The 53361-nt window shown below is 33.8% G+C and overlaps 4 protein-coding genes across 5 annotated transcripts; 1 reads left to right on the top strand and 3 right to left on the bottom strand.

Annotated features, from left to right (window-relative positions):
- Nucleotides 1–5932: 5932 nt before the first annotated feature.
- Nucleotides 5933–9187, bottom strand: LOC117925468 (AP2-like ethylene-responsive transcription factor At1g16060). The gene is made up of 8 exons (XM_034844480.1): nt 8755–9187; nt 8568–8650; nt 8439–8447; nt 8234–8322; nt 8061–8134; nt 7901–7951; nt 7585–7661; nt 5933–6695 (listed from the first exon to the last, which is right to left on the bottom strand). The coding sequence occupies exons 1-8, from the start codon at nt 8904–8906 to the stop codon at nt 6178–6180; spliced, it is 1053 nt and encodes a 350-aa protein (XP_034700371.1). The 5' UTR covers nt 8907–9187; the 3' UTR covers nt 5933–6177.
- Nucleotides 9188–19512: 10325 nt separating this feature from the next.
- Nucleotides 19513–26211, top strand: LOC117925006 (heptahelical transmembrane protein 2). Its single transcript, XM_034843786.1, has 4 exons — nt 19513–19938; nt 20186–20278; nt 21308–21380; nt 25145–26211. The coding sequence occupies exons 1-4, from the start codon at nt 19709–19711 to the stop codon at nt 25844–25846; spliced, it is 1098 nt and encodes a 365-aa protein (XP_034699677.1). The 5' UTR covers nt 19513–19708; the 3' UTR covers nt 25847–26211.
- A 239-nt stretch (nt 26212–26450) lies between these two features.
- On the bottom strand, nt 26451–47756 carry LOC117925005 (protein TSS). Of its 2 annotated transcripts, XM_034843784.1 has the most exons (23): nt 47300–47756; nt 46981–47042; nt 46764–46856; nt 45387–45459; nt 44933–45301; nt 43772–43836; nt 43504–43635; nt 43260–43301; nt 42662–43186; nt 42389–42546; nt 41661–42168; nt 41388–41450; nt 41205–41306; nt 40260–40580; nt 40074–40166; nt 39880–39981; nt 39681–39785; nt 35732–35865; nt 31373–31556; nt 30113–30244; nt 29916–30028; nt 29316–29397; nt 26451–29207 (listed from the first exon to the last, which is right to left on the bottom strand). In XM_034843784.1, the coding sequence occupies exons 1-23, from the start codon at nt 47367–47369 to the stop codon at nt 27033–27035; spliced, it is 5703 nt and encodes a 1900-aa protein (XP_034699675.1). In that variant the 5' UTR covers nt 47370–47756; the 3' UTR covers nt 26451–27032. The 2 variants fall into 2 exon arrangements, with proteins under 2 accessions (XP_034699675.1, XP_034699676.1); XM_034843785.1 differs by lacking the exons at nt 44933–45301; nt 45387–45459; nt 46764–46856; nt 46981–47042; nt 47300–47756 and having other exon boundaries at nt 43767–43783.
- Nucleotides 47757–52525: 4769 nt separating this feature from the next.
- LOC117925519 lies at nt 52526–53085 on the bottom strand. Its single transcript, XM_034844542.1, has 2 exons — nt 52827–53085; nt 52526–52725 (listed from the first exon to the last, which is right to left on the bottom strand). Exons 1-2 carry the CDS (start codon nt 53045–53047, stop codon nt 52593–52595), a joined length of 354 nt encoding a protein of 117 aa, XP_034700433.1. The 5' UTR covers nt 53048–53085; the 3' UTR covers nt 52526–52592.
- Between the last annotated feature and the right edge of the window lie 276 nt (nt 53086–53361).

Below are 53361 nucleotides of genomic sequence, written 5' to 3' on the forward strand. Positions count from 1 at the left end.
CTATGAACTATTTTTGTGTAAATTTGTGCACAACTTCAGGTTATGAACTTTTATTATGTAGATTTGTACATAGCTTAAAGCTATAAATTATTTACTTTTATAGCTTTTGACTATATAATATTGTTTGGTATAACTTCTAGTTATATCATATAATTAAAAATAGATAATTAGGGATCATATACATAATTTTTTACCATGTCTTTGTAATTTACTTATGGCTATAGGGATTGCATATTTTTTTTTTAATAACTTCTAGTTATGAATTTACCTCATAATTTTTTTAATTTACCCCATAACTTCTGGTTATAGAGATTATACATATTTTTTCCATAACTTCTAGTTATGAATTTACCCCATAACTTTTGGTTATAGGGATCACACATATTTATATATTCAAATAAAATAAGCGAAATATAAAATCAAAGGTAATTTGATCACATATATAAATAAAATAAAAAATTATTATATAAGTTTATGACATACATTTTTGTGATATAGAAGAGAGAATAATATTTCCATTTCTTTGAAGAGGAAAACAATTTTTTATTTCTCTGAAAAGAGAAAATTCTTTTTATTTCTTTTGTAGAGACTATCGTGTTGATAACGTGTTATAAAAGTGGAAGAAGAAGAAAACAAAAAGAGAAAATAAAATGCACGAGAAAACTCAATAGAATTTCATTAAGGGTCCTTCCATTTTATAGGGAGTTACAAAAGATATTTATGAATGATCATCCACAAGTTACCATAATGGTACAAAATCTCATATTTTATAATATATTTGTTATAAATGAAGTGATGAATGTCTACCACATTATTATGTTAATAAAACATTATTTGTGACTTCCACAAGTTGCCATAATGGTACAAAATCTCATATTTTATAATATATTTGTTCTAAATGAAGTGATGAATGTCTACCACATTATTATGTTAATAAAACATTATTTGTGACTTCCATTAACTCAACATAATTATGAGTGTTAATGAAAGTCATTTTGAAAGCCTATTAAAAGACTTCCCATCCCTTGTGTAAGACCTATTGGAGAAAGAAAACCTTCTTAAGTTCTTTCTCTCACTATCTTATTCTCTCATTCTCTCATTTCAATTCTTTTTTACATTTCATTAGTTTTTTTTTTCATTTTATAACATATTATCAACACAAATTCCTCTTAAAGTAATTCTCGCATTTTAAACTTGAAGTTATTTGTATAGAATAAATTTTATATATTTACGTTAGTATTGATTTTATTCATTTAAATTGTGTTATATATTGTCAGAAGCTATAAACAAATTATTTGGTTTTGATTATAATTAAAAGTTATACTAATGTTATCAATTTGTTGTAATTGATTTTAATAATATTAATTTTTCATATATCTAAACTTCTTTAACAGTATTGAATCTCACAAAACTTGAATTTATGACACTTGACATTTCGATAAAAAACTATCTATCTTAAATCATTGATGTTGAAATACATCTTGATGCAATGAATCTTGGAGCTACAATCAAAGAAGGAGATCAAGTATCCCTGCAGGATCATGCAAAAACGTTGATTTTCCTTTGTTATCATATTCATGAAGATTTAAAAAATAAATATCTTATGGTAAAGAATCCTTTTACTCTATGGAATGATTTGAGAGAAAGATATGATTACTAGAAAACTATGATTCTCCCAAAAGCTCAATATGATTGGATGCACTTGAGGTTGCAAGATTTTTAAATTGTTAGTGAATACAATTCCATATTATTCAAAATCAACCTTCAATTAAAGTTGTGTGGAGAAAAAATTATAGAAAAAAAACGTGTTAGGAAAAACTTTACTGCATTTCATGCGTCAAATGTGCTCCTGCAGTAGTAGTATTGAGAGCATAGATTTACAAATACTCCGAATTAATATCATGTCTTCTTTTTGCTGAACAAAATAATGAATTTTTTATATGAGAAATCAATAGTCTTGTCTAACTTAGTACAAAGCCTCATAGCATGTACTCAATCAAGTTACAACAATCTTGGTATGGATTAAAGCAATTCAGATGCATATGGTACAATTGCCTTATCAAATACTTGCTAAAAGAAGGGTATATGAATAACCTATATGTCCAAGCATTTTTATTAAGAAATCAAAAACCAGATTTGCAATTATTGTAATGTATGTTGATGACTTAAATCTTGCTTAGACTCTTGAAGAGCTCATCAGAAAAATAAATTATTTGAAAAAGGAATTTGAAATGAAATATCTTGGAAAATCAAAATTTTGTCTCGACTTGTAGATTGAGCATTTTTCAATATATATTCCTAGTTTACAAATTTTTTTACCAAAGAATATAAGGAAACTAGGATTGAGAGGAGTACTAAAAATGAAATGCAAGTTTAAACTCAATGCACTCAAAAATTTTTCTTAAGGCTCAAAAAATGATTGAACAAAAGTTTGGAACTCTTTTCTTTATAATAAATGAAGTATAAAATTTTTGTTTAGAACTAGTCATTATAGATAAGTCTCCTAGAGTTGAATGTTTGCATGGTAATCTACTTACTAGTTGTTAGAGCATTAAATGGGTAATAGAGAGTTGTTTGCAAGCTCAAATACAGATGTTGGGATCCACATGGTCATCCATTTTGACAAAAGAATGACCACATGTTCATCTACATGACATTCGATAGCTTCCCAAATGATAAGTGGATAATCACGTGGTCATAATTCACATATGCTCTAACCCAATATTTTTTTAAGGTTCATGTATGTTTTGGGCCTAAGACCTTCTTTAACTAATTCATGTGAATATAGATCATCTTCAACAAAGTATTAACCGATATTTTGAGATTTTTTCAAGTGTAAGGCACTTCAATTAAGTTGATATTGTTTTTAAGAAACTTTAAAGATTTCCATGAAAAGCTTAAGGTTCAAGGTAGTTTAATAGGCTAAGAATCTAGAAATTGATTTTCACCCAAATTATAAAAGTATAAAACCAATTAAGAACTTATAGATGAGAATGTTTTGGTGCTTCAACAAAAATATGCAATCCTCACTTAGTATACTCATCATCTTATATAAAATAGGCTAATGATAAACTAGATAAACTTTTTCTTGATTCTTTTTTATTTCCTCTTTGGATCTATGTATCTTCTTCCTTGATGGTTGTAAGGAGATATTTTTACCTATCATAATTAAATATAATCATTGCTTTATTATCACACTATAACAAATATGATGTTTTGCAACAAATGTTTTTATGGCAAAAAAATTGGGTTTTCGTGGCAAATATGCTTTTGTCATGAATAAAAAGTTTTGTCACTAATTAATTTTACCAATGAATAAAAAACTTTGTAGCTAAAAGTTACTTTTAGTGACGAATAACATTTGTGACAAAAAAAAAAAGAACTATTCATGGCAAAAAAATACCTCTACCTTGAGGCAAATTTTGTGGCGAAAAATCTCTTTTACAACAATTGTTATTTTGTGATAATGTAATATCTTTAGCAATAAATTTAAGTTTGTGGCATGTAACATGATGACACTCTCACATCTATCCTAAGCATAAGAGAGGACCAAAATATATTAAATTCCAATAGTCGTGACTCGAACTCATGACCCTTTACTTTATCACCACTTTTTGAAGAGATTTTTGTCATATTTTTTATAAATCAATTGATGTTTAAGAATATATAACAAATTTTTAATTGAGTTCAACATTATTTGTAACTTTATATACATCTTTCACTATGATTATTTTTCATGTTCTTATCAATGAATAAGTGAAAAATCGAAAAAAATTAAACATTTCAAAACAAAGTTGATCAAATTTGCAACACTTGTTTGCATAATTACTCTTATAAGTTTTTTTTTTAAAAAAAAAATAAAAGAAAATTGAGACTAAAAAAAATAAAATTAAAACCTTAGAAAAATTATGTAGTTATTTAAACTTAAATATAAAGGAAACTAAAATTCTTAGTAAAGGAATCTTTAAAATAATACAATAGTTATGTGAATCTAAAAAAATTAAAACAAAAGCAAAAAATTATTTATGTTAAGAATGAGAAATGATTTTTTTATAAGTTTTTTTTTATTATCTTATTTTATCTAATTTATTATTTTTTAATTATTAAATGAAGTTTTTGTCACGAAATTTTAAAATAACATGTATGCTTCAAAATTTATATATTTTTATTAAATTTCATTTATATCTCAAAAACAGTAAACTCACATAAAAAAAAACTCGAATAACTATTTTTTCCCATTTTTATCAACATCAAACTTTTTTTTTATGCTTTAATAAAAGACTATTTTGTATAATTAATAATTATTTTTATAATATTTTTATAAATTATTAAATATTTAAATATTAATTATTTAATAGTTTTATTTAATTTTTAATTTGTTATAGAAAAAGTGGTGCATATATAATTAAAATAAAATGTAATTTTCTACCACAAATTAGATTGTGGGAAAAAAATTGAATAAAAATAAAAATTTGTAAGTTTTTTGTTATATGTATTTTTTTATTATAAACAATTTCATACTAAAAAGTAAAATTTGTATTAGAAATTCATGTAAGAATTATTCATGTCATAGTTTTAAAGACAAAAAGTAAATTTGTGGTTAAAAGTAATATTTTACAACAAATAATTTTGTGGCAAAAAGTAAAGTTCATGACATAATGTCATATCTTATTGGAAAATTATTCTAACCATATTTTCAGCAACAAAAAGTAACTTCATGGTGAAAGGTAACATTTTACTATGAATAAATTTATGGCAAGAAATGGAATTCATGGCTGCTAGAATTATTCTTGTCATATTTTTAGCAATTAGAAGTGAAAGAATTATTTTTGTCATATTTTTTTTTTGTAACGAAAAGTGAATTTGTGGCTAAAAATGGTATTTTTGTCATGAAATTTAGTTTATGAGAAAAAAATTTGTGGTAAGAATTGATATTTGTTGTAATGATCAAAATTGAGATCAACTAAATCTTGGTCTAATAATATTTTCGTAAAATATTTATATATATATATATGCATGTGTGTGAGAATTAATACATATTATTTTTAAAACTTATTATCATTTTAAATTAATATTAGTAAGAAAAAGTTTTAATTTGAATATTTTATATGTATTACAAGGAAAAAGAGAGTTTCCATGCATTCATATAAAAATAATTATAAAATAGAAACATTTAACAATATTTCAAGTTTCATGCATTCACCAAAGGTAGTACCTCTATCATTAGAATGTAATACTTAAATGGTCAAAAATAGTACATTTGACTAAAAAAAAGTATAAGACACTAATTATTTTGAAATAACTGTTTGAAATAAATAGAAACCCTCTGCATATAATTCAAGTTTCATATACTCACTAATAAAAGGTAGTACCTATATAATTAAAATATAGTACTTAAATAGTAAAAAATAATACTTTTGACTAAAAAGAGTATGAAATACTAATTATTTTTAAATGGATGCTTGAAATTGATATTTTACAAACTTAGGTTATTATTTTGTGGTTTTTTTTTTTATATAAGAGTATGAAAACACATTTTCTCTGTTACAATATTTTATACAAAAGTTAAATAAAATAATAATATAAAAAATGCATACAAATGAGTACTAAAATTTCCATAATTAATTTCTAGTATATCTAATATCTCCCAACTTTGTGTGACTAATTTTTGAAGCATAATAAAACATTTAAAGTTTTATTATTTCTTTTGTTGACCATAAGTTGTTTTTGGTTTTTTGTCACTCCCTAGGGTTTCTAGTGGTCACATCTTCTCTATGCTACAAAGAACAAAACCAGTATCAAATATTGGAGTTATATATAAGCATCATATAACTGGGCAATGAGTTTTAATTGAAGAAATAAACTGTTGCATGAGAAAGATGGGATTTTATGATGGCAAGGATGAGAGCAGAAGAGAAGAAAAGACTTACAATTGATAGAAAAATTGAAGAACGAATGCTTAATTAATTATTTTATGTTTACATCTACAAATAATGAACCAAATAATAATTACCCAACTCTCCCCCTTTCCTCACAAGAAGAAGATCACCTGTGGAAAGAATCATATATGTTGTTGTGCATTGAACACAGACTTACAGCCTACATATAATCGTCTCTAACCCATTACAAGACACAGGATTTCTTCATGCATTAAGCCACCTTTGGTTTCTTCCCAACTTAAGCACTGAAATCACATTGGAACATGGGAGGTATGAACGAGTTGAGCTCACTGAAGATAACATCGTCTCCTTCCTCGTAACTGCCGGAATCCTGGCACTCGAAGTACGTCTGAATGTCGTCAGGGAAGCTGCACCGTGGCAGCTCAGACTCAGGCGGTGTCGATAGGTGGTCGGCGGCAGTTGTCATCTCCATCATCTCTTTGAACTTTGAGGACTGAAGTAGAAGGCCAAGCGCCGATGAGGCAATGGGAGGCCTGGTCTGAGTCAATGGAGGTTCACTGCAGGCAGCAGTACCAGAAGTCTGTGGGTGATTCAGGAAGCTGATTCCAAAATCATGATTAGGGTTTGGAGTCAAATTAGTGTCAAGGTTAGGGTTATTGGGCTGTTCGCATGGGTTATTTTGATTAGGCTTTAACCATTTGATGTAGCGACTGAGATCAAAGTTGGTAACCGCGTTAAGACCGCGATACTCTATGGCAGCCATATCATATGCAGTCGCTGCCTCCTCCTGAGTAGCTGCAGATATTAATATTTTGATTAATGTAGGGACAAAAGATCGAATTGAACTTCATTTTATAATCATTAATGTCAATCAAGGAAAAAACTACACTGGAGAGTTGAAAATTTATGATTTCACTTCATAGAAAATTAAGCATCAGGTGGGGTTGGTGAACCATTCCAACCAACTGAATATGATTGATCTTTACTTTCCCTATAGACTTCTTCCCAGCTGCATGGAGTCTCAAATAACTAGAACATTGATGATCTCATTTGGAGTCCTCTCAAGTAACCAATCATCATAACTTTATATATTAATTTGCTTGGTCTAATTGGAAATTATGGCGAAAAGGGTGACCTTATATATATATGTATATGCATGGAACAAATTCTTCTTTAACATCTAGGACAAGGTATCGATGCCATTACCCCAACGGATGACACAAATTTTTGTTCCATGGTAGGGGAAAGGGGAACATTCTTTTAAGCCAGAAGAGAAATAAGAAAGAGGAATTAACAAGAGACAATTGAAAAATGAAAAGTCTTCTCATCTTAGCATAGAAAAAAAAAGAATGGAGACTATTTGTTCCGTGTACTTTGTCCAAACAGATTTTCTACACTCTTACGCTAGCAATTAACCTACTCCACTCCCATAGGTGATGTAGTACTATCTCAAAATATTGTCCAAATGATATGTCAAGAATCAAATCTTAACGACCCACCAAACCAGAAAATTGTTCTTCGCTTGTGATCATGCCCTAGTTCCAGTTGCTTTAGTTTGGGGGAAAAAAAGATGGAGAGAATATATAATTGTTATTCTTGGTAGAAATTTGGTGTAGACCCTATCTAATCTTGGTCAACAAATCAAGTTCTGTTGAAGTTTCAAGATTAAGGAAGAGGGGACTACCATATGTGCCAAGATAGAGGTATTTGTTGCCGAACACTCTGCCAATCCGAGCTTCCCATCTGCCATTGTGATGATGTCTGTTGAACAGAATTAAAGAAAAAAGATTGCTCTTAATTAGAGCTCGTGACTTAAGAAATGCTACAAATTCATAAAATGTCAAATTTTACTATATATGACGAATTAAATCGAAATTCAAATATATTAATCTTGGTATTTATGTAGGATGCCAGCTGCAAGAAAACATGAGAAAAATACATGTTTTAATATAAAGAGCCAGCTCAAAACAAGGGTAAATATGTCATATATATGCCCATACCTAGCAACCCCTCTATATTTTGAAACGCCTCGAGAAAAACCGCTGCTTCTTCTGCAAGTTAAACACAGATTGTGTTGATCATTTGAAATGTTAAGTTAATTTTTACATCTTTCTTCTATAACTACCTTTTCCATTGGGGTTCATGGAAGAAGGCTTTTACCTTCTCAAGGATCCAATGTATTCTTCTCTTGACAGACCCTCCATTTCCTTCAACTCCTTTTCATATGTTGGTAGCTACAATTTTAAATAGATTACATTATTGATTTTCCATTCTACTTCATCAATACCAGAAGAATCTTAGAAACAAATAAGAAAATTATGAGATATAATCACCGGAAAATTGAGAATGGTTTCTGGACCCCAGTATTTGAGAGCTGCCAAGTCATAAGCATGTGCTGCGGCTTCTTCATCATGGTAGGCACCTGAAGAACAAACAGTAGTGCAATTTCTGTCACATTTTCCTGGGCTTTTCCATCACTCTTTCACTAAACAATTGAAATTAGAGGAAATGAGTATAGCAGTAAGGTTTTGAACATACCGAGATAAACTGAAATTCAGTAGGATCCCACCACACAAGGAGAAAAAGTGAAAATAAGAACCAATTAGTAAAAGTAAGAAAAAATAAGAAGAAAAAGGAGAAGAAGCCAGTAAAGTGATGGTGGCGAACCTTGTCTTCCTTTCTTGTTCTGTGATTCATTCCAGCAGTTCTTATCCCACAAATGAGCCTCGTATCGGCCAGTCCACCGATGCCTGAAACAATCACAAGGCATGTACATACGCACCCACTTTAGAAAAACAAAAGCAAAAATCATCAAACGACTTGCACTACAAATAACAAGTCATCATTGTTCCACCTCGTGACGCCCCGATATATCGAGCTCCGCTGAGGAGGAGAGTCTCTGGGGACAGTTTTGCGAGTCCGCTTCACCTTTGTCACAGAGAGAGTAGTATTAGTAGCATTGCTGTTTGCACTATTCTTATGGTTTTGCTGTGAGAGCTTCGCCATGGAACCGCACTGCTGTCTGCCAAATGTTATATGGATAAAGAAGAGAAAGAAGAATAAGATTAAAATTAGGACACAAAGACTAGGTCATCCAGTCAGGGGGCTTTTAAAGGAATGACAAGGAATATAAACAGAAGATGGGGTCGGAAGAGTGTGAGCTGGAAATAAAGAAATTGCCGGCAAACTAAGAGGATGTTAGTGGCCGTCTTAACCGGCTTCTCTGGCTTCTCTGGCTTCTTCTCTCTTGTCCTCACCTCAACTTTGTGTAATCTGCAGTTCACATCTTATTGAAATAGAAATAACTTAACCTCTTTTCACTCCTCTGGCTTTTATATCCTTTAATTTTTGTTCCATTTGATATTGTTTTAATTTTTTTTTTCTATTTTCCATACAATATGAGATATGAAGAATTAACGAGAATATTTTATGTATAATTTGTTTTTTTCCAACAAGAATTTTTGTTCGTATTTGATGAGAGAAAGGTATCGGGGGCTGATGAAGGCTAACAGCATACCTTGATGTGGGAGTAGGAGGCGGTAGTGGCTGGTGACAGAGAATACAAAATACATTAATGTATGAGATAGCTGGATTGGAGTACGTATACAGGTGTAACACTGGGGTTATAATCACTTGAAGAAATGTGAGGAAATTAGGTATATGCTATGGACGGTTGGATTCTTTCAATGATTTTTTAATTTAACTAATAGGTTAAATTAGTATATTTGACAGGGATTCTAAAAAATGTTTTTAGTTTTTATAATATAAGTTTTTTCAAGTGTTAGAATGGTTAGAAGTGTTTCTTAAAATAATTGTCCAATGGGCTATAAGAGTTTGTTTTAAGTGATTTTAGAAAATATTTTTAATTTAAAGAAGTGTTTTTAAAAATAAAAATTAAATGTTTGATAAAATTTTAAAAATGCTACTAAATTTTTTAAAAATTACTTATAGCATTTTTTGGATAAACACTTCATAAATAATTCTTTTAAAAACATTTATAAAGAAAATACTTTCATAAAAATACTTCGAGTAAACACACTATCAAATAAACTCTAATTTAATTTGAAGTAACCACTCTAAATTTGAATTAAACCGTATGTGTATATATGAAAAATAGGTAAAAAAAATATTTTTTATATTTAAAATCTTTTAAAAAAATGTTCTTAAAAATAATTTATAACTGTTTTTAATAACTAAATTTGAAGAAGCCTTTTTAAAACCTTTCTTTTATCTTTTTCACAAATTAAAGAATTTGTAAAATGGAGTCAATCCTAAAATTATGTTTGGTTGTTGAAAAGTATAAAAAAAATAATAATAAAAAAAAATGATTTTTTCATGTTTGATTTCACTGTAATTTTTTTAAAATTAAATATAATTAAAATTAATTAAAAATTTATATATTTTAAATTTATTTAATTTTTATATAATAAAAAATATTAAGTAAAATAAATTTAAAAAAACAAATAAAATAATATATTAATATTATTTTTTCTTTCTTTTTACTTTTTCCCTTTATTTTCTTTCCCAACAATTTTCCTCAAAATTTCCACAAACCAAACATAGCCTCAATCTACTCCAGCCAGGCCTAGACATTAGGCTTTAGCTGGGTTACAACATTTTCTCTTCTTAGTAAAGCATGATGCATGCATGGATGGCACGAATTGGGTGGGGTCCTTTGGAGTTGAATTTTAAATAGCATGTGCTAGTTCATAGGTGGAGGTGGATGTATGGTAGATGGAGACTTAATACATTGCCTTGTTTCAATGAAATTTGGCAAGTGAGCCATCACCCATATATTCCTCATACCTCTGAATTTTGGGCGGCCTAACCTATAGCTTTTCATGCAGAAACAGACCAGTGTGGCATCCAATATTATAGGTCACCTAACTCTGTTGCCTCCAAAGTTGTACAGAAATTAGAATGACCCACATGGTTATTGTAATATTAGTCAACCTACAACTTTTTCCAGCTAAACTTGGTATACTATCTTAAAAAGAATGCAGTTAGCCCATCCCCCAAAACTATCTACAGAAAGATCATATATGGATGTTTCTATTATCCCATAACTGCCTTTATTTATTTATTTATTTTTAAAAAAACCCAAAAAAAGATAGGTGTTTTGGATATATATAAATAAAAAAAATAGTAGTAATTTGTACGTAAAATATAATAAGTTCTTGTAAAATGGACTTACGTGATGCTTTTAAAATTTTAAAAATTTAAGATAGCAAAAATTTTTTAGTAACAAATTTTTTTTAACAATTTTTAAAAATTATTATATTTTTAAAGTAAGTTTTAAAGAGTTCTTATATTTTATATATAGGTTCTTTAAAAAAAATAAAATTAGTACACAAATGAGCCATCTAAGTAGTGTTCAGTATTTGATTGAGGTTGTGTAATTTGGTTGACAAGTTCTTAAAAATGAAAAATAAAAATTAAAAACACCAATTTTATATTTTCATTTATCTTTTTTTGAGAAATTTAAAAAAAAAAAGATGAAAACGAATATTAAGATGGATAAAATATTATCTCATATATATTTTAAATAAAATATTATCTTCAAAGTAAAGTAAAAATATTTTTTTTGTTAGACTATGAATTATTATAAGTTTATATATATAGTATTATTGCATTATTTAGAGCATAAAAAAACCAACATTATATATAGCATAAAAATTCAAAACTTACAGAAAATAAAGTGAAAGGAGAAAAAATCGAGAAAGGAGAAAATAAAATGCTAAGAAAGAGAATAAATCAATATTTTATTAGAGGTTTCTCCTTTTATAAAGAGTCACAAAGAGATTTACATCATCATAGATGATTATCCATAAGTTCTCACAATATAACAAATTTTCATATTTTATAATACTTCTTCTTGAATAATCATAAGAATATAGTGATCGTCTCATTAAAAACATTGTTAGTAAAACTCAATGGGATAAAACCAAGACAAAAGAAAAAAGAGTATAGAATATCCATATAGTATCCTCCCCTTCATGTAGACATGAATATGATTTCTTCAACACTTCAATTGATAGATCTCTCAACCTTTGCATTTCAATGTCATATTTTAATTTTTTCAATGTAGTCAAAAGTAATGCCTTTATGAATAGATCTGCTAGATTATCACATAACCACATTTGTTGAAAATAAATTTCACTTTTCTCTTAGAACTCGTGAGTATAGAAGAATTTAGAAGAAATATGCTTAGTTATATGAGTTTTGACCAAAAAAAGGACATGCATTTAAAAAAAATAAAAATCCACAAAGTAAACTTGTTTCCAAAATAATGTTCAATCTAATGTGTCTGTCCCACATAAGCCTCCACGTCATAAAATCGTAGTTGGTGACTACGGTTTTGTTTTGTTTTTTTTTAATGATCAAAACCATAGTCACCAATCATGAATTTAACTTTAAATTTAAAATTGTAATTGATGACTACGACTTTAACCATTTAAAAAAAAAATCAAAACCGTAGTCATCAACTATGGTTTTAAGCTTAATGATTTTAATTTTAAAGTTAAAGTTGTGGTTGGTGACTACTGTTTTGAATTCATTTAAAAATGGTAAAAGTCGTAGTCAATAACTATAACTTTAAATATATAAAATTATATTGTTTCACTTGAAATATTTGAATTTAATTTTTTTTAATAAAAATATTATATTATTTTGATTTTATATTTATTAAAAATATGTGAGTGGTTAATAAACTTAACTAATTATTTAAAAAATAAAAATATATGAAATTAAATAATTGATATTTTTAATTTGATATAAAAATATATTTTTTTTAATTTTATTAAAACAATTGGCACAATATTTAATATAAATATAATTAGTCAATTATATTTAAATATAAATAAAATATGATAAATTATATTTATTTAAAACAAATAAATTATGAAAGACTATTTAGAAGAAAAAAAAAATAAATTATCATATTAATTAATTATTTTTTATATACTCTAATGTAAGTGGTATATAATATCACATGTATATAAGTTCAATTTAAGTTTAAAATTTATCAAATTTTTATTTAAATATATAACAATTTGTTCATAATAAAAAAGTAAACAATGTAATACAAATGAAAATAAACACAAAAAATGAAAAACAATCCTCAATGAGTGCCACATGATGGGGCCTTCCTCTTTCTCTATGGACGCCTACAATACAAAAACATATGTTTCGAATCAATGTATGTAATTTGTCATGTCTCCATATGTGTAGGTTGAGATGGAGCTAATGGAGGCAAGACTTGACTTTTAGTGAACCATGGTATTGCCTAGGTGGGCATACATCTAGCTATGTAACATGTGTAAGAATATGATGCATGGTAGTCTCTATGAGAAAAAGTGTAGGTGATGGTAAGGTACTAAATGGTGGGCCGATCTCAAGTACAATGATATCTGATATGGTAGCATCTAGGAAAGCTAATATAAAAGATGGTAGAATGACATTTGGTGTAGTGGTATCCGGTGCAATAACATTTGATATAGTGGCCTTGAGGAGAGGAGATATAGGTGATGATGGTGAGGTGACATGTGGTGTACTGGTCTCGTCAAGAGACGGTAGAGATGATGGTAAATTAGTAGATGGTAGGGTGGTCTCTAGTGTAATAACATCAAATATAGTGACCTTTATGGGAGGAAATACAGGTGATGGTAGGGTGGTATCTGATACGACATACTTTAAGGGAGAATGTCTAGGTGAAAGTGATGGTAGAGGTGAAAGGGAAAGTGTGGAAGTCTCAAGTGCAAATAGGGTAGATGTTGTGGATAATGCTAACATGGTCTTAGGTGGATGCATAGATTGTCGAGGTTGTCGACCAGCTCGCCCACCACCTTTCCCTCGACCTCAAATAAGTTGCATTCTTACTATAGTGGCTAACACATATGGTCTCATGGATGGGTCTGATTATGTAGATAACTTACAGACTAAACGTATGCAATGATCTTTTCCAATAACGTGAAAAATAATAACAATCCAATGAATGCCACCTAATGCACTTGATATAGCCTCAACAAATTGACTAGCAATCTCAGTCATACCAGTGATCTAAAAAAAAAAAATGAAACATTTGAAGATGATTTTCTATTCATTATAATTTAATAAACCATTTCTAAGTTAAAAAATCCTACTAGCAACTAAGTAGCTACTACTGTACTATGGTACCTCATCTGATCCCTAGGAAATGGGGTATGATCAAACGTCATGTAATATATCGGTACCACTCCATGTATGGGTTATGAAACTGCATAGTACCCGCCATAGGTGGTGTCGTCGCAATATTCTCTGCACAACTAGCCCATAAGGTAATATACTATGCATGAAATGACCCCCAATCATACTCATGTTGTCATCGCCTATCCACAAAATATAGATCTTGCTCTATCGAACAAGATGAAAGTATCCCTTGTTGGAGGCCAAACTGTCGTAACTCTTGCTCCGACTGATGCTACTCGATAATGTCAAAGCAAATAAGAAGTGACATTGTTTGCCAAATCTCTTAGTCCACTAGAGATATCGCTGGAAGATGGACAACTAAGTCTCTCATGTAAGGCTCCTATAAAACCTGTAAATATTGACATTTGACATCAATAATGTTAATGCTTATATGGTTAACAATAACACATTACATCTTATAGGTAATATTTTTCTTTATTTTCTCATTTTCTCTTTTTTATCTAGGGTCTTGAGATTCTCAATCGTTCTCGCTCTTTCTCTGTCAAATTTGTTAACTTATTTTGTTAATGTTTTTTATGATTTATAGCTTACTTGGTTGTTTAATTGTTGTGATATTTGTGATTTGCTTAGTTATTAAGATTTTATGGTTTGTTTGATTGTTGAAACCTAAAAAAAAAGGAAGAAAATTTTAGATTTAGTTATATTGTTTTCTAGTTATAGCTTATTGGGTAGGGTATCAGACTTAATCTATTTGTTAGAATGCTCATGTCTTCATGTGCTTCAATAGACACTAAACCCTATGGAAATCCTAATCATATTCCCACTAAGATTGTCAATGAATGCCTTCCACGGTGGATTCATGACAAACCCCTTGGCAATCTTCTCATACGGTTCAATAGTCAACTTACCTGTCCGAAGAATCCAAGAGGCCACTCTCCTAATTTGCCCATATATAAGTAAACTCATTTTTCATGTTGATTTTCTCTATTGATGACTTTTTCCAATCCAAAGGAAAAACTTTTGAACTAAATTGCCTAGTTGAAATATTAAGGAATTTTTGCAATGTTTTGGTACCATTGTATTTGCAATCAAGAAACTTAAGCTTCAAAAGAACTTTTATAACCTCATACATATGAATAAGTAGCTTAGCAAAAAAGAGGGAATAACTTCTCAGTTGAGTCATTATAGAGGATTTTGAGATTTTCCAACACTAGATTAAATTCACATTTTGGCCATAATGTAGGTTGTACTCTTGCCTTTCATTCTTGGATTGAATTGCCACTAATCACTAGAAATTAATAACTGAATTGTCAAGCTATATGTAGGTGAAATGTTGTAAAATTTCATGTGCTTTGTTTTGGAGCAACGTCTCAGTATTAGCTGTTTATATGATGAGTCATAAGCATCTTCTTAGTGTAGTGTTTATATAATTAGTCAGTGGTTGAGATTCTGGGCATACCAACACAAACCCTAACTACACATTCCTTTTTCATTTCTTTTACATAAAAAAAAAAACAAAATATTAAAGACTTAAATTGAAAAGGTAATTATTTTAAAAACTATTAAAAAAATTAAGGTATCAAAATTTTTTTTTCTTAAAATGATTTTTTAGGACTTAAAGGTAAATGTATAATTTTGTGTATAATATGTTATACTGAACAGAGGCCAAGAAATGAACTTTTCTCGTATTTTTTTTAGTTTTTTTTTTTTTTTTTAAAAAGGAAAAATTTTCCAACCCTTTTCAAACAATCAACTTGGTATACTAGGCAAACCAAAATTCCCCCGTAATTCTCTTTGGCCAAGGCAAGACACTTAACTAGCACTTGTGCAATGTCAAATTTGCAGCAAGTTTGGTCACTCAGCCTTGGTTTGATACCAACAACCAAACCTTCAATACCAACCTTGTTCTCCATAGAGATTCAACCATAATGCCCCGTTCAAAGGTCCTACAGCAAATCAACCCAATGTCTTTGCACCAATGATGGGCACTCCGGGCAATTTTGTAGCAAGCACACTGAATTACAAATAGATTGGGGTCCTGAGTTTCGCCCTTTAAAATCATTTCTTGAAAACATTAGTGTTAGCCATAGGCACCCATATCCAATCACTCCATAAAAAAATGGGAGAGTTGAGAGGAAAAACTATCATGTTGTAGAGGTTGGTTTGTCATTTTTAGCCCAAGCTTCCATGCCCATTTCTTATTGGCCCTATGCCTTCCAAGCTACCGTTTACTTTATTAGTAGACTACCAACCCTTGTTATCAACAATCATTCCCTATATGAGTGTCTATATAAGAAATTGCCAGCATATGAGCTACTCAAGAATTTTGGATGCGCTTGTTTTCTATTTCTTAGGCCTTCTAATGCCAATAAACTACAATATCACTCCTCCTGTGTTTTTCTTGGGTTTAGCAATTCTCACAAAGGTTACCTTTGTTTACATGTCCCAACAGGTCATATCTATGCGTCTTGGCATGTGATTAATTTTCAATGAGTTCTCTTTCCCTTTTTCTTCCCTTGTAGCACCAGTTTCTTCCACCTCATTACCATCCTCTCCTCATTTTCTATAACATCCAACTATGCCTCCCATTCTTCCCACACCACAATGTTCTTATTCTCCTTGATTTTCTCTAACTCATCTAACTTCGCATCTACCCCCTCAATATCCACTTCAGCAACATCATCTACATCCTCTCCCACTTCTTTTTCACACTCCCATATTCCTACTCATCCATTATCTCCTTCACATAATTCCCAAATGGAGACTTCAAGCACTCATGTTCCAATATTTGAGAATTCAAGTGTCTCACCATTTCTTGTTTTAGCTCATGTCGGTCCCAGACGTCTAGATGATTCAGATGTTCACTCTATGATTACCAGATCCAAATTGGGTGTCCACAAGCCCAAGTTATGCATAGCAGTCAGTGGCTCCGCTATAGGTTTTATTCTCTTTGAGTCAATTACCTACAAACAAATTGCATCCTCCCTAGAGTTGCAGCAAACTATGGAACGTGAGTTCAATGCGCAACTTAAGAATAATACTTGGACACTGGTTCCTCCTACACCCACACAGAAAGTAATTGGTAGCAAGTGGGTATATCGCCTCAAGCTAAAACCGAATGGCTCCATTGAAAGATACAAGGCTATCTTGTGGCCAAAGAATTTTTGCAAACTCTTGGCCTTGATTGCTTCAATACTTTGATCAGTCTGGTGGTTAAGCCAACGACAATTCGAGTTGTGCATTGCTTAGTTATCTCTTTTCATTGGCCAATTAGATAACTCGATGTTCATAATGCCTTCCTCAATGGCGATCTAACTGAAGAGGTGTATTTAGCTCAACCATAAGGATTCATTGACCAATCTAAACCTGACCATGTGTGTAAACTCAACAAAGCCTCATATGGTTTGAAACAGAGTCCTTGAGCATGGTATAAAAAGCGCAATTAATGCTTGTTTTCTTGGGGCTTTACCAATTCGAAGGCTGATTCCTCCATGTTTCTGTTTACTGCTTATTCTTCCGTGCTTATTGTTTTGGTTTACGTCGACGACACTATTGTTACAAGCAACTCTTCTCAACTGATTCACCTACTCATCAAGCACTTTCACAGCAGCTTTGCTCTCAAGGACCTCGAGCCCTTGACTTACTTCATCGGTATTCAAGTGTCTTGTACAGAAGACTCTATCCATCTATGTCAAACGAAATACATACAAGACCTGTTTCAGAGGGCTGATATGTTTGACAGAAAGTTCGCCTCCACTCCTATGTCCTCAGACACGTCCCTCTCCATGTTTGATAGTAAGCCTCTTCCTAATCCAACTCCTCGTTGTCAGATTGTTTGGGCGCTACAGTACTACACTATAACTCAACCTGATTTAAGCTTACTGGTTAACAAAGTATGTTAGTATATCCATGCTCCCACCACCTCTCTCTAGACTACTGTTAAACGAATCTTAAGATGTCTCAGAAGTAAGACATCTCATGGCATCATACTCACTACCTCTCCTGATTTCTCTGTATCTTACTTCACGGATGCAGATTGGGCTTCATGCTCTAATGACCGGCAGAGCAGTAGTGGTTACTGTATTTTCATGGGTCCCAAGTTCCCAACCTCATCTTGTGGTCATCCACCGAACAACGAGTTGTTTCTCGGAGCATGACAGAATCAAAGTATCGTGGCCTTACAAATGCAATAACTGAACTATTATGACTTAAAACTCAATTCCATGAACTTTGCATTCCTTCTTCCTCGCCTCCTGCTCTCATTTGTGACAACATCAATGCCCTTCATCTGGCCACAAATCCTATCTTGCATGCAAGAACGAAACACATTGTGATTGACTACCATTTTGTACGAAAGCCTTTTCTCGACAAAATGCTATTAGTTGAGTTCACTCCCTCAATTGATCAGCTAGTTGATATCATGACAAAACCATTGTCCTCATCTCAGTTCTTGGCATTAAGAAGCAAGCTCACGGTGTGCCTCACCTTATTTACTTGAGGGGGGATAATAAAGTGAAGCATTGTAACGATTCCTCTGTTTCTCTCTTTTCCTTCCTACTCTGTTTCTTTATTCTCCTCTTTCAACTAAAGGTGACCCAGAAGTGGTAAGTTCCTTTAAGGGTCATCCATTTTCACTAGTCCAAAGAGATAAAAAGTTTAAATATAATCTCATGTTATTTCATTTGTAAGTTTAATATATTCTTATCATCATCATCATAAGTTATAATATTTTTATTATATAGATTTTCAAAATAATAATTTTGCATGGTTACACTCAGGGTAAAACTTATTAAAAAAACTTAAGAAGAGTATAAGTGTGATTTAAAAATGAAAAAAATCACGGAAAATAGTAATATAAACCAAAGAAAAAAATAATTAGAACTCATGGTGTCGGATCCAAAGACACCAAACATAATTAAGATATCTAGTATTTTAATTTTGGACATTTCAGATGTGAGGATTTTAATTTTCTCTCTTAAAAAGTATTTTAGGAATTTCAATAAGTGCTATTTTATCTTAAAAGTATTCATTAAAAGGGTAGGTGTAAGAGTTTTAATGAATGCATTTATAATTTATCCCAAAATAATGTTCCCCTGGCTTCACGGTTTCTAGAAGAGAGAGGACTGGACTCAAAATAATTGCACTGGCAAAATAAAGAATAAAGATTTCCACGTTGTAAACGATTCTGTTATGGCTGATGGACTCCACAACTGAGTCAGTCCTTGTGGGCCCAATGGTCTAATCATCATCTTTTTACATTATTACCCCTCCTTTGGTTTACTAGTTACCCACTTCCACTTCCTCTATTGCTTTCCCAATCACCCAATTTACATTTCACACCTTCGGCCAAATTTGAATGTTCCAGGGAACCTGCAATATTATTCCTATGACGCCAGTGTAGTAATCAGGTGCGCTCGACTCCAGCCGAACGACACGTGTCATCCGATAGTGCAAGTACTCACATTCCTTTTTTTCTGATGCTCTGGTTATTAATAGGAGTCCGATGTTCTGTCCTTACGAGGAGGCTTAGAAGCAGGTCGGTCTGAGATTCCGAGATCCGGCGAGCTTTCGCCGGAGAATCACGGACCGATCGAATTTCTAGTGCAGGTGTACAGAGGAAGATGAGACGGAGGGGTGTGAAGAGAACCGAGGGGCTGGAGTCGGAGATGAGAGATAGGAAAGCGAGGAAGGAAGAGAAGAGATTCGAAAAGCGGTTGGTGAAGTTCGACGCGTTGCCGGAGTATTTGAAGGATAATGAGTACATACTGGACCACTACAGGTCGGAGTGGCCGTTGAAGGACGCGATTCTCAGCGTCTTCTCTTGGCACAACGAAACCCTAAATGTGTGGACGTGAGTGAATCTGATCGTTTCTCCACATCTCTCCTTTGTGTCTGTTTGTTTCACTGGAAATTTTTTTGAAGGATTCTCTGTTTTCCTGGCACTCTGTTTGTTTGAACAGAAAATATTTCTTGACGAGAAAACAGATTTCAGGCTTCAGGCAACAGTTTGCGCATTTGTTTCTTTTTCGATGAATTAATTGATTTAATTTTGAGGTGAAAAGGAAATGACGAATTGTAATGTGAATGATGTTTCCCAGGCATTTGATAGGATTTATGATATTTGCGGCATTGGCGGTGGTGAGCTTATCCGGGAAGACAAAGGTTGAAGATCTGGTGATTAGCTTCTTTAGGTATGTTGTTGAACATTAAATTTGTGTGTTTGACTGAAGTTGAGTGTATTGTTGTTCAAGAATATAATGCATTAAATGTAAATCATGTGGAACATAAAGCCGTGAAATGGTTGAATTGATAAAATAATTCTTTTCAAAACAGCTGAAGCGCGTCAATGATGACACGAAGGACGGGTATGCTTTGCTGTCGTGTGTGTATTTATATATATCTAGAAGTGAAGCGTGTGGCCATTAATTTGAAAAAAAAATGATGACATGTATATATATCTAGAAGTGAAGCGTGTGGCCATTAATTTGAAAAAAAAAATGATGACATGATGGAGAATATGATAATGACCATCCTTTTTAGTTCCTTTTGTTAGTCTGAATGTCAAAAGAAAATGCTTTTTCTGTGTGTGGTTTATAATTAAAATTAATTTAAAATTTATGTGATTCTAAATTTCAAGAGTTAAAATAAATTAAATAAATTTAAAATAATATATAAAAATAATTTTGTTAACGTTAATTTTTATAATTTCTTTTTTTCTCATATTTTCTCTTAAATTTTTGGAAAGCTAAATAGAAACAGAACTCCCAGGTAGTTGAATAAATAATTTTAAAAGATGCATTAAAGTTTTTCCAATAAAGAAAAGAGATGAATTAAAAGTTTAAAAGTTTGTAGGAAAAGTTACTGTTTTGGTCCGGTTGAAGCTGATTAGTCTTCCATATGAAGAAAATAATTGAAGTCTTGCTTATAATAATGATATCTTTAGCCTCATTATGCATCACCCACATATGTCAATGATGCTTTTTATTTAAATATTCTCTTTTTTATAATTATTCTTTAATAAAACGTAAATAGTAATTATAATTATTCTTATGATTGGATTAAAGTGCACTGCACGTGTGAAGAGTTTAAAGAAAAGAATCAATTAGTAATAGGGAAAATGAGTATTAAGTATATTATTATTATTTATTTTCATAATATTAACTATATAGAAAAACTGTGGTAATCTAATTAAAGCATATGAATTCTGGTTGTGCAAGCAGGGATCCGGTGACAGCACAAACGATGAAGATGATGATGATCAAAAGGATGAACCAGTCAGGCAATGCATTTACGGTGAGTTCCTTTTCCTTATATAGTTATATATCGTGATGCTGCAAGTCTGGGTTTCCTAATAAAATGATAATTATAGATAGGCGACAAATGGGCCGAAACGTAGGTCTCGCGTGTGTGATTTTTCAGGCAGAAAACGGTCCAATGCGTGACCACCTGCTATTCAACCCATGGGGCGAGTCAAATATGTACACCCATATTGTTTCCCACTCGGTCCTACCTAAACTTAGCAATTTTCGTAAGTTCAAATTTGTTTGACCGCATAAGATAATTGAATATTTTGATTTATGACCAAGAAAAGATTGATCACACACTTGGAGAAAAAGCATAAAAAAAAGAAATAGGATATAAGACGGCACCGTCCATGTGGGGGAAGTACTTATCCTGAATCCTTGATCAACGGAGATGTCAAAACAAATGAAATTTGGTTAAGATTTCGAAACAACCTTGTGAGTTTTCTTGGTTGTTTGGCCACTAGGAAAAATCGATATGCCCATCCTTTTATCATCCCGAGAATAATAATAATATTTTTCTTTATCCCCATAAAGTATATTTTAACCTCTGTACCTGCTTCTTCACACGTGGTTGTCAATAAAAGATGCTCCTTTACCAGCTTTCTCACCACGCAAGTTTTGAAAACCAATCACACATAATTAGTGGGCCATTTTATATAATTTTCTTACAGTAGAGAGGTTCAATGACACCAAGGAATTTAAAATAAACAACTGTGATAGGGCTTTCTTCACCCTGTTGACGTGGAAACGCGTCTAGCTTTTTTAATAGCTCTGTGACATTTCAACTCCGTGCATAAATAATTGAGTTAGGGTTTTATTTTCTACTCGGTGCATGAGGTCGGTGACATTTCAAAGACATCATGAAATGGTGGTTCAACTAGGTTTTTTCAATTCAAAAAATAGAAGTAATCATGTCGTCGTCATTGGTTGACAAGGTATTGCAAAAGCTGATGTTTTCTAAAATATTTATTTATTTAATGTATTTATAAAATTACTCAAAACGCCGCGTAACAAGAGAGGTAGAGAGAGACTTGACTCTCTTCAGCCATAAAACCATTTTTTATCCTCTTAAAAAAGATGCTTAAATTATTGCTCGTTTCCTTTTTCTGATTTTTAAAAATACAGTAGAAAATAGTATTATACATTATGTATAATTTTTATATAAAAAGTATGATTTATCTTATATTCTTAAAACTTACTTTTAAAATTTGAAGTATTAAATTTTTACTATTATTCTAATTTTTTTAAACAGTTTTTAAAAGTCATTATCTTTTAAAGCAAGTCTCAAAAAGTACTTAATATAAGAGTCAACAACTATTTTCAGTTTTTATTAAAAGAAATTTTGCTACATCAAATTTTAAAAATTTTAGAAGTTATTTTTAAAAATTTACTATGGCAATTATATAAAAGTGATTATAATATAGAAACAACTAATGTTTACTATTTTAAAAAACAGAAAATAGGAAGTATTTTCAAAGGAGTGTTAGGTGCTATCTGGATACTGTTTTTTAAAACAGTTTTGACTGATGTTTCATAAAACAAAAATCTATTTGGGGTGAAAAATATTTTTAACTTATTTTTAATGTTTTTAAATATATTTTAAAAATAAACTGCATGGCTAGAGGTCTATTTTTAATAATTATATATATTTGTATAATTATTTTTTAAATAATTTTAAAAGAATAAATAAAAACAATTGAAAATAATTAAAATATGTTATTTGAAAATATATGTTTTCTTTTCTTGAAAAAAGAAAATAAAAAACATTTTTTTTTTGTTATCAAATGTGTTTTTCTGTTTTTTAAAACAATTGTCAAACAAGTCTTTAATGTGTTTTTTTTTTTTTTTTTTTTATCTTTTCTTTCTTAATTTTCAGCTCCAAACTTTTGGTAAAAGTAAAAATAAAGGGTTTGGACATGTAATATTTGGTTTAGCCTTCCCAACCCATTTTATAATTTGGATTTTAAGTGACGGTGGTGCTCAACGCTGTTACATAACGTTGCCATCCCTAAAAAAGTAGGTAGTTTTCAATCTGCCCAAGCAGTGACTAACGTAGCTAAACTCTGCAAGGTGCTAGCTCCACTCGTAGGTGGATTGTTCATTATTTTAATTTCTTCGGATTTCAGTTTAGGAATTCTGAGAAATGTAAACCTATTAGTTCCCTATAGAAGTCCTGTCAGCCACAATTGTAGGAAACAATAGCACCCACTTTGAACAAGGCTGGCATGGTCCTCAGTGGGGTTCAAGTTTTAGTTTGAACTCCAACAAGCCTTCCTGAGGTCAAATTAAGATTGAATAGGACCCGGCTTTTTAGGGTCATCTGTAGATGGTATAATTGACCTTATAGTTCAAGGGTACCCACAGGGTGCAGCCTAGTTACTGAACTATCTAGTTAGACCTAGGATGGAACACCAAACCCTTTTATGAAAAATGTTTTGATATTGTTGTCAAACTTATTTGTTGCTTTCCTACTAAATTCAATTGCAGCTCATTCTGTGGCTACACCTGGCAGGAGGAAACCATGGAAACTGCAAAAATGGCATACCAAAGGAAAAAGGAAAACAGTGCTAAGTTATTACTATCTTTTCATAATTGAGAACCATCTTTGTCCATTCCGTGACTTATAATATAGATTAACGACCAGGATGACCAAACCTTTTCACCCTTTGCCTTCCGCCTTTCAAGTTTTGAATGGCCCAAGAATGAAAACATTGTTTTCAATCAAACAGCTGAATAAATCATAACTCATTTTATACAAAGTACACCACTGTATTGCTTAATAGGCAGTCCAGAAATGCAATTGCATGATACATTCAAGAATGCCATGAAGAGTCCTACCCTGATAAGAAGGGTTCTTGATTTGAATGTAGTGACCCTAACTGAAACAATTTGTTGTTTCTAAACTGCATTTGAAGTTATGAACTAGGCTTAGGCTCACTATATAGCCACTTGAGTAAGGTGACTTCTTATGTTGCAACTCCTTAGTGTCACCTATTCATACTACTAGAGCTCAAGTGAAACTCATAGGAAGAGAAGCTAAAATAAAGTGTCTTATGCCTGAGAAAGATATATGCATGATCTGGGTATCAGCTTGTAGCCACTAATCATTTGACATGGGATCGTGAATATCAGCAAAAGCTTATATTTCAATTACTAACATGCATGCCTTGTATCTCAAGTTCTCAACTACTTGTATGTACTGAGTACCATCTATATTGGCATTATTCTCCAAGGGATATACTTTTTTTTTTTTATTATTATTAATAATGACTCATGGATATTATTCCAATACAAGGTGTGCCTGTAAGGTACTGTTACAGAAGCATGGAATCGTAGAGTATAGTTTTCATGAATAACATGAAAGTTAACAGTACATTTTGGGATATGAAATAAATATTGCCATATTTAGGAACAAAAAGGAGGGGACCAATCTATGTCACCAAGGTATGTTTGAAACACTGGAATAGAAAATGGGAATAAAAAATCCATTGGATTTCCTTTTTATTACTTTGTTTAGATTGCTTTTAGAAATGGGAATAGTAATTAAAGATTATCCTCATGAAAACCAAAACCTACTTTTGCTAAGATTTTGATTACTTGCTTTCACATGGTATTGTGATTTATCTCCATTCTTATTCTCTAATCATTATCTCCGTGTACCAAACGCACCCTTCATGTAATGCAGTTCAATGTAGATTAAAAAGGTATTTAAAAGAAACTCTATTGTATGTTATCTTGATTCTTGTTTTGCAGGACTCGCAATTGAGACACTTTTCACAGCCATCAGCCCTGAACATGAATGGAGAAGATAGTTCTGAGGCTATTCCTATATGGCCTTGGTTTGTTTTCTTAGCTGGAGCTATGGCTTGCTTGGTTTGCAGCTCTCTTTCCCACCTTCTTGCCTGCCATTCTCAACGTTTCAACTTCTTCTTCTGGCGTCTTGATTATGCTGGCATCTCCCTCATGATAATCTGCTCCTTCTTTGCTCCAATCTATTATGCCTTCTCCTGCCATCCCTATTCAAGGTTGTTTTATCTTACCTCCATTTCTCTACTCGGTTTCCTGGTCATTGTCACCCTTCTCGCTCCTGCTCTCTCTGCACCTCGCTTCAGATCCTTCAGGGCTACTCTATTCCTTTCCATGGGTTTCTTGGGGGTAATTCCAGCAGTCCATGCTGTTGTTATCCATCGGGACCATCCACAGATATTTGTGGCACTTGGGTTTGAGATGATGATGGCCGTTATGTATGCAGCAGGAGCTGGATTTTATGTTAGTAGGTTTCCGGAGCGATGGAAACCTGGTGCATTTGACATTGCAGGGCACAGCCATCAGATATTCCATGTGTTTGTGGTAGCAGGGGCACTTGCACATAGTGCTGCTACACTAGTTCTTCTGAACTGGCGCCAGGGATTGCCAAACTGTGATGTTAGCCCTTCTGTCCTTACTCAGACATGACTAACAGCAATGATGGCAGTTTTCTATATCCAGATTCTGTGTAAGTTCTGCTCGTTATGGTGTTTCTGACCTTAGGTGTTAATCAGTTCGGCAGTAGGTCTCACTTGGTTGGAGATGAGGATGATAGAGGGCTTTTTGAGGTTTTTCTCAAAGTTTTCTGGGAGGGGATGTTAGCCGTTCTGTTCTTGGTTGGATATATGAGGGTGGGGAGGGCAAGTCTGTTGTTATTCTCTTTCTTTGCTTGCAGTATCCATTGCCCTGAGAGTCTGATACTGTTTGTATCGACATTTCAGAAATATATAATATTCATATACTTTATCATATTACCCTGTTTGAGAAAAGAGTAACGCCTTCTCATTGCTTCATATTTTGGTCTCATTGCATTTTGTTCCATTTATTTGTATTTCTTTGTACCCTTGTTGAATGATTCAGACTTCTTTGTATATTCTTAATACGGTACCAATGTTTCATGTTCAAACTATGGTAGGTATTAAGGTAGCTAAGGATTTCGGATTTTGTACCTTAAGTTTTTTCCTACTTTTAAGCACTCTAAACGAATAAAGGTTGATTGAATTCGGAGAGTGGACTGAAATGACACAGAATATAAGAGAGAGCTGGAAAATCGAGTTCACTACATGGAAAACTGGTTCATTCAAGGAAATTATATGTTACAGAGTGACGCACATGGCAAGAAAATTGAAACTTTAGTGTCTGTACCAGACCTTCCTTGCAGTCATTTATCCCCGAAAAGTACAACCCAAGGTACAAATCCTCCAAGGCTATGTTTAGTTTGCATTCCATAAAAAACAAAATTAATGCAGAAAAAGAAAGGAAAGAGACTCAAGTAACATGGAAACTACTCGGATGGATCCTCCCACTTTGATGGTAGATTTCTTTTTGACATACCAGTCTTATTAACTTTAAGGCTTCAAATAAAAATATTTGTGGTTCCCTTTGCTGCTACAAAATCAACCGTATCACAGAGCCATCACATTGCCGGTGTTTACTGTAGAATCTTTACCACAGAATTCACGAGAAACGGTAACTTTCACTACTCTTCAGTGTCTTCAACCAGCCTACTGGTCCCAAGGTATTGGTGGTGGTTTCTTCCTCACTCTCAAGGCTACACAGCCTCTTTGCTGTGAATAGAGTCACTTCTCTCGAAAACAACATTTATGATTTCCTTTCAGCTTGTAACCTCAACAATCTCAGCTTCGCTATCACTGTAGTCTCCCCAACACTTGCTTGGCCTTTCCTTCACCACCTCTCTGTTGTCACAATTTTCTTTTGCAGCAACAACATTATCAGATGCTGCATCTGTCTCTACAGGCTTTTCTTCAATTTCTTGGCCAATTTGTTCATTGTCCCCAGACTGATCTTCCTCTTCTACATTGTGTTCACTTGGCTGATTTGTTGTGTCTCCCACTTCTGTTGAGGCCTTCTGGGTGTTCCCCTCTTCTGAAACTTCACTTGTACTTTCAGCGCCAGTTTCAACGGTATCAACTGTAGGAGAATCAACTGAACTGACTGGAGATGCTGGAAACTCATTTTGAATCACCGGAACACCGTTTGGGGATGGTGGAAAACCATTTGGAGACAGTGGGATACCATTTGGGGAGATGGGGAAACCATTAGGAGACAGTGGGATACCATTTGGGGAAGCCAAATAACCATTTGGAGACATTGGATAGCCATTGGGGACCCAAGGTTGGCCAGGTACAAATTCGGCTGCATGTGGGTTCATTACCCTTGGGGAGGTGAAGGGACTCACATCTCCATTATGTTCAGCATTGTGGTAACCAGTTTTGTTACGTGGAACCCGATTTCCAGATCTGTTATAACCACCTGACAGTCGTGGACCATAGGGAACCCTTGCTGTTGCAGACTGATGGGGTGATCTTCGAACAGGATTAACCGTAAGCATTGGTGGGATATTTACTGGTGGGGGTAAAATTCCTCCATGCTCTTTAAAACCAGGAACTGAAACTGAACCAAAAACTGGAATAGTTGATGGATTGAATGGAGGAGCAGCTGCAGAAAGTTTCCTAGTTTCTTTTCCGCTATCTGCTTCCTCTTGTTTTTCTTCTTCAGTTGACGAAGGCCTGGAACTCCCATCACCATTAGGTAGATCATGTGAACTGTCATCTCCCCCTGCCACTTTTTCCTTGGGGAGGGAGGCATCATTTTCCAGCAACAGAGTTGTATTGTCAGTTAAAACAGATTGTGGTTCTGAATCAGGGGAAGCCACATGGGAATTATCCAATAATCCTTTTTGCAATATGTCACTCTTGGAATCAGTTGTGTTTAAATCATTGGAAGAATCAGAATTCTTTAATCCAGTAACTGCAACATTTCCAGCTTCTGCTTTGGCCTCCTCAACAGAGACTCCTTTTACTTCTACTACTTTTTTAGCCTCCAGCTTTTTTTCTTCAGTGGCATCACTCTCCACTTGCTCTGGTGATGCCGTCAAAACGGAATGGGCCACTTGTTTTTCTTCATTGGCAACTCCTTTCATTTCCTGTTCAGAAACCAGAAGCTTTTTCTCTCCTACATGTTTCTTAACTTTTTCTCCCTCCACATCTTTTGCAGTTTTCTCCTCCTTACCTTGAGCTGTTTCCATCACAGGTGTCTCCTTTGCCTCCTTTCCCATCCGAGGATTTTGTTCAGCAGAAACATTTTCCTTTGGCAACTGTTCTTTCACAACCTTCACAATTGTCCCAGGTGGAGCCAAAGCAACTTCTTTGTAGGAGAAAAGTTTTCCAGCTGCCTGAACACTGATTGGACTTGCCAAGGGGGCAGGTTTGGAAACTTGATCACTTGCCGCTGGGCTAGCCGGGGCTGACTTTGGATTAGATAATTTCTCTGGCCCAGTACCCGAGGTTGTAGGAGTGTTTTGTTTCGGGCTGAAGCTTGAACTCTTCACAAATTTCTTAGGAACAGGAAGAACAGATCCAGTGGGGGTAGAGGACTCATTAGGACTTGTTCTTGGGGATGCAAAACCTGTGGGTTTTCCACGGTATCTTGGTGACTGGGACGCATTCATAGAGTTAGTATTCAATTTTGCTAGGCTTGGCCTCCTTGAACCAGAAGCCTTGCGACCTGCCGGTGATCGACCTTTCGGAACAGCTTCTTGCCATCCTTCATCAGAGGTGTCATCTTGCGCCAGGTCATCACTTTGGTTTATTACTGCTGTTTCTGCTAGACTAAATTCAGGTTTCTCATCCCTTGTTTCTGCAAATGGAGCTTCAGACTTGTTTTCTTTATCACTAGAATTCTCTGTAATAGGGTAACTTTGTGATAAAATCTCGTCCTTCTGATCTTCATCCATACCTTCCCAGTTTTGGCCCAGTTTTCCTTTAATCTATATGATGAGAAGGTGAGACTTTTGTCAGTATATATATGCAGCATTAAAGAAATAGGATGATAGAAGTAACTAAAACTAAACCACAACAAGGTATTAGCTCATGACCTTTGCACGAGCTTGCTTCTTTTGGGCATCTCTTGCTTTCATCTCTGCATCTGGGGTTATATAATCCAAAAGGTCCGATACACTGATCCAAGATGAAAAACCAATTAATGAAACTTTGAAAAGCGCACACAAAATATAGTACTTCAAGGTAAATACTATCAAATTATCCAATAGCAGTTTTCGACAGTTTTGCAATTGAATCCCAACAAAAGACACATTAGAACAAGTCTCAAGGATAATCCTCTTTCTTAATTAGTATAGATCAAAAACAACATTAACAACCACTATCAATGGAAATCAATAGTCATAAAACCCACTAAAAGCTGACGTCAACTAAAAACCCTAAAAACAAAAGGTGAAACCTTTTGAAAACAAATTTTCACATGATATCCAGGCATTAAATTTGACTGCAGAACAGTGTTCCAATCTTGCAGTAGATTAAACCCTGGAACCTATAATTCGCAGTTCAATTGCATGCCTATATATAACTTAACCAGTGTAATTTGTTAATCATTTACCCATTACATGAGCGATTATCAGTTGAGGTGTAAGAATACTGGACTCAATTCACATAATTCTCGCAGAAATTGTAATTATTACCTTAGATGACCTTTGCTGGAGATAGAGGCATCTGGCTTTGGAGTGCCATTGCGGGCAGCTTCTTGCTGCTCCAGAGCCTTGGACTCGAAGTACTCAAGCCATGCTGCCGCATCCTACAAAATTTACATAAATCTAAGAGACAAGCATAACCACATAGAATAGGAGGGCCAATAATCAAATATCAAACATGATGTTACCTGTGTACGCAAATCATCTGGTCCAAGCTTGGCCTGCAGTATCTGTAGAGTTGTTTGTTCATGCTGAACACTTAAGGAGTATGCTTCCATCAAAGACAGTGCAATTGCTATAGCATGATAGCTGGCAGCAGTCTGAAGAAGACAGAAGCATGGGTTAAACATGTTCAGAACCAGGAATAACATCTAGTGTCCCAAAATATTCGCACAAACAACCCAAAAAATCAGCTTCCAAGAGGCATAATCCTCTGCTGATTCTTTTGGATGATTTGTTTGAGAGCTGGAATATACTACTAGTAATATCTAATCAAAAAGGTTGAATACACCTGGTTCAATTGGGTTTGGCTTCGACATCTAGACGTAATTGTCCAACATCCACCTTATATTGTTTCTAACTGATTTTCTGGTAATTTAATCTACTTTCACATTTAGTTTTTCAAGATATTCCAAATAATGGCAATTTATGTAGTTTTGGACCTGTTTAAATCTTACCCTCTGCAGTCTACCACAGAATTTTTAGCACCTTTTTTTAGATGTTGATATTTAGGGCCTCAACAACAGTCTAGCAATAGTGAAGAAAATTGAAGTAGATAATAATTAATTAAGAAAAAAGTAAAAGATATCTCCTGGTCAAAATTGTGAACCCAATATAATTACTTTATTTGAGTCAAATTATAAGCTGACTCAGCACATCAATTAATCATCATGATGCTAAGTCCAAGTATAATCTAAGATAATTTTTCAGTTGCATTATATTGGGAAACTTAGAGCTATTGTCAAGTCAAGTATATAAAAGCTGTATATTTACTTTATAGTCAGTTTACTTTTCCTTTTGTAATCAATTTGATTTTCCTTCCGTAAAATTCAGATTGACATCCTATTTGTTGTGTCCACAGTAACACAATGGCAGGTATGCCCTTGAGGCTTGGCTCAAGTGGTAAGGGGTTGGGATGGGTTTGTGAGAGATTCCAGGTTCAAGTCCTTTTGGGGACAAAAAAAAGGGGGAAAACATTATTCCCCATGAAAAAAAAAGACTTGACAGGTATAAAATGTGTTACTGTTTATAACCATTATAGTTTAACAGTTACAAAACAACTAACAGCTCTAGCTCAAAAGACAAGTTACTATTTTTAATGTTTCATTTCAGATCTGAGGTAGCAAATGTATAACAGTTCTACCTTTAATTTTTATATTAAGAAATACTACTTGTAAAGACCTCAATTTCTCATGTGTGTGTGCACACATGTATAAGAGAGAGTTTACCTGTATGTGATCAGCTCCAAGTAGTCTTTGGTTGCACTTGAGAGCCTCATGGAGGTATCGCAGTGCAACATGGACATTCCCCAAACCTTCTTCCATCATTGCTACATTAATATATGTGGCAGCAGTGTTTGGATGTGAAGGCCCACATGTAAGATGCAAAAGATATAATGCACGATTGACATACCTAGAAAAAGGAAAAGATGAAGTAAGATGCATATCTTTGATCATACAGAAATCATTATCTCAAAGCAGGTTAAAACTTTTTTTATTTTATTTTATGGGTCTCAATGTTATTCATTCTTAAATTAAATCTTATTTTTAACCAAGGACTTCTTGCATGTAGAATTGACACCACAGTTTGTTTACCCAAGGGAAAGCATCAAATTTCTTGTTTGCTGCAAATAAGCATGTGACTCTCCTAACAATTCACGCTGAACACTTTCAGTACATGACTACTGGTGTACCTTTAAATGGTAAAGAGCTAAACAGCCCACCAGTGAATAAGAAGCACAAAAGAGCTCATTTACATGATTAGGCTGATTCTACAATTAATAGTTTCTCAATAGGATTATAAAAATCAGGAAACTTAAAAATTTAAAATCTAAACCAGCCATATCCCACAGTTGCTATGATAGTGTATGCCCCAAAATATTCAGCATTTAAAGGGTACTCATCAAAGCAAACTTGAATTAATTGACATAATTGTGTAGAATCCTACCAACAGTGGAAAGCCTCACTAGTAAAGGGCAGTCATAAAGGATTACTCCTAGGTTGAAAGAGTTGGAAGTTGGAAATGCCAAGGATAAATTTCCGACCCAACAATTGATCTCACACAAGGTTCATGGCAAGTCTCTTCTGCCACCAACTAAGATTCCTCACTTTCTGTGTATTTTTTTATTTTTTGTCACACTTCTTAAATGAATTTCCTCTTAATTGTTTCATTTTTCCCTTGCATCTCTTCCTCTTCCTTTAACATGAGATCTCCTATATTCTTGCATTTCTATTACCTTTAAAAAACTATGCATCTATCAGAAAGGTAAGATATTTTGAGGAAAGAAAAAATAGGTTTGTGTTTTGGCATGTGTGGCTCAAAAGTGCTACTTCCTTGTATTACATTACAGTAACGAGTTCAACATGAGAATATAAGAAAATAGGTAGAGTTATGGAGCACACCCGGGTACACCCCTGCTAAAAAAGGAAAAGAGAAAAAGACTTCAGTTGCAAACAATGAACCCCCAGACAAAGGTAAAATATATATAATTTTTTTTTATTTTATAAGTAAGCCAAAATTGTATTAAACCAAAGGCAAAAAGCCACACTGCATACAGGGGGTATACAAGGCAGCTAAGGCCTCACAAGCAAAAAAGAAAGCCAAAAGAGCCTCACCACCCCATAAGTGGAAGCTAACCACTCCAAAAAGCTTATAAGGGAGAGAGACTCCTCTCCAATATACAATCTAGCCAAGCTCCATAAATTACAAAAAAAAAAATTCTTGAGTTTTTGAATATCTAACACACCCCTAAAGGCTAATCTATTCCTCTTCTTCCAAACCGTCCAAAAAATACACAACGGGATGAATTTCCATATCATTTTCCTTTTCTTTCCCACAAAAGGGCTCCTCCAGCAAGTTAAGATCCCCTTTAAAGTTTCTGGAAAGACCCACTGAACACCTAATAACCCAAGGACGATATCCCCAGGACTCTGACCACTATACATTGTATAAGAATATGATTTACAGTTTCTTCTTCACACCCACACAAAAAACAACAATTAGGGAGTTGTCACCCTCTTTTCTGGAGCTTGTCAAGAGTAAGCACCTTCCCCCACGTAGCCTCCCAAGCAAAGAATGCAACTTTGGTTGGAACTCTATCCACCCAAATACAACTTGTCGGAAAAGCGGTGTCATTGGGGTTGGCCAACAAGCTGTACGCTTCCTTAACCCTAAATTGTTCGTTTCTTCCTCCCTTCCAAAAAACTGAGGAAGGTCTTCCTCCAAAGAAGGCCTGTGACCCCTCAAAACATGAAACAAGTCCCCTACCATTTCCAACTCCCAATCATTAAAATCCCTCAAAAATCTTAGGTTCAGCCTCCTTGTCCAAAATTCTGGTCCCACATCTTCTCCACTGTAGCATTCCTATGAACAGCCATGGCAAAGAGATGAGGGAAGTTTTGGGACAGCGCTGTACCAGTGCACCATACATCAATCCAAAATCTGATTTTGGTGCCCTTCCCAGCTATGAGCACCATATTATCCCAACACCAGTCAGTTTCCTTCAAGATCTCCTTCCAAACCCCTACTCTAAACGCCCCATTAGCCTTCTTTGTCCTCCAACCAAGACCCTCTTGCCCATATTTCGCCATAATCACTTGTTTCCAAAGATTGTCTTTATCATAAGCAAACCTCCATATCCATTTACCAAGCAAGACTTTGTTCAAAAGGGCTAGCTTCCTTAAGCCTAACCCACCCTTATTCTTATCTGCACAAACCACCTCCCAATTAACTAGATGAGCTTTCCTCTCCAAGTTTCCCCCTCCCCAAAGAAAATCTCTTTGCACTTTTTCTAACCTTCTAACAACAATCTTGGGCATCTGGAAAAGAGACATTTGATAGATTGGCATGTTAGCCAATGTGCTCTTTATGAGAGTGGTTCTCCCACCCTTGGATATATGCTGTCGTTTCCAAAGCGCAAGTCTCCTCTTCACTCTCTCTTCCACCCCATCCCACATAGAATGAGCCTTGTTAGGAGCCTCTAAAGACAGACCCAGATACTGAGAAGGCAAGGAGCCCACTCTGCACCCTAACTCCACTGCCAGCTCATCAATCTCATCCACCTCACCAACTGGGATGATTTCACTTTTGGCCAAATTAATCCTTAGACCTGATTCAGCTTCAAACCAGAATAAGATCCAACTTAAGTGAGTTAGGTGCTCTTTATCAGCCTCACAGAACACAACTGTATCATCAGCAAAGAATAAATGGGAGATGTTCAGAGTGGGCCTTCTACCTCCCCGGATACTACACCCTGAGAGGAATCCCCCAACAATAGCCCTCCTAATAAGAGCATCCAACACTTCCATTCCCAAAACAAAGAGGTAAGGAGATAGGGGGTCTCCTTGGCGAAGCCCCTTAGCACTTGGGAAAAAGCCAGTTGGTACCCCATTAACCAGGACTGAAAATTTGGCTGAAGATAAATAGTTCCACATCCAACCCAACCACTTTGATCCAAATCCCATTTTTTGTAAGGCCTTCAACAAAAACTGCCAGTTAATCTTGTCATATGCTTTCTTAATATCCAATTTGCAGATGAACCCTTTCTCTTTTCTTTTCTGCCATGAGTCTATCACCTCATTTGCAATTAAGGAAGCATCAAGAATCTATCTTCCCAACACAAAGGCATTCTGGGTTGGGGAGACCACTTTTCCTAACACTTTCTTGAGCCTATTAGCTAACACTTTAGCCAACAATTTATACAGCCCCCCCAATAGGCTAATGGGTCTAAAGCCCCCAAGGTCCTCAGCCCCACCTTTTTTAGGAATTAGAATCAGGAATGTGTTATTGAGGCTCTTGAGACAAAGGTAAAATATTTTGAGGAAAGAAAAAATAGGTCTGTGTTTTGGCATGTGCGGCTCAAAAGTGCTACTTCCTTGTATTACATTACAGTAACGAGTTCAACATGAGAATATAAGAAAATAGGTAAGAGTTATGGAGCACACCCGGGTACACCCCTGCTGAAAAAGGAAAAGAGAAAAAGACTTCAGTTGCAGACAATGAACCCCCAGACAAAGGGAACTTATCCCCTGATGACCCACAACCAGCATAACAGATTAATGAACCAAAACTGGCTGAGGTACAACTTACAAGTGTACAATCCAACCATAGTGAAAAATAATAAATCAAGTACAAGACATCTAGCACAGCAGTATCAAATATTTCCCATAGGCGCACTTCCATGTGTGGCATTAAGATCAGACACTACTGGAAAACATTTCAGTCAATGAACATAAATTCAATTAATTTTAATTTTCGTATTATTTTATTAGCACTGAAAACACTAAAACTCAGCTAGTGTCTCCTCCCTATCGATCTGTCCTACTGAAACAAATGTGACCTCTTAATCACACAGTTACGGATACATGTAACTGGAGCATTCATCACAGAATGGAATTGACTTTCAGAGTGTGCTGTTTTGTGGATGTAAGAAGAAATTACAAAGTGAAAACAAGAATGGAGAAAGTTCAAGTATGTTTGAGAAATTTAGAACAGCATTCCAGAAAACAAGAACAAAACCACAAGGATAATCACCATAGTATCAAAAAAGACAAAAAGCTAAGGGAGAAAAAAGTATAATAAAAGCGTACTTCAATGCTAACTCTGTATGCTGAAGCCGATAATAGAAAACAGCAAGATCCCCATAACTTTTCATTGTATCAGGATGATCAAGTCCAAGCTCTCTCTCATTGATATCCAAAGCTTTTTGCTGATAGATGGTTGCCTACGAAAAATAAATAGGGCCAATAATATGAAACAATTTAATGTGAATATTATTTTTCAAATAGAAAATCCCAGGACAATGTCTTTCTTCAAATGAAGTGTTTAGAATGAAGTTGTGGATTTTAAAAAATAGGTTCACTCAAATTTACTTTTAAATTTAAAGGTCCTGTTAGAACTGTCTCCTGTATATCACTTAATTAAAACTCTGTAATTGTGTCTCTAATATTCTTTTATGAATTCCTGCACCTTGGTGAATATCTTGGAAGGTTTTGCTCCCCCATATACGTATACCCTTCCACCCCTTATCCATAGCACCATATCACAGAAAAGTGGCAATATGGATGAGCATAAAAAGAGTTAAGTTGGTGACCAAGAATGAGCTGTCAGTGTTTATGCTGCTCCTAGGTGTGCACACTATGCAGCAATTCAATCACACACAAATGTGTTACTGATAATTTTGGCATTGATTTTCTATTCTGTTTATCCATAACCTTTCCTATTCTGGGTAACTTTGGAGGCTTACTCCCAGGTTGATGAATTTAAACTAAATTTCCATTGGGTTAGGTATTCCTTGCCACCAACTAGTCTTGGACAGAGGTTTATAGCAGCTGAATCCCAAGAATTTGGCTTCATTCATGGAGCTATGGAGAGCTGATATCAGACCCAGAGCCGTGTGTAGAAGAAACTCAAACCTTGATGAAGGGTATTTTGCTTGATAAATGGGACACAGAGATGGGTTAGTGGCTAAGTGCTTGCTGGTCTTGATTCATATTGTAAGACCACTTGATTGATTTTATTATATTCCTTCTATATACTTCTTTAGTTCCATGTAATATTCAAACACTTATGGTTGGTTCCACATGTTGCAATAGCAGTCAAAGAAGAACAAAAAAAAAAAAAGGGGAGATGCAAGTGCATAACAGGATATTTCCTTCAATGAGTAACTAATCCATTCATGTTGCAGCTCTATTAGGTTTCAATAACAATGGGGTAAATCTTCTCTCCAAATGCGGAACTTTCTAACCCCCCTTTTTCTTTCACCACATATAAGCATTTCTATGATTGTTTTTCCCTTAAACATTGTTTTCTCAGGTACAATATGTATATCTATCTATCTATCTATCTATCTATCTATATATATATATATATAAACTTCCACAAGGTAAACAGCTCTTGTTTTAACAAATAGTATTTGAAATAACACTCATCCCATTTGTTTTTTTGTCTGAAGCCTTAATAGAGTCCAAATGTTTCCATATTGTTATTATTTTAAGTCAAGTCATATCATCATATATTTATTCTTAACACAAAAAGAGTTTAAAAAAAATCTACTTTTATCTTAAATCGGAAGTCTAAATGACATTTTTGCATTGATTTTTATTCAAATTTCGGACAAAATTCAGACCCACTCAAAATTCAAATAGAAAAACAAACACCACCTTAAAATTCTAGGTTTGCTTTTTGGTCTCAAAAATGAAAGGGAATTGCCAGAAAAATGTTTGGTAGCTGGGATCTCGAGAGGAAGACAAACACTCTTTGTTCTCATTTTGCACATTCCCTCATCCCTACTACTAGTTTTTTCAAAACCTGTATTTTATATATTGATGCCAATCCCACACGATCTCTGGATGCACACAATATCAGTAAATCATCTTTGTTTGGCATGAAACTGAAGTAGGATCCACTTGGGAACCTGATTACCCTAAGACATGCTTTTAGTTGATAGGGATGGTAGCATCTTTTTAACTAAAGAAGCAATTTAGAAAGAATTTTTTATTATCATCCAGGTTTATTAAATTTATCCTCCTATTTCAGCATCAAAACACTAAAGAACAGAAACCATGTATGTTTTTCTATCTTTAAGATTTAAAATAACCAAATAGCGTTACAATTTTTTCTAACTTAGAGACTCAAATAATCAGAATTCTTTCCATATTCAAATGATAAAATAAAAGAACATAAGAGAAATATAGAAGTGACTTTTTTACCAAACCAAGAAAATTATTGAGGTCATGAAAGCTTAATATGAAGTTTATGTTGTATGCCAAGGTATATAATCATCACCAAAAACACCCTATAACTTTTACAATTATATAATCATTTATGATGAGTGTTATTTATTTTTCTTTTCTATTGGGAAGGGGGGGACACCTCATATCTTGGTCAAAAACCAAACGAGTAGTTATATCTATTTAGAGCCAGTTTGGGAGTGATTTTGAAAGGACTAGAAGCACTTTCTATTGCTTGAAAGCACTTTCTTATAGAAATTAGGCGCTTGGTGAATTTTTGAAAATCACTTTTATCAATCTAGATGACCACTTGGAAGTGCTTCCTAAACAATCACTTGGTAGGTGCTTCTTCCTATAATCACTTTTTTATTATTCGGGATGTAATGGTACTGACTTTTCTCGTTCACTAACATACTACCAAAAGCACTATCAAAAACACTTTTTTTATTTATATTCAAAAACTAAGCAATTCTCTTTCAAAGTGTTTTTAATGGAAACACTTTAGATAAAAGCGCTATAGACTAAAAAAGTACTCACTAGAATCACTCCCAAATGGACTCTTAATATTGCATTTCAGTTGGTTGCAGCTGTTTGGGACATGATACACTTCTTTCCTTCTTGTGGTTTTGTTCACCAATTAAGGGCACACCATTTGAGTTCTTTGTTCAATATTGAAAATAGCTTGTGGTTCAATAAGATGATTGGGAAGACACATACTTTGTGGAGACCACCTCCTAGGGTTCTTTGGAGCTAAATTTGATGGATTCACGCCAGATAATCTAGAACATCTAGAGACCGGAGGAATGCCTAGAGATAATTGTGGAATGGCGTTGAGAAATTTTTCTTAAACATATTGGAGAAGGTTTTGCTCTTGAGACCTAGAAACTAGCACCTTTGCAAGACCCTGAGTCTCTCCAAACTCTAGGTTGCAGGAGATTTTGCCAGTCATTTTTTATGGGCAGCTAATAAGGAGAGAAGCCCATGGAAGAATGATGGTTGGCGTCATCAAATTATTGGTATTGTTCAAGACCCGTGATGCTCTTTTTCTTGGGTTCCATGCTTTCCCAAGCATGATGTGGATCTTTTAGCAAAGTGAGAAGTAAAGCTTATAGGGAATGTTTACCTCCCTGAGCCATGTAGATTACTTGTTGGCATTTTACATTTTCTTTTGTCTATGTGCAGCTCATCTTGATTATCTTTTGGAGTCCATTGGACTTTTTCCTATGTTTTTAATAAGTTTTTTTGAATGTTTTGGAGAGGCATCTGGTCCTTCTTTTTACCTATTAATTTATTTGAATACATTTGTTTGTAATTAAAAAAAGGGAGTGACATCAATAATTGTATGTCAATATCCATGTTTATATCTTTGTTTCAAATTCTTGAATCTATCTTTCAATAGAATTCCGAACTTTAAATCTACAGACAGTAACCCTTTTTTCATATCACAAGTTTGAACTTTGAAATTTAGCAATTCATAGTTTTATAAAATTTTCATAAGTTTTTGACTAAATCTTTCTGCATTTTGAAGAATTGACATGATAATGCTACACATGTATCATATGAAAGTTCACAAAATAGTTCGTAGGATGTAATCTAAGTCATGAAGAGTACAAAAGGAGAAGACAATAAAATCCAGAACAAGTGCTCCCAATTTTGTATATCAAATATTGTTGTGTTTCTGTCCAAGTACTTCTTTTGCCTATCATTTTGTCGAACATACCAGTGATCAGATGCACTAAAATTTAAATGCATTGTATACCAGCATAGCACTAGTCCTGAGATCTATTTTGTTATTTTAAGCACCTACCTGATTAAAATCCCCAGTATGGTAGAGCACTACAGCCAAAAGACTATATGCTCCAGCTGTCATTCGATGATAAGGACCACAGACTGCCACAAGTTTTGAGAGTGCCTTCAAAATTCAACAAAGCAAATTGGTCCAAGTAGTTATCAGATTTAGTATAAGACCAGCATACAACTTCAAAAGGAGAGATATTGTTCTTTACCTTAGTGCCATAGTTAACAGCATCTTCCAATTTCCCTTTATCCAAAGAAGTCTTCGATGATTCCAACAGTGTACGACCATCCGCAGATGAACATGCAACATGCTGTAGGCAAGATTCAACTCTGTTAAAGATACCTTAAGAGCCTAATGAAAATTGAATGCTAAATTTTTAATGCGATTACTCATGTAGATTACCTTATAGACAGGGACCATGCTTATAATATCTGACTTCCTAAAAGGAGATGCAATATCCATATCATAGTCCCTAGGAACAAGCTCAAGTCCAACCTGAGAAAAGATGATTTCACTTAAAAAATTAAAATAGAAGTATTCACCCTGTGGTAAGACCTCAAGTCCCAGTGAGAGGCCAAGTCAAGATACCTTGTGGCAGAGCCCACGAAGAATGGAAAATTTTCTAAGATCATGGCAATTTTCATACTTCCATTGCCAACCAAACCTCTTCAAAAGGAAAGTTTCCACCCACTTCCATTTCAAGTTATCATCATCACTAATGTTGGCATCAGAATTTTCAGTTGATGGTGTTCCTAGCAATATATTTAAGCATGATGCTATTGACCCTGCCAAGTCAGCAATGTTATCAACTGCTGCTACAACAGCTTGCAATATGTGTTTGTAGGCTCGCACTACCATCTCATGTATACAGAGTGATTGCACATGAGGCAGTTTGTCTGCAAGCTCAACCTGGCATCATAGAGGGAAAAAAAAAAGCATTAAAAATCACATCTCAACTAGATCCCAGGAAAATTTCAGCACAAACAAGAATCACAAGATGTTTGTGTGCGTAAGAACGCACATTGATACAGGACTGTATACAGAATCCTATAATATACCTAGTACCTCTCACATAGTTAACTGGAGGGATATGACCTCCACATTCATATCACTAGAACTGCATTCCTTTTTCTTTGTTTTTGGGTTGCAGCTGATAAGAGTTATGTGACATTCCATTCACCCAATGAAATCATCAAATCAATTGTAGGTGCTCACAAATGGGATTAACAGAAGAAACCCACAGGATGGAGGCTCATGATCCAGTTATGATGCCAATAAGGAAACATATTTCATATTACTATAAATGACACATGCACATTCATCATAATGCCCCATCTGCTAGAATTTGGGCATACAGGAGCGCACCATCCTGCAGGTGTATGTGTAATTGGAGTGAAGCATTAATTATTATTAGAGGAGAAAAGGTAGTTAAAGCATTTATCATGCAGGTTAGCAGTAAAAATAAAAAATAAAAAATAAAAACAAAAAAGGCAGATGTAGCAGAAGAAAAAAAAAATAGAATGGATCTATTACCACACGACCCAACGAACACATTTGCAAACCCCTGGTGTGCATAAAATCTGTCAAAGTCCTTCCATCGACAGGTGAAAGTTCAAGGGAGCCAAAATCTGCCACCTAATATCAAAGTTAAATCAAATATTTAAAAGTCTTAAAAGATCACAAGGCAAAGCAAATAATAATTATTAAGGAACCAACCAGTTTTGGAAGTGCAGTATCAGCATAGTATTTGTGTGCCATCTCAATCAACTCTTCAGGTGACTGCCAACATGACAGGAAGCAAGATCAAATATGTATGAAAAAAGCTAGATGTGAGCAAGCCAAAAATATATATATTCTCCATAAGTTTGTGAGCATAAAGCTCCTCAATACTTGCTAAGTTCATGGATGACCCCATATAAATGATTTTAAGAATTTACATAGCACAAATTTGACCAGATATGCAATCTTTTAAGAAAGCGACAACCAAACCTTAAGGTGAAGTCCAGTTTCAGATTCCTTAAGGCGCAAATATGCTGCTTCAGGAAGAAGCTTTCTCCACATCATTTCTTTTTCCTCATCTTGTTTCTCTAAGTGACTAGCATCTAATTTCTTGTTCATGTCAAGGCTGTTAGTCAAAGTAGCATCCTTGCCCTGCTCAGTTTTGCCGCTCCTGTCATCTATTTTCTTCTTAATTTCCTTAAGCAGTCCACCTTGCTTTCCTAGACCCTTTACAGCTGGCTCAACCTTGGTTTCTTCAGTTTTCTTAGACTCGGTTTTCCCTGAAGCCTGGTTTTGCAAGTGTTGCACCCAACAGGCTCCTAGCTCCCATCTGATTGATCTTGCATGTTTAGTTGCTTCTCCCTGCAATTTCATTAGGCTTTCCTCGAGAACATTCCGTACCAAACACCTAGCAGAATGTAAATCTTCAAAATCTCCACTTTGTAACCGTTGAACTGATGCTTGAGGTGTGGATGACTTGTGCAATAGCATTCTCAAGCTGAAAAACAAAACAAAAAACAGTAATTAACAACTCATTTTACTATCATGAAGCAAATATGTTATATCTAAAGCAGCAGTGTTCTTCAAAGAGTCAGTGTATAATAGGTGATTGAGTCACATATAAAGCCTGAGTATCCGAAAAATAAGTAGCTGACAGGGACCCCTGTTTGTTCACATAATTAGGCATTAACTAAATTTCCAAAGCTAAATGTACTTACCTATTGACATTCAAGGCATTGGCACCTCCTTCAGGCTGATCCTCAATATCAATGTCCTGGGGAATAGGATTCCCCTCCCAATTGACCTTAGCTGGAACTTTCACAACAGCAGTGTAGCCACAGTGTCTCACAATAACAACACCTAAAGTGGAAGTATCCTGAAGACAGAATGAGACCTCGGCATTAAATATAGTATATAACACACTTCATAATTTAAAGACGTTAGGACAACATCAAGAAAAACTGAACGGATTGAAAAAATGTTTTACTTACATGAACAGTTGCACTTTCATCAGCAGTTATTCCTTTAAGTAAATTTCTCTGAGAAAGCTCCTCTTTTGACAACCCAAGAACCTGACCCCCATCATTTTTACCATCCAACTTCATGCTTGCATCAGGCACATCTCTTGTTACCCTAATAATTAAATCTCCAATCCTTTCCTCATGGAAAACTGTACCATTGGGACCATCTGGGGAGCATTTATTGCTCTCCATAAGATGCTTGATTGCTGCAACAGCTTTAAAAACTGAAACGTCGACAAATAGACTATGAAGCAGAAAGGCTTTTCGATCTCGAATTTGCCTTTCTTCTGCTGTTTTACAGGGCATTGCTGCTAGAATTGAGAACTCTTTAGCCCATTGCCTGTGATCATGTTTACCATCTCTTCCTTGTCCACCACCGTTTCCACCCCAATTTTCATCTTCAATGGGTAGTGGGGGAAAATGAGATGGATTATCAGCAATAACTGGTGGCACAACCCATGTGTTTGCACGAAAACCATAAGGAAGGTTTCCAAACTGAAAAAAAGGGATGCAATTCTAATCATCTCTCTGAAGATTAAGTATGAAGATTTGTGCAAATCACACTGACCTTATTGTGCTCTGTAAAAGCTTTCATAAGAGCTTTGTATGCCTGCAAGAAAAAAAATGTTAGTAACTACCAAGAAGGTTAAAAAATTGAAATATTAAAAAAAAAAAAAAAAAAAACAAATATGTAGATTGCAGAGACAGTAAAAAGCAAAAAAAATAAAAGAGAAAGTACAGCAAGAGAGAGATCTCAGATCCATAAGATAAAATAACTGCAACTGTTGAACATGAAAATCAGTTAAACTTACAGAATCAAACACCCGACTTATCTGCTGCAACAGACTAACCAAAGAGTGACTCAGAAGAAGACGTTTTCCAGCAGGGTAGAAACCTTTTCGGGAAGCAACGATTGTCATTGGTTTCCCACTGCAAACCCGAACCTGCAGAAACAGGTATACAAACCATTCCAAGCCAAGTTAAATTATCGGTACACTGCCACAAATTAATTCAGGAAATAACAGAAATAAATACAATGATTTTATAGAAATAATCCAAAGCCAAATAGCAGAACCTCACATCAATTTGAAACAAGTCATCTTCTGTTTTATCCTCAAGGAAAGGCCGAGTGGATCTCCTAATGTCTGCCAGAGAATCCAAAACATAATTAACAAAATTCAACTTTTAGAAGATAACTGGAGCAACATTAAACAATTCCTATTGCAACTAAACCAACCAGGAGAGAATTCTATAATCATTTTTGGAAGACAATGATGATGTGCAGTGAAACAACTCATAATACAAACAGACAATATCATCCAAATCCAATTTTCAGGGAAACAAGAACACTAAACAACATAATCAAACACCAACCAAACCTTTTGGAAAAAAAAATAAAACTAAAAAATAAAAATAAAAAATACAAGTCTTTTATTATCATCATCAACAGAAAAACCACCAGTTTTTCAAAGTAAGGAGAAAGCAACAGAAATGCTGGCCTTACTAGCACAACTGAACATTTTCTATAAAGATGATACATGAAGCAGATCATAGTGCAGCTTTAGAAGCTTCCTTCTTTTTCCCTAGTTGGCAAGCTTCATTAGCTATGAGAGTACTATAGTTTGTGAATTTTCCTACTCTTCTTAAAAATCAAAAATAAAAATAAAAAATACAAGTCTTCTATTACCATCACCAATGGAAAAAACCACCAGTTTTTCAAAGTAAGGAAAAGCAACAGAAATGCTGGCCTTACTAGCACAACTGAACATTTTCTATAAAGATGATACATGAACCAGATCATGCTGCAGCTTTAGAAGCTTCCTTCCTTTTCTGTGGTTGGCAGGCTTCATTAGCCATGAGAGTGCTATAGTTTGTGAATTTTCCTACTCTTCTTAAAAATAAAAATAGCTAAAGTCGCGTTTACTCCTAGTCAACAAATCAAACCATTATAAGCTTTATCAATTTAGCCTTAGTAACCATAAAATCTCAAACATTCCGGAAGTCAAGACAGTACAAATACGAAGATATAGAACGAACCCAGAAAGTATAGATACGAAGTATGGATACTATAGTAACCATAAAATAAAAAATGGATTTAAGTTTGTGAATGAATGTAAGTGAAGTATAGCCAGTAAAACATTCATTCCCAATTCATAAGGAAGTGATAAATATAATGACTGAAAGAAAATGAATGTCATTGGAATGAGAAACCTCCCAATCAAACAAAGAGAGAAAACCCACATTGAAGCGGAGGAGTGAGGTGCGAAAAGGAGAAGAAATCATAGAACTGTCCGAGCCTGGGCGGGGGGCACATGGAGACCGCGATGTCCCCTTTCTCTGACTCCTCCGGTTTGGCCTCTTTGCTAGCCTTGACACCACCGTGGGCATGGGCCCCTCCCTGGGCTCCGCCGAGCTTCTTGTCACCTGGCCTGGGCTTGGAAGTGGGTTCGACCCCATTGTCAGAGGGTTGGCCTTCCGCTTGGCTGGAAGCGGGTTCTTTTGAACCGGGCTTTTTAGGGGAAGAAGATGGAGAACCGAAGGAGCTAGTGCAGGCGACGATGTCGAGCAGTCGTCGGACGTGTGCAACGGCGAGGTCCTCCGTGTAGTCCTCTGCAACAGTTGCGATTAGGTGGTGAGAGGTAGTAGATCGAGGAGGGTAGGGAAATGGATGTTGAGCTTTGGATGGGAGTAGTACCTTGGACGATGGTGAGGTGGCAAGGTTTCAGAGAAGGTATGTCCACTGAGTCTTTGAGTCCGCCTCCTCTCACCTGTTCCACATTTCAGACGCCAGCCGTTAGTTTGTTGTCTACAATTCGCTATTCTTATATCAGCAGTAAATCTATATGCCTGGAATCTGGGTCCACTCGGGTTTTAAAGATTATTCCGTAATAATAATAATAATACTAATAAACTAATAAAGGAAACACAAAAGTGACGTCAGGACGTGGATGCTTTTCATTCTGAAGCCCATGATCCTGGAAGGGCCCACATCTCACAAGTGGCCTTTCTAGGACATACAAGATCGCATAATCATGGACAAGGCCCACAACACAGGCTTCCACAAACCCAACCCTATTTGAGTCGTTAGGTTTCCCCCTTTTATCAACATTTCCCAACATTTCAAATTTAATTCACGCCTATTTCTTATCATTTCATTTTTGAAACAATAATATTTTCACGGTATAATTGAAAGTGTTTTACTTAAAATAATTTTAAAATATGATTTTAGAAATCATTTTTAATACTTAAAAATTTTTATCATTCAAATATTAAAAATGTTAAAAACAGTTTTTATAATTATTTTCAAAGGTATTCTTAAAATGCGTTTGACAGTAATTATAAAAAGTATTTCTAATATTTGTAATATTTAAAGAATGAAAATTTTCAAGTGTTACAAATGTTAAAAACGCTTTTTTGAATCACTATCAAACTCACTCATAATTAAATTACTTTATGTAAAAACATTTTTTAAAGAATCATCTCTTAAGAGTTCGTTTTAATTGTGATTTTAGAAAACGTTTCTAATCTGTTTAATATTTAAAAAAATTTAGTCTTAAAGTGTTGAAAGTGTTATAAATGTTTCCTAATTTCACTATCAAATACATGCTAAATATTTTTCTAGTGATTTTTTAATCTTTTAAAAATGATTTTTAATTTTTTTATAATTCTTTTTAAAACATTTTTTTATGATTAAAGTGTTTTTTAAAAACGTTGTCGAACAATCTCTCTAAATCCAATTAAAATTTACTTTCACTTCTACCAAAGTTCATAAATCAATGCAAGAAGTTCTTTTAAATTTCATTAAATAAGTAGAAAATTGTACCAAAACCAACACAAGCTCTGACCATCAGAGGGGATTCATCGTTATCTTGCCCTCAAATTTATCCATAATTTATTGAGAATATTTTATTTAAAATTTTTATAAAATCCAAAACAATTTAAGATCCGACGCACTTATTCGAATCAGTAGCGTGACGCAAAAAAACTACAGAATTGTGAAAGAAAATGACCTGACCGGAGAAAATAAAATGGTCCCGGTGGAAAAAAAAAAGGCAGAGGACAAGTGCAATACCTCATGAGATAACGAGTAGTTGGTCAAGTGACATGTCTCGACATGGACAGCTAAAAGCTTTCTCACATCCAGGATCCTGTCCGTCGATATTCCCTGTGCTCATCAAACGTTCAAAATCAACACTCTGCTTAGCACTTAACCCACACTTATTTCAAAGCCCTTCTTTCCCTACAGTACGCATCCCAGGCACGTTAGCATAGAATAGTAGATTACGCACCTTGAGTGTTACTTGTGAGTCGTCGGGCGTTTCCACGGTTATTTCAATGACAGTGGGTAGAACTGTAAAATCAACATATCAAAAAGTGGAAAACAAATGATTGGCAAGAAAATGCGAGAAAATTAAACAAACAGGGTTTTTCTTTTTTCTTTTTCTTTTTGAATCGATTTTGAATGTTTGCTAAATTTCTGAACATATTCTCATTCTTTGAATCGATTGTGTGTTCTGTTCATCTTTTTCTTTCATTCTCTATAGAAACCAAACGGAAACATTCCAAGAAGGTAAACAACAAGAGAACGAATTCGCATTGAATTCAGACCTTTCTCTTCCTTTTTCTTCTTCTCTCCTTTGGTTTTGTGAGGCTTCGTCTTCCCAGTCTTCGGAGCCATTTTGCATCAAAACGACCCGATTAACTCCTCCCAAACCGGATACTTACCTTACCAGATTGCTCGACGGCAATACCAATGAATGAACTCAATCGAACTTATCGAAAAACACACAGCAAACTCAAATCCTCTCGAGACAAAAAAAGAAAATGGAAGAAAAAACAGCGGAGCAATGGAAGCAATGCCGGAATGTGCATTTAAATGAGGAAGAAAGAGAGGAAACAGAATTAAGAAGATATGTAAAGAAGTATCTTGCAGAAGTATCAAGCGTATTAAAGGAAGTGAATGGAGGGGTGGAGTGTGTGGGGAGTGGGAGGATATAGAGAAAGAGAGAGAGAGAAGGAGATGGGGATAGGATAAGGTAAGGCAGAGGGGAGGGGCGTGTCCTCCTCTCCTGCTACAAGGAGGGGTTTGAGAGAGAATGTGAGGCTAGCGATTTTTGGGCCTCTCATTTATTTTTCTGTTCAGCATCTCCTCACAACCAATAACCATCTCCATCATCCGTTTCAATATACAGATTTACGGACTTGGTTGGATGGTTTTGTAGCCCATTGCTGCCTGCCACGTGTACATATCTCAGAATTTTTAGATAGTTTCTTTTCTACTAGTCTCTAGATTGAGCAAATGAAATGACCCACTCTATCTTGAATAGTACTTGCTTTCGCCCTTCATCCATAAGCTAATCCACTGAGGGGCCTTGTCCTTTTTGGACATCAATTTTAAAATTTACTTATTGGTTTAAAAATATTTTCATATTTTTCACGGATATTATAATAGCAAGTATAAAAATTGATTTAAAAAATAGAAAAAAATATAAATTTTTTTATATCAAATGTTGGGTTGACGAAATATTTTTCTTAATTTATAGTTTTTTTGAAAGAGGCTAGTTTCTCATATTTACTAAAATGATTTTTTTTTTAAAATTTCTCAATAAATAATAAAATTATAAAGGATTATATTTGAATTTATTTAGGCCCTAGTAATTGTTTTTGAAAATTGTTGTTGATATTTTGTAAAACAAAAGTATGTTTGAAAATTTAAAATGTCCTTAACCTATTTTTAATATTTTAAATGTATTTTAAAAATAATTTTTATATCAAATGCTTTATTTTTAATTATTCTGCATATTTTTATAATTATTTTTTAAAACAATCCTTAAAAGACAAGTAAAAAAAAACTAAAGGATATTTTTGAAAAATATCATGTTATCTATTATTGTCGTTAAATGTTTTTTGTTTCCTATATAATAGAAAATTATTCTTAAAAACAATTGTAAAAGAGACCCTTAATATCTCTACACATTTTATTTTTTTTACATGCTCATCTTAAAATATAGATGTCATCAATACATCTACCTAAATATTATTAATTTTTTTATTATTCTAAAGGTATGACAATTCACACTCTTAAGCATATTCAAAGTATTCAGAGGTATATTATTAAAACTTTTTAAGTTTTAAGGGTATTTAGGGTACAATGACATACACTTTTAAGCATGTTCAAAAGTATACCGTTGAACGCTCTTAAAAGTGTTCAAAGGTGTATAATTATGTGTCTTAGTCCCTTATTTTCTAAATCTAAAAAAAAAAATCCACAAAAAAAACATAGAAAAATGGATGAAAATTCACTTTTAACATTATTTTATTCATTATTTGAAAACATAATCTTTTTCAACAACCTCATGAGGATTTTGGAGAGGTTGAAAAGGAAGAAATGGAGAAAACAAGGAGAAAGATCAATGTGTATTGAATTTGAAGGGATTTTTGATCTTTTTAATAAAATATAAATTTTGTTCTAAAAAATTATAATAGTAAGTGGATGTAAAAAGTGATTAAGCAAACGTACACATAATTTTTTTCAAAATGATTCCAATTTTTCATAATAGCATACTTTTCCTGATAATTAATGTGAAATAAATGATACCTATTCTTTAACTTGTTATGCAAATGAAAAGGAAAACATCATGGACGTTATGTCATTTTCATCTAACCTATTTTTCAACTTTTGTATTCATATTTATCGGTTAATAGGAAAACATCATGTTTTCTATTTTTAAAAACAGAAACAGAAAATAAATTTTGGTTATTAAACGTGTTTTGTGTGTTTTTTATTTTGAAAAACAAAAAATTATTTTAAAAAATTGTTTCCAAACAAGCCTTAATCTTCTACTTGTTTTTTTAGATGACATTTGCTTTTCATTCGAAGTTTAAATAAAAATATTTATTAATTCAAACTTTAAATTTCAAACAAAGGTTGAAAGTTTCTACCATGTTTGGTTTTTAAAAAATATAAAAAAAATACTTTTTATATTTAACATGAAATAAAATCAAATATAATAAAATCAAATATAATAAAATCTAATTAAAATTTTATATATTTTAAATTATTTAATTTTTATATAGAAGAGAAAAAATGAGTGAAATATATTAAAAAATATATAAAAATAATTTATTAACTTTTAACTCTACTTTTTATTTTATTTTTTACTATTTTCTTTTCATCACATTTCCCTTAAAAATTCTAAGTTTGAAAATAGAAAACCAGAAGAAAAATCATTTTTTTCAACTTGCTTATTATAAATTAATACATAAAATGAAAATCAGGCAAGGCATTGTGTGGGTGGCTGCCATCCCTTTTGGAAAATTTTGGATTCCATTTACTTGAAACCTGAATTGGAGTAAAAGCAAAAGATAAAGCTCCAACCATTGAGATCTTTGCCGGGTTTCCCCTGCTAAACTACATGAAAATAGTCCCCCCACCAACGAAAGAGACGTGATTTCTTTGCATATAGTCTTTTTTGCCGGCCACAACTAGCGCAAATGGGCATCAAGTTGCCTCACCAATTTGGTACGTCTTTTCAAATTCTAATGGGTGTTACAAATATTTTAATTTGAAATATTTCAGGTCATTGGATCAAATTTTTAATTCTACTCATTGAATGTGTATGATAAAATTTAGGTTATCGGATGAATGTATAAAGAAATATGATCAAAAGAGAAGCAAATAATATCGAAAGAAAATTAAGTTATAAAGGAATAAGATTAAAGCATTATTGGATTTTCCTACTTTGATTGTGGAAAGAGTGAGGTGACTTTTTATAAACGTAAGGGAAGGTCTTACCATTTGAGCTAGTTTTTGAAGTGAGAATGTTCAAAATAGTCCGATAATAGATATTAGAACGGAGTTTTGTAAGAGACATCATCCCCGATATCGAACTATTAGGTTGGAAGATACTATTGGTTCAATGGTCTCCAAACTCAAACCCAATGTAAGGGGGAGATTATTGGGTTTATTGATTATGGAAAAGGCTAGGTGACTCTTTATAAGAATCATCCTCTTATTCAAAAAGATTATCACAAAGAATGGTAAGCGCTATGAACCTTTGCCCCCAAGTAAGGTCTTGGCTTTCCCTTGTATATATAATAGGTTAGAGAATGACAAATTTATCTTCTTTTGATTCTGCTTCTTACTAGCGTGCTACTTGACTGCTTTCCTTCACCAAATTGCAGCTCTTGAGCAAAAGAAAAATGTCATTTACTTGTGTTACATGAAACTGTAAAGCATGAAGGGCAATTTCATTGTCTCATGTATCTCCTCATGCAATAAATGTGGTGCCTCCTCTTAAGGGCAATCTAGACGTGGTATCCTCCCTTAACGCACCAATGAGTAATGTTTATCTTTCTTATTTTCCATTGGGCTACTCGGCATCTTCAGTTCCAGCCCTCACATTTTAAGAAGACCCAAAATCATCCAAGCATAAAATATGGGAACGGAGTCTTTCAATCTACACTAAATGGTCCTCCCATATAGATGCTGATTTTGAATACTAATGTTTTTTCCTTTATGGGTGAAGCCAAAAGAGATTGCAAAGATCTAGAAAAAAGTATGTATCCATAAATTAATGGAGAGGCAGTTTAAAACATTCTTGTAGGAATTCTATGATTCCACTCAATCTTGTTTGAGTTTTGGTGAACATGCCTCAATCAAGTGGCTGGAACTCTTTTACCCAAAACTATGAGATTAGAGTACTGAAATTTTCTTCCACTCAAATGGCTTTAACGCTTGCCTGCCTTGCTAGTCAAAAGACAATCTTGAAGAGATGAATATTCTGCCTTCAAAGTTGATCTTTTGTCTCAATTCCTAGCTCCTGTGTGTTATGTTTATTGGTTCTATCTCAAATCATGACATAACCCTTCAAGTGGTTGCCTCTATTTTGTTTGGATGTTCATGTTTAGAGTCTGTTTGGGATGGTTTTCTTTTTTTCCCTTAAAAGGTGAAACTATAATAATATTGATATTATAAAAGAAGTTTTTATTAAATATGGAAAAACTTTTTATAAGGGTAAAAATGGAATTTTCATAAGAAAACTTTATATTAATTTTTTTTTTTCATTAAGAGCTCTTTAGAAAGAATGAATAAAATAGATGTATAAAAACTTTTGTTTTCTCGCAAGTTGATAAAAAATGAAACTTCTATTATATTAATATGACTTTTTAAAATTTATGATTTTAACTTTGATTTCAATTTCTAATAGAAAATTAATCTAAATCGGTTCTTATGCCTTGTATGGTCAAACTTTTGAGAAGTCAAAAACATTTTTTTAATTAAAAAGAAATTAATATAAAATCTAAAAAAATGTTTTTTTTTTTCAAAAAAAACCTTTATTTTGACTTATAGAAAAAGCTCTTTAATATTTAAAAATATTTTTATAATGATTCTCTAAAAATTATAACTTTAAATTTAACTTCACTTTTTCATAAAACCCAAAAATAAAAAAACTATCCCAAACGACGTCTTATTATATAAAATTAGTATAAAGTTTGATGATGTGGATTTTTTTAAAGGGAATTTTAATAAATCTCAATCACTTGGAGGATTAGATTTGAAGAGGCCACGTTGCTTTTCTCAAAACCGTGTAAACCCATTTCATTATAATAATGAGTAAATATTTTTCAAAATTAAAAAAATAAAGGATAATGCATGTACAATTTGCTATGAAATCGTGGTAAATTGTTTTATCATATGGTTTTTTTGGGGTGTATGCAGACATTCTTATATCTCAAATTCCTTCGAGGGACATTTCAAGGGGATGTGGGATTGAAATTGTATCAGCAATGCATTGATTGAAGGTTCCATGCATGGAGGCAAAGCCCCAGAAATTTAAGCAAGCAAACGAATTCCATTCCTTTATTCTGTCCTAAATATGACATTGGAAAATTGAAGGACTCAGTCCTCTGGTTCCTTGGAGATGGAGAATATGAGGAAGAGGCAGAGGGGAACTACTAAAAGGGCTGAAAGCTTTAGGAAATCCTCAGTCTCCTTGGAGATGACTCCGATCCTTGACCAGTCTCCACTGTACCTGAACATGGAAAGTTGCATATTTATATATATGCATGAGAAATTGATTATATACAAAGAAGAAGAAGAAGAAGAAAAGGATAAGGGGGATGGAGGAAGTACCCGGCATCGATGAATCCCAGTCCAAGCACTGCAATGGCAGAGCGGGCAAGGATTGTGTTTGAAACTCTCAAAGGCAGGATGGATTGTTGTTGTTGGGTGCTTGAATTCTTAGACGCATCTCTTTTCTGGGCGAGTGTGGGTCTGAATTTTGTGCCATTTTTTATGTGAAAGAGATAAGGTGGGAGGGTGTTGAAGATAAAGGTGTCTTGTGTGACCAGCATTTCTCCCCTTCCTGTGGCTTTTTCTTGGTTATGACTGTCTTAACATTTCAAAACTTGTAAGGAATGGGAATAGGATTGTAACCACAAAAAATAAATAAATAAATAAAAGGACAAATCAAAAATAAAACAAACGAGTTTCATGGACTGAAGGTGACATCCTTCTTCTACTTCCTAAAATAAACCCAATTCAATCCACAACCGCCAGCCCCCCCATCCTCCATCCCCCGTTTTTATTTTATTTATTTATTTATTTATTTTTGGCTTTTTCTTTTTTCGTTGAATTTGATAATTTTAAAATTATCAAGAAATTCACA

The sequence above is a fragment of the Vitis riparia genome, chromosome 11 (assembly GCF_004353265.1).
Source record: "Vitis riparia cultivar Riparia Gloire de Montpellier isolate 1030 chromosome 11, EGFV_Vit.rip_1.0, whole genome shotgun sequence".
Lineage (NCBI taxonomy): Eukaryota > Viridiplantae > Streptophyta > Magnoliopsida > Vitales > Vitaceae > Vitis > Vitis riparia.

Excerpts from the sequence above, each read along its gene's own strand:
- LOC117925468 (XM_034844480.1), bottom strand. The coding sequence starts at position 8,906 with ATGGCGAAGCTCTCACAGCAAAACCATAAGAATAGTGCAAACAGCAAT. Across the intron at positions 8,135-8,233 it reads AAACCATTCTCAATTTTCCG|CTACCAACATATGAAAAGGA; the intron begins GTGATTATATCT and ends TTAAAATTGTAG. Across the intron at positions 7,952-8,060 it reads TACATTGGATCCTTGAGAAG|AAGAAGCAGCGGTTTTTCTC; the intron begins GTAAAAGCCTTC and ends TTTAACTTGCAG.
- LOC117925519 (XM_034844542.1), bottom strand. The coding sequence starts at position 53,047 with ATGCTGGTCACACAAGACACCTTTATCTTCAACACCCTCCCACCTTAT. Across the intron at positions 52,726-52,826 it reads CTGGGATTCATCGATGCCGG|GTACAGTGGAGACTGGTCAA; the intron begins GTACTTCCTCCA and ends TTCCATGTTCAG.
- LOC117925005 (XM_034843784.1), bottom strand. The coding sequence starts at position 47,369 with ATGGCTCCGAAGACTGGGAAGACGAAGCCTCACAAAACCAAAGGAGAG. Across the intron at positions 46,857-46,980 it reads ACTCACAAGTAACACTCAAG|GGAATATCGACGGACAGGAT; the intron begins GTGCGTAATCTA and ends TGATGAGCACAG. Across the intron at positions 43,187-43,259 it reads CTTTTACAGAGCACAATAAG|TTTGGAAACCTTCCTTATGG; the intron begins GTCAGTGTGATT and ends CCTTTTTTTCAG.
- LOC117925006 (XM_034843786.1), top strand. The coding sequence starts at position 19,709 with ATGAGACGGAGGGGTGTGAAGAGAACCGAGGGGCTGGAGTCGGAGATG. Across the intron at positions 19,939-20,185 it reads GAAACCCTAAATGTGTGGAC|GCATTTGATAGGATTTATGA; the intron begins GTGAGTGAATCT and ends GATGTTTCCCAG. Across the intron at positions 21,381-25,144 it reads AGTCAGGCAATGCATTTACG|GACTCGCAATTGAGACACTT; the intron begins GTGAGTTCCTTT and ends CTTGTTTTGCAG.